This window comes from Nyctibius grandis, chromosome 8 (genome assembly GCF_013368605.1).
Source record: "Nyctibius grandis isolate bNycGra1 chromosome 8, bNycGra1.pri, whole genome shotgun sequence".
In the NCBI taxonomy this organism is placed as follows: Eukaryota; Metazoa; Chordata; class Aves; order Nyctibiiformes; family Nyctibiidae; genus Nyctibius; species Nyctibius grandis.
In genome coordinates, this window is record NC_090665.1 from 1,166,203 (window position 1) to 1,224,590 (window position 58,388).

The 58,388-nt window shown below is 42.0% G+C and overlaps 2 protein-coding genes and 1 long non-coding RNA gene across 3 annotated transcripts; 1 reads left to right on the top strand and 2 right to left on the bottom strand.

Moving 5' to 3' along the window:
- The first annotated feature begins 268 nt into the window (after positions 1-268).
- Positions 269-40,170, top strand: MME (membrane metalloendopeptidase). The gene is made up of 23 exons (XM_068405759.1): positions 269-350; positions 2,704-2,873; positions 3,978-4,013; positions 8,103-8,264; positions 9,871-9,951; positions 10,704-10,799; positions 10,905-11,023; positions 12,040-12,105; positions 15,131-15,265; positions 17,615-17,716; positions 20,364-20,500; positions 20,600-20,693; positions 22,824-22,952; positions 24,112-24,210; positions 25,326-25,406; positions 25,821-25,924; positions 26,728-26,786; positions 28,941-29,060; positions 29,742-29,875; positions 31,925-31,990; positions 35,133-35,228; positions 35,642-35,718; positions 38,785-40,170. The coding sequence occupies exons 2-23, from the start codon at positions 2,714-2,716 to the stop codon at positions 38,882-38,884; spliced, it is 2,253 nt and encodes a 750-aa protein (XP_068261860.1). The 5' UTR covers positions 269-350; positions 2,704-2,713; the 3' UTR covers positions 38,885-40,170.
- LOC137666117 (uncharacterized) lies at positions 7,862-13,770 on the bottom strand. Its single transcript, XR_011048597.1, has 3 exons — positions 13,686-13,770; positions 10,868-11,077; positions 7,862-9,451 (listed from the first exon to the last, which is right to left on the bottom strand). It is a non-coding gene; the product is annotated as an uncharacterized lncRNA (long non-coding RNA).
- A 13,547-nt stretch (positions 40,171-53,717) lies between the features above and the next one.
- STRIT1 (small transmembrane regulator of ion transport 1) lies at positions 53,718-56,108 on the bottom strand. Its single transcript, XM_068405656.1, has 2 exons — positions 56,096-56,108; positions 53,718-53,812 (listed from the first exon to the last, which is right to left on the bottom strand). The coding sequence occupies exons 1-2, from the start codon at positions 56,106-56,108 to the stop codon at positions 53,718-53,720; spliced, it is 108 nt and encodes a 35-aa protein (XP_068261757.1).
- Between the last annotated feature and the right edge of the window lie 2,280 nt (positions 56,109-58,388).

The following is a 58,388-nucleotide window of genomic DNA, read 5'->3' on the forward strand; positions in this document are numbered from 1 at the left end:
CAGGTCAGCCGGAGAACTGCTCGTCCGGCAGCCCGCAGACAAGGGCTCCTTTGACCGCCAGCAGCTTTGCTCTGCGGCGGCAGCGGCGAGCAGCCGGCGCGGCGAGCGGGGAGCGCCCCGGGCTTTGATGTCCCGGCGATGCCGGCGCCCCGCGCCCCTGCCGCTGCCCGCGGGCGCTGAGCCCCGCCGGCGGCCGCCCGGCGCCCCGCCAGCCTAGCCTGCGCGCCGCCTTCCCCCGGCACCCGCCGGCGCTGCCCCGCCGGCCCGGGGCGCCCCGCGCCGCCTCCGCCCGGCGCTGGTCGGGGATGTGTGTGGCGGCCCCGGGGCCGGACCGCTCCGAGCGCCAGCCGGTGAGTACGGGCACAGGGGCCGGCGGGGCGGGCACGGCAGCGGGACGGACGGACGGGGCTCCGTGCGGCTTCTCTGCCCCGGCCGGCCCGCGGGGCTTTCTGGCCGGCCCGAAGTGAGGAGCCTCCCCAGCGTGCGCGCTCCGGCCGCCGGGAAGTTGGGTCTGGGGGCGGCGTGCCGTCGGGGCGGGCTGCGGGTCGCGCCTCCTCGAGCAGCGCTCCGAGCCCGCGGGCCGGCACGGCGGGGCTGGACCGCCCGGCGCCCTCCCCGCGCGGCCCGGCCGGCGGCAGCCGCGGCGGCCCCGGCCCGGCGGCCCCTCCCCGCCCGGGGCGGCCCCGGCCCGCGCGGCCCGCAGCGCCACCCAGCGGCGGCAGGGCGTGCGCTCGGGTCGGGTAGCGGCGGCCGGTGCCTCCGAGCGCCGCCGGGCTCGCTGCGCGGTCGGTTTAGTGAACATAAATAACAGTGAGAAGGGTATAATGGTTAATTTGCTTTTCTATTATCTATGAATGTATAGCTCACAGTTAATGCAGGGCAAATTTCTCTACAGCTCACTCTTCTATGTGGTTCTGTGGAATTTCAGTCCTGTGTCTCAGAAACTATTTGCTTATTTGACCAAAAATCTACTCTACAGAGAAAAATAGCAGCTCATGAGGGAAATGAAAGCAGTTGTAATGGTCCCTATGGGTTTGGGAAGACAGAGGCTGGGCAGACCTTGCAGGATTCCAGCCTCCTGAGCCACAGAAGACCTGTGATTCTGGCACTGCCAGTCACTTCATGCATGTTGATGCCCAGGGAGTTGTGACAAAAGGGGAGACGAGGCACTGAAATAAAATGTTCTCTCATTCCTTTTGAGAAACAGTGTTAGTGGGATAGTGTCCAAGCATCCACAGAGACAGGTGGTGTGTAAACACGTAGAACACAAAATCTGTTTACATGAGTCCATAATACCGAGTTATTTGACATCTTTATATTACTAATAGCCATACACACCTTCGTGACACGTTCTTGCAGTGGAGGAGCTAGCATTCTAGGTGAGGTGGACATCAAAGAGAGGAAGACAATTATTGGAAACTAAGGAACACCAGTCAGGCGGAAGCAGGAGGTCCAGAGGAAGAGCAAAGACTGGATATCTGAAAGATTGCAGCAGCTTGAGGAGACAAAGATTAATACAAGCCAGCAATACAGTTAAACCAGTTAAAAATAATTATGCTCAAGTCTTAGACTCTCAGCAGAAACTGAGGAGGGTTCCCTTACTGCTGCTACACCGACTTACAGAGAGTGGGGAAAAAGGGTGTGATGAATCCAAGAGCTGAATGCCCTGACCTGCACCACTGTTGACCTTCTCGTGAGGGTCTGGTGAATGTCAGTGTTTCCATTATTTATCCCAGGGGAACTCTCATACTCTTCCCCACTGAATGGAAAGGGTGTGTGCTCTGTCTGGGGATTTAAAGGTCCCCTGGAAATGCTGTGACTAGAAACTGTTGAGTTTTCATTGTGACATGCTGAGAAATGCATTGCTGTATGTATAGGAATTTGAATCTGTCAGCAGAGGGAAGTCTGGCCCTGGGTAAATGGAAGCAGATGAAGAGAGAGCGAAGAAGTGTAGGACAGCAAAAGGTGGCCAGGTTATCCCCAAGGAGTGGCAGAAATAAAATCTTAAAATCTACTGTTACATACACATTTCATGAGTGAGCGTGAGTCCATTCACACTCCCACCAGTTTTGCATGTAGGTGGTGTAGTTACTTCTAATTTAGTGTTCTAACCTCAAAAGAGAGGACTTGGTCACACTTCTTTAAAAATTACTGGGAAGACTCACTGTCTTCAGTGTGAATTTGACAGGCTCCCAGCAGAGCCTGATTTTTCCTGTAAAGCTCTAGTCAAGAACTGCTTACATGACGTTTTAAGAAATGACAGCGAAGCACAATGGCATATTCTGACCTTTGGCATTAGATAAGTAATTGGCAGATCAAGTTAATTTTTATTCAAGCAGAGAGACTTGCTTTTTGCTTGCTTCTGAACTCCTGCACCATCACACAAGATTAAACCACACGGGTACGTTTTAAGAAAAGGTTTTGGTTTATTGGCCTCCCTTTTCTGTTTGGTGGCCTCTCCACGTGAGGGAAGACCACTCTTCTGTTCTCCATAAATGACAAGTAGTGCATGGTATGTATTGTGCGTGCATGTGTGCGTGCAAGAAGGAGAGAATTCTTAATTTCATGACTGACATTCTAGTAGTGTTACAAACAATATGAAAACCCACCCAGAAAACATCTTTGTGACTGCAGCTGAGGAGCCGGTTTCAAGACCTGTGGCTCAGTGAAGTCCTCCAGTGATTTTTCCCTTTTCCTTTTCAGACGCTGGGTTATGGGCAAGTCGGAAAGCCAGATGGATATAACTGAAATGAATGCTCCAAAACCAAAGAAAAAACCGCGGTGGAGTGGCCTGGAGATAGGGCTAGCTGTTGTAGTGATTCTGCTGGCTATTGTAGCGATCACAATGATAGCTCTGTACGCAACGTACGACGGTGAGTACACGTAAGCTGTCTTTGAATGTACAAATACATATGAATGTAAAAGTATTTTAAGAAATTAGGAAAAAATGCTTTAATAAAGAGAATCCAGTTGTTAGTATATAGTGAAAAAAAACCCTGAAGTTGCACTATATTGAAATGTTGTATTAGAAAATACTGTGTTGTGGTAAACACAAAACATCTGTTCCTTCTGACTTAGCAATGCTTCTGTTTGTAATTAATGCTTCAGTAAGCAAAAAAACTCTACAAAATACAACACTGGAAAATCCTATTTTTTCCTTTTACAGGCTGTCGCAGAAAGGACTCTTAGTGAGTGTAGTCATACTCAGAGGTTTTGTGATTCAGCAGCCGTGCCAAAATATTTGAGAATAATTCAGTTCAGGGGTAAATACCCTGATAATTTTTGGAAAAGATAATACGGAGAAGCTAAAATTTCCATTTGGGGTCAAATTAGAACGTTTCCTTACACTGGAAGTGAAATGCTTTGTTTCATTTTAAAGTACTTAATAATTTTGTTTAAACTTTTTATTATAGTCCAGTTCAATTATGGAATGGAAAAATGCCATTCTGAAACAAAAATAAAAAATGTTTTATTTCTAAAGTCTCCAAAGGAAACATTTTCACTTTCCTGAACCTTGTCTTTTGTTTAGGAGACTCCAGAGTGAATGACTCAGGATTTTCAATTAATTCCTCCAAAATCTTTTTGTCATTGAAGGGCATTGCTAAATTCAAACTGACTTTGCAACTCTCTTCAGTCCATGTGCTATTTTTCTCTAAATTTCTTCTTTGTAATAAAAATAATATTTTGCCCACCTCTAACTGATTGAAAGAACATTTTACTCTGATGAGTACAAAAATTCCACATGATGAGTGACTAGCACTGAATGACCCTAAAGGGATGAAGATGATGGTATTTTTAGAGCCTGATCCTATAAATATTCACTTACTGAGCGTAAGGTGTCCATTCATCTTTATCTTACTGTACACTGCAATTAAATGCAATTCTAAAGTGATTGTCAATGAAAATAATATTTACAGTAGGTTTTAGTATATTGACATTCATTAAAGAATTAAGAATATGATTGTATCCTCTTTTAGATGGGGTTTGCAAGACATCAGACTGTATAAAATCAGGTAAGAATGAAAATATTTACCTTCTAAATGCATTTATATATTTTTAAACACAATTACCACCATGTAATGTTCCCATGGGACTGCAGACAAGCATGGCACATTGAGGCATGGGATCTGCTAACCAAAATAACTTTCTTTGCATATTTCTTCTACAAATGTAAAATCTTGTGATGTGATATTGTCAGATCTTACAAAGTCATCAGGGTTACTTTAAGACTTAGAACCAGACTCTCCAAAGGATGCCTCCAGGCTCAGAAAATGCTTTAAGTCAGTCAGAAGATGGCTCTTCCCCCCTCCACCCACCTCCAGGTCAGAATTCAAGCACAGGCTGTCTCCAAAGGAAGTACATGAGCAGAAAGTCTTGATCATCGATAGCCATTAAAGATGCCATGCTACTAGTTGAGGAGATGCAATAGTAATCTTCCTGTCCAGAAAAAATTCCAAGTTTTACAGTCTGACAAGCTAGCTTCATCCTTCAGTAACAACAGCATAAAGAATTCTTAGTTTACATCCTGGTCTGAACTCTACTAGAATGTTACTGAAATGCAGCAGAGCAATGCTGAGTTCCATACCAGATATCCTCTTGCAGTAGTGGTAGTTAGCCACACTGTCCCTTTCCCCCTGTCCCTGTAGTGCTCTTATCCCTGCTGTTTTCTCCTCCAGATCAATTAATGCTGGTTTCCCTTTTTTTTGCCTAATCTAATTCTAAATGTCCCCATTCTCTTATTAGCACTTCCTCTACCTCATTAATACAGACCCACCCTAGGCTTGGAAGGTTGTTGTGGTCTTTCAAGAAATATAATTAGGACCAGACAATAAGTGGAACGGTCATGCCTTACACCAGAACTGACCAATACTGGGACAGTGTTTTGTAATGAATTTCAAAATTTTGCAATAGGTACAAGCCACTGAAAATGAATCAAGTGAAGATACTGTCATAATGTATAGTACACTTAATAGAGGAGCTTCAAATATATGACCAGGAGAAAAAATGTAATGAAAATTCAATTGGTTATACACAGGGTAAAATACCAGTAACTGCACAATAATGTTATCAAGGTTTGTGAAATCCATTGGAGTGCAGCACATGAAGAGACCATGTAATTTGTACATTTGAGCCTTTTTTGAATAATCTGACACACTCTCTGCTAACTTTCCTGAGCTCAGACAGCACAGACTGATGAGAATAGGGAATTTTGATCTCTCTCGTATCAATTTCACCTAGGTAAGCACGTTGTGTTTCTCCTATATCCTCCCCAGGTCACTGGTTGTTATGTTAGCTTATATTACTTTATTTGTAAGCTATTAAAGCAACAACTGGCAATCAGGAGTCCTACAATAAAATTAATCATTAAAAGTAATTGAGATAAGGCTCTACATTCTTCAGTGACAGGAAATCGAATAAACAAGTGAGAATAGGAACAAACCCAAACACTGGTTCATCAAAGCAGTACTGAGGACTAATGAAAATATACCATGTATTATCTGTATTTGTGCATGTATGAATTAACCTGTATTAGAATTAAAATAACAAAATATTAATCAGTCTCACACTTACTATTTCCAGAGTAAAAATGTCTCAGTGTGTACAGCCATGAACTTAGCATAAAGCTGCTTTGGGCACAAGTATCAGCTTATAAATAACTTAGAGCATGTTCAGGATTCTGTCCAGCCTAATTGGTCCCACTGACTTTGAACAGGCAATTCATGTGTCATTATGCTTCTGGGCCTGGTTGATAACAAAATCACATTTCATTGATTTTATTATATCCATGGTATCAGCCAAATAATGAATGGTTATCTTGGGGTTCAGATGTGCAAATTACACTCCTCAGGAGTGTTAAGTATTCTTGAGGCGAATACTTAATACATGTATTTTACATGAAGCCCTAAATGAAAGACTACAGTCCCCATGACTGAGCTCTTTCTGTTATGTTTGCAGTATTCAGTATTTAAACTTCAAGTTTTGATAGAAGTTGATTAGCTAATATTGGCTAGCCTGGACTTTACAGCAGAAACACTATGACAGATGATTATTTTTGTGTGACAGTAGTAGGCAAGGAAGATTAAACAGATGCTGACTACAAACAGAACAATCTGATTCCACAGTTAAAGCAAGGTTTGATATTACATAGACTGTTAATAATTTCTCAGGTTTATACAAGATGTAGGTTTCTCCTGGGTTTTGGTTTGTTTTTTTTTTTTTCCTGGCAAAAGTGACAAGACAGTGGATAAGATCCACCTTCTCTTGGTGTCAGAAGATTTCTCTGTCCTAACACTACTTTTTGTCGGGGCTGGCACACTGCTCTGGATGAGCCAGCTGTGATGTCTGGTCCTGGCTACTAAAGTCTTTGTTGCTGGACTAACACGTGCATGATAATCCAAGGGACAGCATTGCCCTTCAAATGCTGCTCCAGCACGTATCATAAGGATACCCTTAAAACAGGAGATGTTAGTAATAATTAGCAATCTTCCTCTTCTACAGCAAGTAGATGGAGCTAGGACAGGAATAAAGTGCACCATTCTAAACATTCCCCTGCCCCTAAATGGAAGTAGGACAAACTAGACAGAAACAAGTACCAGAGTTTACACAATCACAAAACAGTTGGGGTTGTAAGTGACCTCTGGAGATCATACAGTCCAGCGGCCCTGATTAAAGCAGGTTCAACTGGAAAAAGTTGCTTGGGATCTTGTCAAAGAGGAAATTCCTCGCTCAAGTAGACTGGACAGTAGGACTGGATGCTTGGCTTTCTCAAGAATAGGTAAAAAGCAAGGTCAAGCTTAGTAAAACATGACTGAATTTCAGAGTTTCTGGCTGTTGGCATGATCCTGTCCTTTCAAATAGAAGTCAGCCTGCCACTGACTTCAGAAGGAAAGGAATCAGGTGCTAGGCTTTGTCCCTATTTCCACACTGGGTTTTATGCTACTTGAGTCTAAAATTGAAAATGCCTGTGTTCATGGATTTTTCCATCCTCGAAGCACTGGAGCATTGTAAAACCATCAGATGTTAGCCTAAAATATAACACTCTTAAGCCAACTAAAGATCCCAAGAAAAACGAGGGCGGGGGGAGGCAAGCCATCATAAATACCATAGCCTGTCTATCCACCTCTCCTTTCCACCAGCAGAAGAGACATGGAAAATATGGAAAGTACTGGAGAAATAACTATAAATATTTGACTCACCCATGTGGGAGAAATGAACGCTTGAAATCACAAGCCTTACCGTTTACTAAAAATAATGTCTGAAAAATGGGAAGGATATTCAGCATCCTGGGAAATTCAGAGGTATCACTAGCTCTTGCTTGACTCCTAGCATCTCTCCTTTCTGTGAGAGACTGTGCTAGCATACTAGTGGTGCAAGCAGTCTAGGTGGAAGAAGAATAAAAAAGAAAAAGCACAGAAGGTTTATGAACAGCAGCTGGGAAACTCATCAAGGAATCAGATTTCACTAGAGAAGCCCATGTCACAGTCAGTCAGTGACCAGTTCGTCTTAGAGGAGCCACTTCAAGAGGGTCAATAGGAAGAGCATGAGGCAGTATCAGTTCTAGAATAAAATGTGAAATAGATCTAAAAAATCAGTGTAGATTCAGGAAAGTATTGATAGGAAAACTTTCTTGACAAGAACTTCAATGGTACAACAAAGTCATTATTGTATTGAAATAGATTGGATTCAGCTGAGCCTACATCCTGCTTAATTACTTCAATGACATTACAGTGGATACTTAACCTCTGATATGGCTTGTGCTTTTAATTTCTCTTTTCACCACATTTCAATACAAAGAAGCGACAGTCAGTAAATGAAACATCTTACATTTTATTGAAAACCAAGGAAGCACTCATAAGGAGCAGGAACATTAGTCAGTTTACCCATCAGCAAACACAGGCAACAGAAAAGTATATAAGTTATGGGTAGTAAAGGAATAGTAATTGGTTGTTTACTGACTAGTACTTTGTTTGGTTTAGAACATTCAAGTAGGCTTGAGCCTACTTGAATGAAGTAAATTTATTACTTCCCTCTTCAGAGCAAACAAATGTATTCATTTATTTTCTCTAAAGATTCTTTATGCCTTGATTTGCCTCCTATTACAGCAGCCCGAATTCTTGAGAACATGGACCCCACTGCGGAGCCTTGTAATGATTTTTACCAATACGCCTGTGGAGGATGGCTTAAGAGGAACGTCATTCCAGAAACCAGCTCCCGTTATAGTAACTTTGACATTTTAAGAGACGAACTAGAAGTTGTTTTAAAAGGTCAGTGGGGTTTATGTTTGTGGACTATATAAAGTTTCCTCTTTGGCTTACATGTTATGCTAATAAGATGTGGTTGTCTAGCAAAGCTTAAAATACTACTAAATATTTCAGTTTCTTTGTGTTCGGCTCAGGGCAAATCTACCACAAACTGTTTGCTTGGAGAACGCTGTGGAAGTTATGCTGTTGTGTCTGACACAGGAGCGGAGCTGACCACCCCTGACCTTTCTGGTGTCTGGACTCTGTGCTCATCTGCATATTATAACAACTGAAATCCATATCATTACCCTCATGCACTAACAGCAGCAGCCAAGCTAGATGAAGAAGAAAGAGGTCTGCCTGCGTCAAAGTCAGCTGAACTGCTGGAAGTTGCTCTCTGGCAGCCCCGTGTCCTGCATATCTATATTCCATCAGCTCAATCTCAAAGAGCAAGCCAGCAATTTTCTAACTAGTCAAATGATAAACTTATAAATATTCCTTTTTCCACAAAATGTAATAGTGTCAAATTGTCCATATTCCCCTTTTTCAGACAAAAATAACAAAGAAGTCAGTTTATACTCACGAAACATTCTCCAAACCAGTCTCTCCAGAATGAATAAGCCTTTTTTACTTTGCGTATCTTCTGGTTTTGCCAGGTTTGCAGTTTATGGATGCCACAGTGTTCCTTAGGCTTCAGTTCCTATGGAGCAAAGCAATTGTAAAGGAGCAATTGGAGTAAGTGTAAAGTAGTGGCACGAGTGGGCTGCCCCACAAGGGAAGGTGAGCTGGGAGCCAACTGTGACTCGAGGCAGACAGGGGTAGAGGCCTCACAGACAAGGGGCTCGGTCCCACAGGATCCAAACCAGCAGAGCAGAGCAGGTCCGGTGACAGTGACCAGTTTCAGCCAAGAGCCCCACGATCACCAGACAAGTCCATAGTCATGCAGCAGGTCTGCAGGCAAGTCCGCCAGGCGAGATCAGGCTCAGCAAGGTACAAGGCCAGGTCCAGCATACCTCCAGGACCATGGGCAAGGGGTTGACCTGAACTGCTGCTCCTGAGCCACCAGGCATAGGGTGCACAAGCAGAGGCACCAGATGAGGCTTCTTACGGCTCTTCCTTACACTTCAGCTGTTTTCACAGAAGTATGATCCATGGTCACGCAGGTGCACCATAGCAAAGCAGACCTTGAACATAAGCAGCTAAACTCCTGGCTGCAGTGAAGAGATGGGAGATTAGAATTGCAGGAAAGGATGGTTACAGGCTGGCCAGTGCAGTTAGAGCCTGCTGGTACTCTTAGGGCCCTGACAGCAATTCTCTCCACAAAATAGCTTGGTCACCTAAAAACCATCCCTGAAAAGTCAGAGCGTTTGTATTTCGCCAAGGATGATCCACAGAGTATCCACCTGACTCCTTTATGTTCAGCATATTAACACAGACTGAGGTAATTGCAAGCCATATAATCTCCAGAGCTTTTTTCCCCTCAGCTGTTGAAAGGCAAAGCTTCCCTGGAATTTGAGATGGACACAGGGTACTTATCGTCCACCCTCTCCCTCAGGATGGTATCCCTCTATGGTTTCTTCAGTATCTTTCCAATAAAGATATTAAGACATTTGCTGTCTGTGTGTTTCAGATGTCCTTGACACACCAAGCAGTAATGATATAACAGCAGTGCAGAAGGCAAAAACTCTGTACAGATCGTGCATAAATGAAAGTAAGTGTCCTGAATTTATTGCAGATAGGATAAATACCATCCAAAGAGTCCCATCTTCACAGGCAGCCCTACCTATATCCTCCTAGTTTCTGTGCATAATTTTTCAGAAATTCTTTGTGAAAACTAAAATGTATCTGTTCTATAGAGTCAAATAAGAATGTCAATAGTAAGATTAGTATTGTATCTCCTGTTTTACTAGCTTTGATATTTTAGGTGGGATTACATTACTCTTCAGTTCCTAGTTTGCTGCAGATATTTAAACTCAAATCCTTTCAGTTAAATAAGAGTTAACTGCTTTTGTAGGAATTATCAAGGATGAGGTGGAAAATAACTGGCCTACCAGGCTTCTAGAAAGACAGGGATGTCATTCATTTCAAGAATTTGAGACAGATGCTGCCACTAGAATGAGGAGCAGTAAAACAGTTAGCAGTGCTTCCTAAATCATGCGTTTTTATAGTTTCTATACTGTTATTAATACTTCTCAAAACTATTATTTCAAGCTTTCCACAGAGTGAAAACACAATAGTTCTTCAATGCCGTGGTCACAAGGATTTGCATGTGCTGTTTGCAGTCATGACTGAAACATGTTTTTAAAATTAAACGTTGAAGTACAGTCATACAACAGAGCATATCCCTATGGTGGTGATGGTGAAAACATATTTTTCAGCTTCATTATTCTGAACTCATTATAATATTATAACATTTTTGTGTTTTAAAATGTCATGGTAACTCATTTTATTTTTTTCCAAAAGCTACCATTGACAGCAGAGGTGGAAGGCCTTTAATCAGTTTATTGCCACAGGTATCTGACTGGCCTGTAGCAACAAATAACTGGGATTCTTCCTATGGTAAGATAATCTGTGTTTATTTCCTTTACAGTTAAAATTTCTAAATTATTGTATTTATCATTACTTACCAAAAATAGCGACTGAGTATACGTTTCATTTGCTTAGGTACTGCGTGGACAGCTGAGACAGCTATTGCACAGCTGAACTCCAGATACGGAAAGAAGGTCCTTATTAATTTTTTTGTTGGCACAGATGATAAAAATTCCACAGCACATATCATTCATGTAAGTCTCCCTGGGTGGCATTGTCTTGTTGATCATAAAAGTGCAGCAAAATAACTAGAAGCATAGACAAAAATGTTAACCAGGAGAAACAGCAGCGATTTGAATTTTATCAGAGTAAGTTGTAGATGAGTTTGTGAATCTGTGTAGTTTCTAAACTTGAATTATGAGTTTCACAGGGTCCATTCTCAAAGTTAACATCTTTATTCTGTGCACTCATACACTGTTACTCTCAGTGAGATGGGAATAACAGAGACATTTATAGACATACAGACACAATATCTGTGTACACTGGACAGAAGACAGATATGATCTACTTACATATGCATGCAAGCAAATAAGTAAACATGACTTCCTTACCATGCACTTCAGGCAGAAAGCTCTGTCACTGAAAACCTGGGCTACGGTGCCAATGGCAGAAAGCCCACAAAGGTTTTTACAAGGTATTCAGATGCCAAAGTACTGACAGGACTTGCAATCAGCTGGCACAGATATGAAAGCGGCTCAGGACATTTGCATAAGGCGTGTGTCGAGAGTGCCCTGCCTGTAGATGTAAGATGATCTCTGGAAATGGAAAATCCAGAGCAAGACAGTATTACGTATGGTGAATCTTCACCAGCTACTCCTGAGACGCAACAGTTACAAGGGCTAAGGTCTAATCTGTCTTGTCAATGGGTGGATAGATCTCGCCTACATTGCACGTGTGAGTTTCAAAGCTGCAGTAACTGCCTTGCTTGTCTGTGGACTGTTTGTCTTCTGTATGTCCACTGTGTTCACACTGGGTACGCGTAGCGTGCATTGTTCAGCAACAGACAAAAGAAGACTGAAAAGAAAGACAAAAAGTACAAAGAGAGTGAAAAGAATTAAAGGACGGCAACAGGATGAGAGAGAAACTCGCCTTTGGCCAGAAGATAATTTGGCAAGAGTGAAGCACCAGCAACCTCTAATTGACCAAAGAACAGCCCAATCCCATGCCATTTTGTCCTTAAGCACTTTTTCATTTTTATTTGAATTTACAGATTGATCAGCCTGGGCTTGGCCTGCCTTCTCGTGACTACTATGAATGCACTGGTGCGTACAAAGAGGTAAGATGAAGCTGACAGATCACTGACTATGTTTGAGAAGTTTTAGCCTCTATTTTCAAGGCAGACCTATCCTCAAGAGCGGGGATAGGCAAAGAGCAGGAACAGCCCTTCCCCAAAGAGATTCCAATACTGCCCCTGGGAAACATCACTGGGAGAACTGGCGAATAATGATGAGCACTTAAACAAGGTTGATCTGCAGGGGAGAATAGCATGTGTGACAGACTGGAGAAAGAAGTTCGAACATGGGTATGTGTGCAAGAAGGCAAGAGAGCCAAGAGGGGAATGAAGAGGATACAGAGAAATGAGATTAAGGGCAAGTAGAAATAAGTTAGCTAAGAATGGGAGGGAGTGTAGCAAGTGTCCTGAAGATGAGGTGTTTTAATATTACACCATAAGTGTTAGTGACCTAGTTTGATCTTCCTGGCTGCACTAGGAGCCAGGGGGGCTTTGTCTAGGCTCCAGTTGCCAGTGTGTACCAATTGTCTCTGCACTGGATGAGAAGACTGCACATGCCTCTGGCATCACTACCCTCCGCATGGCCCAACCTGTCTCCCTTCCTGTTTCCCCTTCCCTTCTCTTCCATTCCTTCTCTAATCACTGAACATATAAGTGGGAGAAAAGAAAAGCAGCAGCTTTTCCACACAATTCCTGTATGATTATGCAAGTCAGAGGAGGAACAGCTACTTGCCTCCTTAGGACCTCTTGGAAGGAAAGAAACATGAAGCAATTGTAGCTTTGTTACACAGCTTCTGCCAGGCTTCGCAGCTGAATCAAGAGGTACCTCACAACTGTCAAAGCTGTGTTAAGATAGAATATGAGTGCTTATGGATCACCCCTGTTCTGTCACTACAAAAAGGATGCCATTTCTGAACTATGATCAACTGGCATAGATCAGTAAGTGCTGCAGGTGTCAGTGGAGTCCGCGTGCACTAATCATATCACTAAAAGGCTTAGAAAGAAAAAAAGAACCATCCAGAACCAAAGACACACTTCTCTACATGAAAGAGCTGGAAAGATCAGAGTCCCCTAAGTCAACTGCTGAATGGAAATGCAGCAGCTAAAGTATGTGATATCATAGAAATTCCTTCAGATACCTAAAATTTCATACAGTCGTCTTTAACTCACATGTAGTTATTATTCATATGCATTTTCATTAACCTGTTAGCACTGACACCGTGTATCCCTCATGGCTAATCTGGGATGTGCTTTAAATCCTGGAGAGCTGAAGTGTATGTATTTGCTGAAGTCATGTGGCAGCTGAAACTGCGACCACAGTAACCTTTAATTAGCCAGTTTTCTTCTGTGTAATTAAATGCAGAAGCAATGAGAAAGCATGCTAAACATTTTGGGTTAGTAGGTATTTTGCTGACATGCTAACAGTTAATACTCTAATACTGATTACGATTAATTACAGATCGTATGCTAGTAAAGACAATCATTACCATATTAACTGTTCAGTTACATTATTACCACGAGTTACAGCCTCTAGGAGCTGGCTCATGTATCACAATTTGCTCCGTTCCTTGTATTACATCCACTGCAGCACTAAAAGACAATTCCCGTTCTCATCTCTGACCTACCTGAAAGTTTCCTACTACTTCCCACTGCTGGAAAGAAGAGGACGAAGTATTTTAAAAAAACCCAGATTTATCACTGAAAGGCAGATTCATCATATCCTTACAAGCATGAATACTTCAAGTGAGAGACGCTCCTCCTTTCAACCCCTGCACTCTGGCAGCAGCCTTTTCTTGGCTCTGTTTCCTGCTGTGTCATTCTACTCTCTGAGCCATACGTAGCAAACAAGATATTCCCCTCCTGCACTTCAGCCTCTGGCTTTGCAGGACTTCCCACCACCCAGCTACAAGGGGAATCTGTGAACAAGATATTTTTAAAATCTTTTTCTCTTGTAAGATATATGACTCCTCTGCTCATACAGGAGTTATTCTGATGTCTAAGTTCCCACTGAAATATCTGAGAGTATCTATACAGTCCCTCTGAAATTAGCTGACTTAGTTCTTTGCTACCTGATCACACAGTGATCTGTGCTTCAGGCCAAAAATGAAGTCCATTGATTGGTACCTGGAGATGTCTGTTGACTTACTGGTTTGGGGTAATGTCTGGGGTGTGCATCCTACTGCCTCAGGAGCTGAACATATCAAAATATTTCTATTAACAAAGTTGATGACGTGCACACCTTTTTAATCCTAGGTTTTATCACTGTTTTAGTTGATTACGCTATTTTGCATAAAATAGATTTATTTGATAGCTAATCTACTATTATGTATTTTTATTTGCATTTAAAAACATATTGAAAACAGCATTTCTATTGATAGAAAAATGAGTGTGGCTTATCAAAGAGGAATCAGAATAATATTAAGTTCCATAAAATACAATGAGATCTGTAGATATTTGACAGTAACATTTAAGAGAATATACTTCCATGTTTCCATTCTTATCCTTGGTGAATTCTGATATGTTAAATTTAATGTGTGCTATATTGTCTATAGTATATCTCGCTATTCTAAATTTAGATGCAGCAACATGATTTCCAAATGCTCCAAGAAGCAGCAGAGGAGGTGCACTGCTGCTGGGAGTGATTTTCCCACAACGCTCATTCAACACAGCCCAGCAGCATTTCCCTCGGTTTTACGTTTCTGGGAACACTGCTCTTTGGAAGGGGTATTTTTGGATGTTGTAATTAAAGTGAGCTAGAAAAAACATGGGTGATGGTTTAAATATGGACATACAAATGTCTCATTTTAACTAATGAAAACACAGTGCAGCAGTTGAGACTGTTTAGCTTTGAACAGTGCTGCAAATTATACAGCGATTTTCCATGAGGGAATTTTCAAAGTCAATTTCTATTTGTGATCTAACAGTATTTCAGAATAAATTACTATTAAACTGTTTAAGAAAGGGATGAAGAAGTGTAGTTCATAAAATGAAGACGAAATCTTAAAGATAATCAAGGTATGCTATACTTTGAAGAGTTTAGTCTTTAAAATGTTTGTATTTTTTCCTGCAGGCATGTTCTGCTTATGTTGATTTCATGATTTCTGTAGCTAAACTAATCCTACAAGAACGAAATATTTCTTTCAATGAGAATGAGATTTCCGAACAAATGACAAGAATTATGGACCTGGAGAAAGAGATTGCCAATGTAAGAAAAACATTTTTAAAGTATCCTTGAAATAACTGACTTTTTTCTTAACACCTAAGAAAGCTAACTGTTACTTTTAAATTGTTACTTGTTATTTTGTGGGACCAAAAGGTGACCAGAAAAGTATGGGGCCTGGAACACCTACGAGGAACCATAGTGAGAAAGACATGCCTTCTAATGAGTTAGCTGTTTGCCAAATAGCAAACTGTTTTATCCTAATCTTCTCACAGAAGCCCTTTAAGAGAAGGAAGAGGGAGCAAGGGAGAGAGAGACTTGGTTTCTGTTTAGGCTGGTTTAGAAAGTGAGTTTTGGGAGATGCTTTCGGGCCTCTTCTCCCTTTGTCCTTTTTTCCCCATGGGCTGTTGGGTTATCAGAGCAGTAGGTTCCCAACCCTTGGCCTGCCACGCAACACAAAGTAATGTTTGTCCTGCACGAGCTGCTCCACAATGCGGATTGTTCCAAGTGCCTTTTTAATCAAACGCTGTTCTCCATTAAAGTATGGCTTGGAGAAACAGCTAGAATTTGAACTTGCACAGAGAAAAACAAATGGAAAATCAAGAATTTGTGAGCAAAAACATGGCTTATGATATTAAACATTTCAGAAGGACCTGAAACAGAATGACTGTAGAACAAGCCAAATACAAATTTTGTATCTTCAGCTATTTTTTAAGTTACACTGATAGTAAGGGCACGTGTTTGGCAGAGGAAGACCTTCCCCTCCCATTTGTATAAACTAAACCCATCTGATTTTGATTTTCTTCACATTTTCCTGAGAAACACACCTCTGGGCTTAGACCAGAGATAGGAAATTATTACAAGAAAAGGAATTTATTGGATAAAGATTTGAAGGGGGGTTCAAAAGGAAACCACAACTGAAATGTCTCTACAGCAGTTGCTGCTGGTAGAGGGTACAGCTGGTGGTGGGTAAGCTGCTGTTGCCTCAGTTTTTAACCTCCTTCATCGAAAACTGAGCACCAGCCTGAATGTTACTGGAAGAGAGCTGGCATTGTGCTCTTGGGAATTTGTTAAAGAAAATACAGAAAAAAATACTGAATGCACAATAGATTAGGAAAGAGGAAGCGGAAGAGAAATCTTTTTTTTTAAAAGGATAGAGAGAGATAAAAATCAATCTTGGCAAGACTGATTTTTCAAAAGAGCTTCAATGGGTAAAATCTACTATTCTCGCTCCTGACCGAGTCAGTTCAGAGTTCTCCAGGCAGTAGTGATGTAGGTTCTCCCATTAATTACTCTCATGGATCACAAGATCACTCTTTTCCCGTAGTAGTTTGTGTACCTGCACTTTCTCTCTTTGCCATCAAAAAAAGTGGAAGTTAAAGGGGGGTGGAGTATGAGGGGAGCAAGTGCTGATGCTGTGACAAGGTACTTCTGCATGAGAGCAAAGGTATGAAAGAGGATACAAGAATGCACTTCAGAAACCTGCAGAAGGATCCTAGCAAGGATATTTGAGGAAAAGAACAGAAAGATATTGACAGAGTATTCAGAGACCAAGGGAGGAGTTACCATTAGGTGCTGGTGTTCTCTCCTCTCAGTCTACACTGTCCACACCCTAATTCCAGAGACCTCCCTGCTGATGTTTGCTGTCTAGAGACCCCAGTGGTTAACTTGCCTCATGAAGCACCACCACAGACCCAGTTCTCTGGCAGTCAGGCAGTTTTGTTGTCTGGAAGAAACGGCCCTAATACAGTCATGTCATTAAGGTGTTAATGTATGCACATGTTTAACACACTGGTGCAAAATCCCATTGCCTAGACTGACAGAAAGCTTATCTGAGTTAGGAGTTGACTCCATTTCTATACAGTGGTTCCAGAGAGAACGTATCAGACAGCCCGTGCATCCTGATCAGAGCGGTCATGCTGCATTCCTACCACAGCGCACTGCTCACCCCGTACTCCATAAATACACCTCCTTTATCCCCTTCTCCCAAGATTTTGCACCTTGCATCACCCTACGAATATCACGAGCACATTCTTATGATGAGTGATTGCATCTATTGATAAGTGTCTACTCAGTGCTGAGTGGTATGGGTCTATGCTCCAACCAGTGCTCCTGCACAGCCCGAGCTGTTGATGCTCTAACACAAAACAAATCCAAAAAGTAAAGCTCCGTTTTACTGTCAGAAATTCAGTTCATTTAATCTATCCTTTTATATATTTTTTATCTATAAAATGCTGCCCATATTTACATGTAAGGTACTTTATGGTTAATGCAAACTTATAGTAACGTATTAAGCCAGAAATACTCATTTTCTTTCTTTTTACTTCCACTCACAAAAATTCCTGTGAACTGACTCACCATACCTAGTAATCTTCTCATTGTTAACTTTGATAGGCAACAACAAAATCTGAAGACAGAAATGATCCACTTTCGCTGTACAATAAAATGACCTTGGCCCAACTCCAAAACAACTTCTCATTGGAAATCGATCATAAGGTGAGTGATCAATAATCTCATATTTTAACCTCTAATTTGTGATTGATGAGATTAAACAGTGACGCCTGGCATTTTTTTCTTTTAAAGACATTTCTTTCTTGAGCTTAGACATATCTGAAATTGAACAGGATACCTGACGTGCACACTCTATTACCTAAACATCTGATGACGTTAAACTATATGTAAAAGACTCTGCTTTTGTACCCACTGTTTCTCCTAACTTGAAGGCAGGTCTTGCCCCTCTGCTTCAACATAAAGAGATGGAAAAGGACAAAAGGAAAAAAAAAATACCATGAGCTTGACTTACCCTCCTGGATTCAGGATGGTAAACCTTGCAAAACTTGCACATACATAACCCTTGCTGGAAATCAGCAGAGTATCCTTTGCAGAGTACAAATAAATTCCCTTCCTATAATTACCACCGCAGCTCCAGAGGACCCAGGACAAACGTTAACACTGCGGCCACCAACTGATTCAAATGTGTTGTAGTGTGACTGTTCAGGCCCTCTCTGTTTATCCACAGCTGCAGGTTCAGAACCAGAAGTCCTGTTTTTCCCACATTCCCTCTGTCAGATGGGCTCCCAAAGCAAGCAGAAAGGAGCCCAGCAAGTCAGGACTGTGAATGAGGAGAATTCTCCCTCTTGCTCCCGCTGTAGCTCCCCCAGGATACTTCAGCTCTGCCTTTTCCCTCACCCTGAGCCACGTGCCGTTTGTGCCGTACAACCTTTAATTCATGGCACCACAAAGTCCAGCTGAAGAACAGCGAAACATTTGATAACATAGGTGTGCCTCCTCAGTACCACCATGTCTTACGAGACATGGATATTTTTATCATAAATGACTTCTACTTTAGTACCTTGCACAACAGGCAAGCGGGTTAACTGATGTGTCCCATGGAAGGCGCTGTGCTCTGACTGGCAGGACTGCATTATTGAGTCTTTTGAGGCCAGTAACATACTACGAAATACTATTATTCCTACCACTGTTTCATAATCACGGCTATTTTTATTGACTTTAAATTCTTCAACTTTAAATTACATGACAGCTCACTTCTGCCTAGCTTAATTTGTTTCATAATTTACCTTCTCCCACAGGTCTTAGTTGAACAGTTACTATTACAGTCATAATGTCAGAAACTAACTTCTTTTGTCACAGAACGGCATTGCCCTGGTTATTTTTAGTTCCTGGAGAGTGCTGCAGATCAGCAATAATCATCTGCTCTATACTTATCCAGAAATGCTCAAAAGACACATGATGGGAGTTGGTAGCGTCGTAATGGTCTAAGGATAGAACAGCAATTATTCCTAAGATTAGCTTGAAGTTTGCTGCTTCTCTTTCAAACCTGAAGCCATTCTGTTCATGAAAGCTCAGCTGCTTTCCTCAGCTACATCAGTTTGATGAAAGATGTTACCTCTTCCAATAAAACTTTCCTCTCAAAAGACACAGACTGGGAAAAATCACCAACACTTTTCAAAGTAATAGGCATAACAACAATTTTAAAAATTAACAAAAAAAAATGTGAAAACCCACCCATTAATACCACTCTGTTGCTTTGGGTTGTGTGCTGGAGGAACAGCGCCGTGGCTGCCCGCAGCCTGGCTGCTTTGCCCACTTACAGCAACGGGCCAGGCCCCAGGGCTGCGCAGCCCAGCAGTGACCACAGTCTACGTTCTCTTGGTAGGCAAGAGCATGACTCTGTGTTTTCCAGTCAGTCCTTTGACCAATCTACTGTCTGAAGCACACAATATTGCTCAATATATATATACTTATCAAAGGGAAATTATTTTTCTTATCAGCAAACTAGTAAGAGTTTCCAGTAGAGAGTGCCCACACACTAGAATAATGCTCTGTTCAGACTAGATGGACACTACAGAATGAAAACTTAACAGAAAATAATTTTCATAGGTACTGGCTCAGGAAAGGTATGTGGGCCTCTGACAAAGGTGAATCCAGCATAAAGAAAATGGGGGTTTAGGACTAGGGGCAGCAAACAAACAAGAACTCCAGCCTTTGTCTGAGAGGGGTCTGTCCCAGCACGCTGCACACTGACCTGCTATCAAATCAGTCGCTTCTCCGGTATCTAGTACTGTGGCACGCACAGGAAAATTCATTTTAGATAGTGGATGTAGTGTGTCTGTTTTAAAGCTTATCAAAATAAATCCTTTTATGGACTTCAGTGTACTTCCGAACAAGTCCTTACCATATGCTTCAGAATGGATTGTCAAGTATTCCACGAATCTTGACATACTGTACTGAAAATGGGGCTTCGAGTCATGCTTTGATTTAAAAGTTCTTAGACAAATACAGCAAAAAGGCAACTGAAAATTTTACTTAAAATACCATTTCTGCTTTTCCAGACTAAAAGGAAAGGGTCTTAACATTTTAAATTGTGTTAGTCTGAAATCAAAACGACGTCTTGACCCTTTCTGCTAAATATCACCCTATTTTAATAGGATTTTAGAGCACAGAGGACATAAACTATCTCAGAGCAGTTATTATTATGATGACTTCATTTACAAGTAGTGCAGCTATTAGAAAAACTAAAGGCAGAGCATTTGTGTTATGCAAACACATTTAAACTGGAAAAAACAGTTAAATACTGTTTCTTTATGATTTAACCATACAATAATGCATATTGATTTTCCAGGTATTCAACTGGTCAAAATTCATAAATGATATAATGTCAACTGTACAAATTAATGTTGAGAACACCGAACACGTCGTTGTTTATGATCCAGACTACCTTATCAGGCTGAAGTCTGTTCTTAATAAATACACTCCCAGGTAGGTATGTTAGATATTTTTGTAATTTGTATTTTATTTCCAGTAAATTTAAAAAGCCTAAAAAGGCTACCAGCTTATTCTTGTTGTTTTGTTAAACAGAGACCTTCAAAATTACATGGTCTGGCGATTCGTAATGGATCTTGTCAACAGCCTAAGCCGTACCTACAAGGACACAAGGAATGCTTTTCGTAAGGTGCAGAAATTAATTTCTTTTTAAGTTGTAAAGATGACTTTTGTGAACCACAAAAGATAATTTTTTTACATATTTGTAGTATATAGCTATGAAGTGTTTGCTGAAGCTTCTGCTGGAGTGTCCACATAATTTATATGATATATGCTTGATAGCTGGAGTGGATTTGAAAAGCACTGTTCTGGCACTTGGTCTCCATGTTTTTCTGAATCTAAATTAATCCCGATTTTGATAACAGAACAGTCCCATTTATTTGGAAATTATTACTCTAAAGTTCTGATTGACTTGTTACAAACTCTTCAGCATCCAAAGTAACACATGCAAAGTCAAACATTATGTGCCCAACCTTGCTTTTCAATCATTTGATCCTGCAGATATTTTAGTGCTTTTAAGGAAATGCTGAGCAATTTCACAAACGGATTGGAGATGGCAGTCCTTTCTGTTTCCACAGTGGAACTTTCTGATTTGTAAGTTTGCTAAGCTCCATTAAAAAAGGTTAAGGCCATTTTTGTTACATCTGTTGGTGACATAAGAAATGCTTTAACATGGAAGTCAACAAACATTCAGTTCAGTCAGTTTTATATATCTAACAGGGCAGCCATATTAATGGATTATTTGGCTTTTTCCTCTAATTTAAAGTATGAAACTACTTTAATATAAAGTTTCATATTTGCTTAGTAATATTTCATATTTGCATCATCAGGGGATACTACGTTTTGCACTTATAAACTGAAGTCAGCCCCCACTACATCTTAGTACTTTGCTGCGGAAGTTTCATGTAGAAAAATGTCAGTTTGAGAGAACAACAGAAAAAGATTTTACAACATACAATTGCCTACTAATTAATTAATAATATATGATATAGTATAGCTGGAGCTTCTCACACTAAATGCAGTGGAAATAAACTAGCATTTGCCTTGTTAAGTTTGCTTTCAAATATAAATGCTAGGACAGCTACAGCATTCCATGAATCTCCCATGCCTTTTTTTTTTCTGGGTTGTGTGGCTAATTGGTCACTTACTCATTCAAAACTCCATTTGTTTTAAATACAGAGTTCTTAAAATGTGCTACAGAAGGTGCCAGAGGTCTGGGGGAGAGGGGTTGGAGTTACTTTTGCTACATAAGCTTTTGCTATATAAGCAAATGGCTCCTGGTGCAGCCTGTGTGTGTGCAGGGAGTATCTAAGAAAGAAAGAGATGAAGGCCTGACAGATTTTCTGATCTATTCAGCTATTTATCAGTAATGAGTAACAAAAAGCTCCAACATCCCAGGCTCTTCAGTAGACATCTCTGTGCTCTGTTGTACTGGTAACATTTTCAAAAGACCACTCCTGTGTCCCTAACGCTTTAGGGTGAAAAGAAACGTTAGTGATTTTCCTAGTATTCAGTTCCTAGAATTCAGTTCAAGGTATAGCAGTTACAGAGCTTTTAACACCAAAAATCCTTGATCTGTACCTCTGCAGAGATGGGTAGCTGCTTCATTATGGAATATAAACTTCATTATAGAATGTGGTTTCAGAGAGTTGCCCTGTAATGACACTGTCTGTAATAGTCCTTGCATTCAGGTGTCATACCATTATATTATCCACTCAGCTTTATCACATATTTATCCATTATCATGCCAAAATCCTTGCATACCTTGTGGCAATGTCACATAGAGTAAATGAGCTTCTACTTTGCACCTCCCACAAGTGGGAGGCTCTGACAGAAGAAGCTGCTGGTTGGGTGAAAAACACAATCTTACCACTGCAGAAATTAATTTGCTGCATAATCACAATGGCCCTGTCAGAGCTGGAACTGCAATACACATCCCTCTAACAGTGAAAGCTTTATGCCAGGGTATTCCTCTTTAACCTCTCCCATTCTTAGCTTTTAGAGTAGTTTTCTTCTCTCTACCTTTCACATTTTGAAAGGATAAAGAATATTGCTAACGATTCTCGTATTTCCTCAGCCTGTGACAGATGTTCCCACTACAGAGACCACCTAACTGTCATAAACACAAACATGGATTAAATCCGTGTGTTTAAGGTCAACTAGGCTCCTCTGAAACACACGTCTGCCAGTCAGTCACCATTCTCCTTCCCCTTGTGTGGGCCCAGATGTCACTGTTTCACCTAATGTTTCTGTTTCACAGGCACTTTATGGCACAACGTCAGAAACGGCTGTTTGGCGTCGTTGCGCAAACTACGTCAACGGCAACATGGAGAACGCGGTGGGACGATTATATGTAGAGGAAGCATTTGCTGGAGACAGTAAACATGTGGTAAGCATGTAAAACATCTAAGCACCACTTCATTGTCACCACGCAGTTCTTTACAGAGCTTTGATTACACCTTTTATTAACCTTTTCTATATCGCAGGTTCACTTTCTAAACAACCTAACCTTCCGATTTCCTTCTCCATCAGTGTACCACTGAGGAGTAACAAGAGCGTATGTGCTAGGAGAGTCACAGAATCACAGAATCACACAGAATCAATGAGGTTGGAAGAGACCATTGGGATCATTGAGTCCAACCATTGCCCTGACACCACCATGGCAACTAGACCAGGGCACTAAGTGCCATGTCCAGTCTTGTCTTAAACCCCTCCAGAGATGGTGACTCCACCACCTCCCTGGGCAGCCCCTTCCAATGGCTAATGACCCTTGCTGAGAAGAAATGCTTCCTAATGTCCAACCTGAACCTCCCCTGGCACAGCTTGAGGCTGTGTCCCCTTGTCCTATCGCTAGTTGCCTGGGAGAAGAGGCTGATTCCCACCCCTCTACAACCTCCCTTCAGGTAGTTGTAGACTGCACTAAGGTCACCTCTGAGCCTCCTCTTCTCCAGGCTGAACACCCCCAGCTCCCTCAGCTGTTCCTCATAGGTCAGTCATTCCTTTGCGCCTAAGTACTCCTGCACTACTTGTCCTGAGCAAGCAAATGAAGTAATGTGTGAAATATGAAGATTACGTGTGCACACGTGGAGGGAGTGAGGGACCTGCCTGCTCCACTTGTCCTATGAGCCAGCCTTGAGCCTAAAGCACCACTGACACGTTAGCGATGGACCTGGAGTTAAACCTTCGTTTCCTCCTATCACTCCTACTGTAATCCAGGCTTAAGATACACCATTTTTTGTGGTTGACACATATGCAATAATCTGATCAGATGCACAACATCCAGTGCATGGATATCTGACAGATTTTTTGTAACCTGAATAACTCTAAATTGCATTGCCTTGTGAGCTCACGTCTATTCCCCTTCCTCCCGCAGGACAGGCTAACAGTACTACTTAACTAGAGCTCCAGGTTGTGAGTGTGGCCCATACACAGCATACACTCAAGCAACTAGGGCAGGAAAAACAAGTCTGTAGTAAACAAACTATGACTGTGGAAAAATAACTGGACCATTTGATATGGATTTGTAACGTACTGATGTTTTTCCCAAGGTTGAGGCAATGATTGCAGATATACGTGATGTTTTTATAAAAACCTTAGATGAACTTACCTGGATGGATGCAGAAACCAAAAAGAAAGCAGAAGAAAAAGTAAGTTAAGTCTTAAATATTGGTAATGTTGTGTATTTCTATAAAAATCAGTATTTCAGTTGTTTTTTCCTGAAAAAAATAAGCAGTAACATTATCACTATTTCATATATACAAACCCACAGATATTTGTGTTTATATAGGCACGGCAGCTCACAGGCTTCCTATGTCAGATCTAAATTACATGGGGAGGGGCCTCTGTGGAGATAAACACACAAAGTAGGAGGAATCTATACACAAGATTAAGACCTTCCAGGAAAATCGGTGATTAAGGGGCTAGATAATGAGTATCTAAAGAAAGGAATACTGAAAATGAGAAGGAATGATCTACAGTGATTCGACCAGCTACTAGGAGCAATAGGACAAAACCAAAAAGTCGAACCACGGGCTGGACATCATCAGTGAGTCCTCCTTTAAGGGAAGACCTAGCTTCAGACAGTTCGTGTAAGTGTGGAGTAGGTAACAGAAATCAATTGTAGAGAGCCCCGAGCTGGGAGTGAAGCAATTGAAAGAGCTATTTATGACATCTCTGTTTTGTTATACTGCAGAGACAAAAAATCTTTAATTTTGCATTTTTGATGATACTTTATTATTAAAATTTAATTTTAAAAAAATCTTGGAATATACCATGGTTTTATTAATTATAGAGCGGGATCTGGCATTTTCCTCCAGAATTTTGTGTTAGAAAATCTTAGAAAACAATTTTTCTGGAAATTTGTAAGTCTGTTTTCCTATAACATACTGAAGTTAAAAAAAAGTCCAGTTATTATTTTCATTTTAGATGCTGTAAAATATGTCAGATATTTCAGGATTTCTACTATTTGTTTAAACCAGCCTTTCAACACAAAAGCATAGCTGAAGTATGTTTCACTGTCGTGCACATTTCTGTAAGTTTACTTACAAAGGAAGTAACAGAACTTTCTAGATTTTTCCATTGTTATAATTAACCAAAACTTTACAGTGCTTTCAATGAATAAAAAAATGTAAACAAAAACTATATATAATTAACATCCTGGGTTTTCTGCAGTTGCTTCCATATTGCATTTACTATGCAATTTATGATTGATTTAAAAAATATGGCTGGAATTACTATGGATATCAAATTGCCTTGTCCCTAGGCAACAGCAATCAGAGAGAGGATTGGTTATCCAGACGAGATCGTGACTGACGACAGTAAGCTGAACAGCGAGTACCAGGAGGTAAGTACCCACAACAGACAGCATGCTTTTAAAACACCATTTGAACCTTGTTCATCTGTTCTTTCTAAAGTGGAATTGCCGCTTACCAGGCTGGTAGCTACTAGTTTCAAGTGGGTAGCTCCTAGAGGTTAGGATCAAAACCAACAAATGCTGAACTCCACTCAAGATGTATATCTAAAGAGGGAATAAAGATCTCTAGAAAAAATTATATAGCTGCTAGCATAGGTCCAGCGACAATATCAACTCTGTGATGGAGCAGAGCACTGCAAACCAAGTTCTAATAGTAGATCAAAAAATACTCTTAGAAATGTGTTGCTTAGCTCATCATGCTTGAGACTCGATTTTCCAGATCCATATGTCTTCTATTGCAAATCAGTAACACCACCACTAAGCATTTTTCCCCTTTCTTTTTAGCTGAACTACAAAGAAGAAGAATACTTTGAAAACATTATTCAAAATTTAGTATTTACACAGAAGAAAAGGTTAAAAAAGCTTAGAGAAAAGGTGGACAAAGAGGAGTAAGTATTTAAAAATACTGCGTATAGTGGGGTCTTTCATCCAGTTTCCACAGGAGGAGGTACTCGGAGGGTAATCAGTGATGATTTAATGACCTTCCTTCTGCACTTTTTCCTCGTGAAGAGGGAGGGTAAGAGGGCATTGCTTGTTTCTCAAAGGCTGGACCCACATTAGCAAGTAGGGCAAAGAAATTGGGCGATGCTGAGAGCCTTCATCAAGGAAAGTAGGTATTATTTTAATTAAACCGTGGGACTGTGAATCAAGCCGTGCCCCTGCCACAAGAGCTCATGATGATCTTTGCACGTACCTTCATTCCTCAAGAAATTGTATTAAGGAAAAAATTATAATAGTCTCAGTCTGATACTCATAATGCAGTGGTGTTTGAGATAGCTGGATGTCTGACAATGACAGGTGACAGGTGACACAGAAATCCTTTTAAGTCTTTAAAAAAGCTCCATTATCCCCAAATGTTAGATACCATTATAACCACAGGTTCTGTGTTTCAGTTTCTTTATATGGGAAATTTTGCCTGTAGAATGCTGCAGTACGAGCGGAAATAGAAACAAAAACTAAGTATTGTTGTTAATCAGTTTGGATAACGAAGGGAAAGGGCTACTAAAGTGATTGAGGGATTGGAGTGTCTGACACGCAATGAGAGGCTGAGCGCGCTGGGGCGTTGGACTTGACAATCTCCAACTTCAATTATTCTGTGATTCTGTTATTCAGTTTCTAGCTTTGTTCCAGTAATCTTTAATTCTGCCATTAAGAACTGAAATTCTAACGTTCATTCTTCTGTTGTTACTAGGTGGATAAGTGGAGCTGCTGTTGTCAATGCTTTTTATTCAGCAAGTAGAAACCAGATAGGTAAGGTTTACCAACTTATTAACTGGATAGATTTAATGGCCAAATTATTTTTATATATATAGTATGTATTTTTAAAATCAAGAAGTGAAACAATGTTACGGGGGCTGCAGAACAGCCTCAGTGCAGCAAAATCAGAGGTTTCATTCAGTGTTTTTATCTCATTGTGTTTTGAATTGCCTTTGTGCAGAACAAAGACACAAGCTTGGGATTCAGCCATGAAAACAATAGCAGTGTGGAGTGGCTAGAAGTTTAATGACCAAGTAAATTTGGTGGCCCCAGCCTTTTTTTTTTTAAGGGCTGACCAGGGAGTATGGTACCACTTTTACCTGAAGGAAACACTGACAAAAAGAAAGTCGCAGAGCTTCCTGCCATGGAGTACCTGTGGCTTCCATTCCTCATAGCCCTTCACAATCCCTTCGTACAAGCTTATTAGCGTGGCTTTGGCAAGGATGATGAATTTCAGCCTGCTGGTTAATGAACACACCAGTTCATTGACTGAACTGCTCACAATCCCCTCACATTTCACACGACAGGCCAGAACCACAGAGCCCCACACTTGTTCTCATGAAGCCATACACTTTGCTTTCCATAAGGGAGTGAGACCAGTCTAAAGCAAATGTCATATTACCAAGGCAACAAATGTTCTGTATTTGATGATGAAATAATGCTGAAATATTAGTGCAAAAACCTGTCTTATTCTCAGTTTCATCTCCTCATTTCCAGCACTTTCCCATACACAGGTGTAAGATCTAGTGCTCAGAAGACAGACTCCAGCCATCAGCTTCACATAAGCTGTGCTAAGCAAACTCGTCCCACGCTGCCTGGGACCAGGAGCTCACGGGGTCACTGCTTCTGGAGCGTACGTTCACTGTTCCAGAGCTGCTTCAAGTCCCAAGCAGACAGAAATCCTACATGGCTCTGTCACCACCTTCTTTATGTAAAAATAATCACAACAATTGGAACAAAATATTTGGGGCTCAATGAAACTAGCATTTCCCAGAAGACAAAGTTTACTCAGAAAATCTCTCACCAGCTCTCTTATCTATAGCACTTCAGGATCTAATTATGAACCACAGCACACTACCATATGAACATACCATACTACTATTACTTTAAGTAGTCCCATTTAAATTGCAAATCTTAACTTTTAGCTATTGTAAATGCAAAGTCCTAACATACATTCTTTTATATATGGTTTAAGAAAAGCTTAAGGAATTTTGAGGCATCCTTAATTGCTGTTTTTAAGATTTAAAGTCTGCCAGATGACTTCAAGTTCACAGTCTGATATGTCATTTAATTCTGTTTCTTTTGTGTTGGAAAAATTAAAATGGAAACCTGGTAGACTAAACCAAAGAAAAAATCAAATTTAAAAAGTAAGAGAAAAGTTAAGACAATGAAAGAGTTTTCATAATGCTTTTGAGTATAAATATTTCTAATATCAGCCTACCCCAAAACCATCCATGGTTAAAAATAACTTAAAATAGACAAGAAAGCATTAAAATGCTTTTAAAGAAATTAAAAAAAAAATCCATTATAGCTAAAGATTAGAACCACACGGAAGCACTGAGGTTTCTCATCTTGTGAGCCGTCACAGTGGTGCAGTCTTTCAAGAGTCACAAACCATTTTACAACATTAATTATGCCTCACAATATTTCTGTCATACCTGTTCTGCAAATATTGTTATTGTCCACATTTCATAAATTGCAGTGTCCTTTCTAAGCCATTAATGAGGTGCTATAATCCACATATAACTCCTGAAAACAAGTCTCTCAAAAAAGAGATGATGTTGTGAGGTTTATTTAATAATGATACAGGAGTCGGAGAATGCTAAGTGCTGTAAATTGGGAAAGTAAAATGCTTTTTGGGAAAACAGAATAGTAACAAAGACAAAGTAAAAGCTGGTTGTGATTTTGCAAGTGTCTGAGGAGCTATTTCCCTTTACCCCAGGTTGAGTGGGTCCTGCTGATCTGTTCCTACTATCCTACAGCCATCACCATGTGTCAATTCACTTATTGTTGCTGGTAAATCTGAGGGAACAGCATGACTTTGGTTGAAGCCCATCAAAATGGTCTGTTCATGCTGCACACATAGGATAATGAGGCAATGCCTTAATTGTGTTGTGGGGTTTTTTTGTTTTTGTTTTTTTTGTGCAGTCTTCCCTGCTGGCATTTTGCAGCCCCCTTTCTTCAGTGCATCTCAGCCCAAATCTCTAAATTATGGTGGCATAGGCATGGTCATCGGTCATGAAATCACACACGGTTTTGATGACAATGGTAAGGCACTGAATTTCTACTTACAAAACTTACAATGCACAGGATGTTTTACATGCTTTAGTGCTTAATCATTCCAGGGGCAGATAAAACGAAGATGCAGTTTCCATATATAACACAAATCTGATTTCTGAGGCTCTACAGTATTGTTCCCCATGATGATTCCCAAAAGCGCAATCAAAGAATCCCACACGCTCCTGTAGCTGTGAGGCTGCAGCCCCAGCCCAGGATGAGGGCCTGCAGCACCCTCAGCTGCTGGTCACTCACTGTTCCCAAAGGCTACATCAAAACCCATCACAGACTACACATAATTGTGAGCAGGGTGTGTCACTAGGCTGGCATAGGTGTGAACCCCAGGGTCTAGCTATCAGACCTGCTGCCCGGCCACATCGTTCATTTCTAGACCTGCACTGTGATCAATCCAGCATTGAGTCATGGGTCAGAACCATACCAGGCTTCCCAAAAGAGCCTTAATCCCATCTTCTGATTCAGTCTGAATTAGTTTTTCTTGTCTGCTGAAATATAGCCCTCTTAGAAAAAAAAAAAGAATAAAAAGAGCATCATCTGTATGACCGCCTCATTACAGAGATATTTTTGCATGAGTGACTACACTTACTTGCTACCCTTCTTACTGCATCAAAAACCTCTTCCTGTATACATAATTCTGTTAACATATTATTACAGGCAGAAATTTTAATGAGAACGGAGACCTCGTAGACTGGTGGACTGAAGAATCAGCACGCAATTTTAAGGAGCTATCCCAGTGCATAGTGTACCAGTATGGAAACTTCTCCTGGGACCTAGCAGGTGGACAGCACGTATGTCATATTTATTTGTTACTGCCAATGTTTTTTTTAATGAGGAAGCACAAAATCTGATGTCCTAAACATGCAAACCATTATTCACATGTTGGCTTACGGCCAACACTGTCACCCCTACACCAAAAAAAAAAAAAGTAAGAGAGATTCTTAAAATTAAAGGTAGCAGTAAAAACTCTCCACATACACTGACAGTTTGGAAAGAGGCAGGATTTATGTTCCGAATGAGTGGCAGTCCTAGAAGCCTTTTTGGGCCCTCAAAGGCTCGTTTTTAATTCCATGAAGGAACAGAAAAAAAAATGTGGAAGTTTGAACCTCATTTCTCCAAAGCTTTATGCACAAATAATATATATCCCCAATCAAAACAAACCCTGCCTGCTGCTTTCCTTCACTCGAAAGTTAAAATTCTTAGGCCTTCAGTGCAGTGTCTGTGCCTGGAAGCCCTAACTTCACGAGAACAGTTAGCAGGATCAGCTCTGTTCTGTGTCCCGACAAGATCAATATTCTATTAACTCACCACAAGTCGATAATGATATTGTAATCCCTCATACTGAACAGGAGAGCAGTCCTGTTCCTGTTACATGCAAGCTGCAAAACTGCCCCTGGAAGGAGCCAGCCCTGTGTAGGTAACACAGCACTTCACAGCGTGTCATTTCAGGGGTGACCCAATGCTCTGCTAATGCACCTGCATTGTCTCTAGCACACAGCCCAGCTTTAATCATCTCCAGACAGTTTAACCATCTTCACAGTGCTCCCCCCTGCTGCCGCAGGGATTTTACTGTCCAGGCTGGCAATGCCTGTACTGCAAAGCTACAGATAGCAAATTCCAACCCCAGTTACTAGCTGAGCTGTCGTTGTGCTCTCAGCCAAGGTACACACGGCACTGATGCAGTTTTTAGTTCAGTCCTGCATCTTCCACACGGCAAGTGACACGGCGAGTGTCAGCCCCTGGATCACTGCTGCCCAGGAGAGAGAGGAAAGCAGTTTACTACAGGAGCACTCCATTGCATTGTGGAAGACCACTTACTTTCAGCATTCACCTTGTTTATTTTGGACTTCACTGCATAACCACATGCAGCATTAAGCTGTGCCACCATCTGTTTTTCTGTAAAGAACCAAATTTCTCTTGGGTGGGACCTCCTCCAGTTCAGTGATGAATGAGAAGACACAAGAAGCTATTTCTCTGACTACTGCTGTCTCATTTTTTAGAGGCTGACAATATATTCCATCACACAGAACAGGGAAAAGATAAAACTTCCAGCCCTGAGGTTTTCCTAATCTGTATGTTAAACTGTTGGGCCTCACAGAGAGGCCAGTAAAACTAGAGAATAATTCAACATTTTTTTTTCTGCCATTTTTTCATACATTAAATTCAATCTAATGATGATTCTAGGTTTTGTAGCTTTGAATATCATAGCTCAATATCTTGAGCTAAAAGTTGAAAATATCATTTTTTTAACATAAAATTACAGATTCTGCATTACCAAAGCTTCATCATCTTTAGCAATACTTCACTGACTTAGGAATGCTGTACCAGCTGAATAGCTATCTTGCTACCAAAGAGCTACCCGACCTGCCTAATATACAGGAAAATACCTCCTTTCTGGCAGATTTGATGTCTGTTAACTGATAATTTCAGCTATTTGGAGTTTGGATTTTAACTGGTTTTATAGACTTGGTGGACAGGTTCTGCCCACTTCCTCTAATTAGCACTGTAGCAAGAAGCTGAGGGTTGGAGACATGGAGAAAATACAAAGAATAAACGAACAATGACTGAGCATCAGAAAATCTGGGTAAAAGATCTCTGAGAGCCTAGAAAGTTGCCTGTAGGGGAGGGAAGAGGATGAGAGAAAACAACAGTATCCACATGGATTTTGAGACAAGGGAGGCAAAGACTTCTCAGAGATGGTAACATAATCTTCTGCTAAAACTTCAGATTTTAAGGGAATTCTCGCATTTAAAAAGTGAAAAGTGCACAAAGTTTGGCATTACAGGTCCTGGATAAGCTCTTCTTTTCCAAAAACGATACTTTTCCTTCCTATTTTACAGCTGAGTGGAATCAACACACTAGGAGAAAACATTGCTGATAATGGGGGTGTTAGACAAGCATATAAGGTAAGACGTGTCCATTTTTCTATTAGCTGAAACCAGCATAGATTAAGAAAATTAATTTCAGAGCCTTTGAAGAAGAAACATCATTTCTGTGTTAGGGACAGGACCATACCTACTGCGTCACCGAGGCATGGTTTAAAACCATTGACCAGCTGTTGTATTTCTTTCATCCTGTTGATTATTTCAGGATACACATTATCTGTTCCTAGTGCACTCTTTTTCAGCTGACTTCTTTCTCTCTATTGTTTTTTTATTTTTTTCCTTTTGTGAATAGGGAATTTGTAGAATGAAAACATTTAATGAATCACACTTGGACCATCACCTAACTAAACTGATAACACTGAGCAGCTGTCTGCCTCTGGCTATCCGTCTTCACCAGCTTTTTTATGCCAGGAAGGCCCTCCTGGCCCACCAGAATTCCTTTCTTCTAAGCTCTACCCATAAACAGTCTCTGCTTACATGAACACTAGGCACTGTTCAAAAAATCATCTTGTACAAGTGACTTGTGTCCCCTGTGCAGGTATCCAAGGATGTCAGTGACATCTGGGCTCCTTGTGCTAAGCCTTCTATGGGAGCTTGTGTGCTTTTTGGCTCTCCTTTCATTCACCTCCTGAAATACCTAACTCCTTAGATCACCCAGCTGTAGGACAAAGGAAAAGAAGCAGAGGTCTTCTCTTTGTGAATTCAGGTTGAGGTGAGAAGCAAGTCAGCTTCTCTGTGACCTTTTGTTACTTGCAAATCAGACAGTTGCCAGCCTTAATAACATGATCCTCCCTCTCCTTCCCTCCACACCTTGTTCCACGGCAAAATACTCAACACTTGACAACTGGAGTGCTGGCATTCCTCAATAAAGTGCCTGCTGGGGTGCACGGGCCAGCTCACACCTCTCAAAGTTACCACCACAGCTTCTGCAAACAAAGCCATCACCAACACTTACTGCACTAGAAATACCCGTTTGAGGGCAAATACAATTATTGGTGAGAGTTTAAAGAATGATTTGGAAGCCTAAAAGAGGCATCAGTATGGCAAATTAGATTAGTCTGATCTTCAATTACTGCAACATTTGTGCATTTAAAAAAAAAAATAAAACCAAACAGTACAAACCCACAAAAGGGGATACTCTTTCTGAAAGGAAAGGGAGTAGCCAGAGAAAAATTAGACAGTTGAAGAATTACCAAAAAACCATTAGATATTCATAATTATTATGACATCATATAAATAGTAGAAAAAGGTCCAAAAGGGATCTTGAGAGGTCACCTAGTCCACCCCCCTCCCAGCAGGTAGAATCAACCATTTCTGTACCATTCCAACGTACCGTAAGAGAAGTTCCACGACCTCCTTGCTGCAGTTTGAGTGCCATCATGTCTCTGCTTTCAACAGTGGAAACAGAGCAATCTGTTCCTTTCTTTTCTGTGACCTTTTACGTGTTTGAAGACTGTTACATACTTGAAGGCCCAGACTTCTCTTCCTTAGACTAAACAAACCCAATTCTTTCAATCTTTCCTCATAGGTCATGTTTGCTAGACCTCTGCTCATTCTTGCTGCTTTCTTCTGGACTCTCTCCAGTTAGTCTACATCTTTCTTGAAGTTCAGCGCCCAAAACTGGACAGCGTGCTCCAGCTGAGACCTGGCCAGTGCCAAGCAGAGTAGAAGGGTTACCTCACGTATCTATACAGGACACTCCTGTTTATACATCCCAGTACGACACTTGCCTTTTTTGCAATCCTGTGGCACTGTTGGCTCTTGTTCCCCTTGTTACCCACTAAAAATCCCAGAGCCTGCTCAGCAGGCCTGTTAACCACTCACTCCTCAACTTGCACTTGTGCAGTTGATTGGCTTTACTCGTGTGGTAGCTTGGCACTGAGTTCAGTCAGGGCATTTCTCCAATTTGCCAGCATCTTTCTAGCAGTAGTGATACACTAACAACACATTGTTTGACATACAGTCTTCATAAGAAACATGAGAGCAGCTGTTCTTACTATGGAACTGTTTTAAAGTCTGCAATTCATTTAAAAAAATAAAAAAAGAACAAAACCACAATGAAAAAAAAATCTACTTTTCATAATGCAACATTAGATAATGGATAAAATTCATTTCTTCTCCCTGCAGAATCAGTTTGTGCTGGTAAAACTGGAACTCTGCACTGTATAAAGTAAAAGCATATCTTACCATAAGTGTGTTATTTTAGACTCTAACCCAAGAGCTGGCAAAAAAGGATGAAACACGTTTATGTGATAAACATTGGAGAGAAAAACAAACTGTAAACAGGACAGCAAATACATGTGTTCTGTAGAATCAGAGAGAAGAGAGATTTTTTTTGCCACAGCTGAAGCTTTTTACCCCACATCTCTCAAGTCTAATGGAAAGAGGAAGAAAAGGGAAAAACGAATAAATGGGGGAGGAATGAATCCTCTGATCACATCTCGATTGTCTTGGCAATCGTTTGTGCCTCCGTGAGCGGAGGCAGGCTGGGTGCCCAGCCCAGTGCCTTGACCAGGGATCCACACCCAGGGAATCCCAGATCACATGAGACACCTCAGGTGTGCTTGGCTGGGGACCGGGCCTTAGAAAGCACCACAGCAGCACGCTTTTCCAGGTGGGTCCTTCCCAAGCAAGGGACACACTGAGGGTAACTGACATGTCATTTCCATTACAGAACATATTCTATTTTTTAACACAGAACCACCTTGTTTTATGCAGTCATTAATGAACCCTGTGAAAGGATTTGCTAGGTAAATATCTAACAGTCCAATGGAATTTAACGCATTAATTATTAAAAAGCTTGCTGAAGAATAGTACTAACTCTCTGTAGCTACTGTATTTCAGAATACAACTATCCTCCTTTGCATTCTTAATTTCTTCCCCTGTAAAAAGATGCCTAGTTATGCAAAGATTTCGTTATCTGGATATACCCATCTCACTGAAATTATTCCATTAGCCTTGACTTCTTTTTGCTACAATAAAGCGCCTTCTTTAAGCCTGTTTCTCTTACCATTTATTCCAATATAATTCGGGCAGCTCCAAGGTAGTGGCCAAGGTCGTCCTTGATTAACTGTGTCAAAGAATCCATGTTCCTCCTCGGCACCATTTCATTTTGACTGTCTGGGCTGGAAGTTGTAACATTTCTGCTCTATTCATTCTACAGGCCTATGAAAACTTTGTGAAAAAGCACGGAAAAGAAAAACTTCTTCCTGGTCTCGAAATGAACCACAAACAGCTGTTTTTTCTGAACTTCGCCCAGGTATTCTACACTTCTTGACTGAAGGCTTTAAAAATCATTTGAAGTTACACTTTAACAGTAAGGCAGAAGGAGTAGGCTGACTTTCACAGTCTCACTGAGAGCTGGCAGAGTTGCTAAGCCAAGCAGTGTTCTCTATGAAGTAGTGAAAATAAAGTCTTGTTTGGCAACTTTTATCTTCCCTAAGTAAATTAATTCATCCACGAGGGAGTCTGGTAGACAGTTTCTTGTGCCCAAGTGCCCTTGTCTGAGGACAACAGTATTCTTTTTTTTTTAAACAAAATACACATTTTTTTCTCTGTGTTCTAATGTGAAATTTATTCTCATGACATTAAGTATTTCATAGTGAAATGACAGCAGGTCTCTTCCTGGATAATCTTATTGCTAACAAATGCTTTTCTTTGTTACACGTGTAGGTGTGGTGTGGAACATACAGACCAGAATATGCTGTGAACTCCATCAAAACTGACGTGCACAGCCCAGGCAAATTCAGGTCAGCGTGTGTGATAATCCTCAGTGCAGTTCCTAGGTGTTACACAGCTTTTAGCTACAGAATTTAAAGAACTCCACACAAAAGGTCAGGCTGCACTTACCCCTGGGGATTTAGGCGTGTGCACATACACAGGCACAGCACACTGCACATGGTTAAGAGAGAGACAGACCATCCCTCAAACCTCCCAGCCCTAGCACAGCTCTGTGCTGACAGAACCAGGCAGAGTCCTTCCCAGGAAGCTCCGTGGGCAGAATAAGGCTGTGGGCAGTTGTCCTCACCCTTGAGACAATACAGCTTCATTCTGTCCACACTATTGAGAAGCTCTGAACAGTCGTCATCACAGGACACAAACACCATCACCTGGCTGTTGCCAAACACACACGACTTACAGCAGAGTCCCAGTGACTGTGTCTGGAATCCAGTGCTCTTCCAGAAGTCCCCTGGCTCCCGCAATAGCTCTTGATAGGGTTCATGAAGACCAAAGGCTATAGATGGACTTCCATCCTCCACTAAAGTCACCGGTAAAATCTCCAGTTAAGCTGTGGAGTACAAGCATTTTACTCTTCCAAGGATGGAGAAGAATTCATCTCCTTTTAACCAGTGACATACTGACATGAGAGAGAAGTTACCTTCTATCAATAGCCTTTGCTATCATTAGAATGAGGAACTCCTTTGCCATCTAGAGCTAGAAAGACGTTCTAGCTGTTAAGCAAATTTGTGTTTTCTGCCTTGTGCACTTGGTCAGCCTTCACAAGAAGAGGTGGGCTTGGATTCAGTAAAGTCATGCAGGAAACCTGGATGTTCAGGGTGCAAGTCTTTGGGCCACACTAGGATCTTTTCTTAAGTCAGAGCAACATATTCATCAGCAGTGTAACAATGTTTTTGCTCTAATAAGTCTGTTTGGTCAAATGCCATGAGATCAAGTAGTCATGTAGACATCACATCATCTCTGTTAGCTTTGAAAGGCTGTGTCATCTCCAGGACTCACATACACAATAGCTGATTTCTCTCCCGATACAATTCAGTACATTAATCCCAGTATCTTTCTCTCAACGGCTTTTCACCACAGAATTATTTTGTTTATCCCACATACTCAAATATTTAGTGAAAGCTGTGACTGTTCCTTCAATTGCCACTTGACTGGCATTTCACTGTGGGTGGTTTTTGTACTATCTGCAGACCTCTCTGGAGGCAGTTTATGCATCAAGCCCTACAATCAGCCCAATTTTGTCACAATGCTAATGAGGCTCTGGAGCAGTTCTTCAGAACTGCGCCTCCTCTTTGCATATCTAATTTGTATGAGTCACGAGCCCTTTGGAGTTCACTAGTTCAGCATCTTTGTGTAATTGTTTTGTTTGTATCCGGGATATATTACATCATGTATTGTGCTGGTTCTACATCAGTATGAAAGGCTATAAACTTTATATGGAATTACACAAGTATTAATGAGAAACCAGACTAACATTTTTAGAAGGTGCAGTAATTTTCAGGATGAGGCCCCCCCAGAGCTCTAAAATAGAAAGCATTTCAGTACATGAGACACAGCCACAAAATTACTGCCTAATGACATCCTGTTACAATGTCACAATGGCTCCCAATGTGCCTTTTTTTTATTTAGGGGGTGGGTTTTTTTGTCGTTTGTTTGGTCTAACACCTGCTACCCTGACTGCAGGCTGTTTCTCCTTACAGGTAGAACAGGCAGCTCTTCATAAAAATTGTTAATTGCATAGTACAATTTTCATTTATGGGTTAACAACTCTGAGTACTGGACAGGTAGAATCTTTTGTCCACTAGAAAAATAATAAGTTAACAGAAAGATGCCTTAGAACATGTAATCATCAAAGGCATGTGAAAGAGAATCTGCATCTGAGTGTTAACATGCAAAATTAAACCATATCAAGTACAATAACAGCTACAGGTCAAGTCCTGCTTATGTACCCAGTGCCTGTAGCTCTGGGGATATTAGTAAATGAAGCAGGATTCTTATCCCACTGCTGGTTTGCCTGTTTGTTAATAACAAATGTAAGTAGAGTTTTATTGCACATGAAATACTTTTTGCTGTTTCTGGCCAAATCCCATTTTAGCAGTTCTAACCCTCAAGAGCAGTGAAGCACTGCTCGGTCACTAAAATGCATGACAGTTCTGTAATCTTTTTTTCCTGTGCTATCTCCTGTGCTGCTGCTGGCTCCTGAGACCAGTTAGCAAATAGTCTCACTTTGATCTTGCGGAGACAGTCAAATTGCTGCAGATGTCAGTGGCTGAACTTCACCTCAACTTGTGTGGACGCTTCCTGGTTCTGTTGAATCTAATGATTAAGATTATTCACAGAATAATCAGGAATTACTCAAAAAACCAGTTCTTCAGATAATTCCTGGTCCACAATCCATGTGCAGCAGTATCTATAGCTGACATTTGAAGCAGAAGTTTTCCTGCATAGGTGTGGGCATGCTGTATTCCCGTTCCTGAAGGAGCAACTCCAAGCAGATCCATTCACATATGGTCACAATTACACGTATAAAAGCTGCCTTAGCTGGAATGTCCTCACAGTCACTTGAGAGCTGCTCTTTGTAGGAGTATTTTTTTTCCAGGAAACTCATTCACTGGAACATTTGTGGCAAATGCCCAGAGAAACAGCGTGATCTCAGTTAAAACTTGATTGGTGTAAAAATGTAAATGAACGTTCACTGAAAAGTTACACCGCAGTCCTCTCCCTCGGGGTCTTGTTTGCCCTTTACCGAGAAACTTGTTAGCAAAACATTCTCAGTGAAAACTAACGACAGCAATAAACCTCTTCCTAGTGAAATAAAGGGGAGTTTCGTGAGAGGCAGTAAGGAGGAAGGGTCAGGTCCTCTATTTCGGGGGGCTGCAATAGGGACCACACAAACTGAAAAGAGAAAACGCTGCCCCTGCTTGAGGTGAAATGGAAGCGACAGAGTGCAGAAACACGGGCGTTTCCCACAGCATTTTGAGGTGACGCAAAAAGAGAAGTTACAAAACGTGGGTCATCTTGTTTGTTTTAAACAAAGGCCAGCACCAATGGCAAGACGTTGTCGGTTTGTTTTACAGGGTCATAGGATCACTGCAAAACTCTCCAGAGTTTTCTGAAGCCTTTTCATGCACCAAGACAAACTACATGGATCCTGCTAAGAAGTGCCGAGTTTGGTGACGGAACTGTAAACCTTGCATCTCGAGAAGCTTTCCAGAGAAGGAGGAATTTGGAACTAATGTTGAGAAGGGAAGGAGGGAAGAAAACTGAGGGGGATATGCTAGAGTAGTCACTGTAATTCTTCGTAAACAGGCAAAAACAAACAACAAAAAAACCCACACACCAAAACATCAAATGAAGGACTAACGCCGATGCAGTAATTAGCTGCTCCAGCTGATGAGCTGCTTTTCCCATCACCGAACCCTGCAGAATCTAAGTCGCTTGACACCGTGCAGTAACACTTCACTCACAGTTAACCCTGTTCCCCACTGGCCAGTGGCTTTTGGGATTTTTTTTAAAATGTAACACCTTATGTCCCACTGGTTGGTGAGTGCGTATTTCTGATCAGTGGAAGGAACTGCTAACACACAGTTTAGACATCATAACACGATAACGAGACAACAGTTTATACCCTCAGCGTCAGACTGTACCCTCTGCTGTTATGATAAATCTGTTCTACCAAATGTTTCATTTTTACTTGAAACCGTTTATACAAGAGGAGTCCAAAGACCTGCTGTAATTAAGTTAAGTAACTTCTCACTAATTATTCCAGTGTGTATTACTGAAGTCACTATTTACAACAATTTATTTACTGCTTTCCAGCCAAACTGAAATTGTAGGTAATTTATTAATTTTTGGACATATAATCTGTAAGATTGTGATCAAAGACCCTTTCACAGTTTTCTAAGCTTTTTCTTGCTTTCTCTAAGGTTGGTCTTTTTTAAAGTTTCTAGTAATGTATAAGTCATAGTTTTTATATTTAAATCTGAGCTACACTTTTGACTTGAAGTATTGTAATATATTTTATCAGTAGCTGCGTAGAACTGGGAAATTTGAGTAAAGCATGGTATCAGGCAATAAGACAAGTCTATAAAGCTGAGCTCTCCGATGGAGTGTGCCAATATTCACATTTTCAGCATGACTTTCTCAGTGTTTAGGGTCTGATCCTGCACATAATTTGTACACGTTCTGATCGATGCCAGTCCTCACATCAGTAAAGCTGCACAGCTGACTGCAAGAATGGAGCTGTAAGAAGGTAAAAGGCTTTAAATCTGCAATGATATGTATTAAACATCCTCATGCAGATTGCAAAGGAACTTACTGCTTTGTATATCAAAGCAAACACATTTCCAAAAATAAGTACCAGATACCTCAGATGACTGCTACAATAGGTATATTTACAAACCTATGTTCCTTTTAGCTTTCTGAGTTTGTCATCTGATAAAACCATTTTGATAATAAACTGAAATTATGAGCCAAATGCAACGTGTGTCCTTTATAGGAAATATAAAAGTGAAAAAAAAAAAATACTCTCTGCAAATACATTTCTGTCCTCGCCCCTGAGCACCACACCTCAACATCGTAACAACTGACAAAAGGAGAATTCAGATCATTTTGTTCTAGTCTACAAGCAGATGTCAGCAGGTTATTTAGTATCTGAGGTAATCACACCAAAACTGCCTGCAGAAAACTTCCTCTTCCAAGACTTCCCCCCAACAGTACGATGAAGAGAGCAGAAAATAGACTCCTTTTCATGAATCCCCAGCTGGGGGAGTCACCCTTACTGCAAGAGCAATAGTGAAGGTGTCCCGTAGCAGCCAGCACAGCCCCGTTGCTGCTGGAGGGGTGGAGGCTGGACCCGCGGTTTCTAATCTGTGCTCGTGGTGCACCCGACAGATCGAGGGGCCAAAGGCAGCCACAAAGCAAGTTCCTGCAGACCCTTCGGAGGGCACAGGGTGTCCAGGGCACAGTGAGGAGCTGCAGGGGCCTCGCACCCCCACCGTTCTGTGTCTAGTTGCTACTGCCTGTAAGTCACGCCTGGCCACGAAAGGGAAGCAAAGAGAGAAAACCAGCAGAAGTTAGAGAAGAGCAGTAGACAAAACCAGAGTTGTGTTAACAGGGTTTGTACCTCTCTGCTGGGCCCCTTTCCTCACTCTTCTCCATGGATTTGTCATAGAACTTTCTATACTCCTCATCATTAACCTGATGCATCCAAATGAAACTCAACCCTTTACACATTCAGGCCCCTGAAGCTATGAAACGGGAAGTACCATTATCCCCATTTTACAGCTACACATGGTAACACTCATCAAGAATGGAAAAGAAATTCAGAAAGTAACTAAATAAACCAGTGGGTCGCTAAATAGAGAATAAATAATATTAAATGTAATAATAAATACAGAATCGCTAATAATTAGTGACTGGAACAGCAAAACATCCCATGAGTAAGTCAATACAGGTAGAGCAGCTGTAATGGCTGTTCAATAGCATATCAGCAGGCTTTGCTGATACACCTCATGTTTCATTTGCCTGCTAGACAGACAAAATCCAGAAGAGCATATTTGTTGTTGGAGATACAGGTTCCTCTCTGTGATCTTCAACAGCAGGATTTTTCACTTCTGAGTGACCTATACACACACAAAAATAGTTGCATCTTGATTGACGCTAGCTCTTGATGGAGCAGGAAAGGTGAATTCATAAATACTACCAAGGATACGGTCATTTCTTCCACCATCACAGTAAGAAATAGAGCTACCCTTGTGGAAAGTATCCAGCAATGCTGTGGCCAGAGCGGTAACAGATACTCTTTAAGGAAACAAAACATAGACACACTTGACAGCTGGCTTTAGACGTCGTCGAACCCAGCTTTTACATTCATGAATTATAAGCCTCTCTTCCCAAAACCCCTGTTTCAGCACTGCTTCCCCCTCCCATCTGTTTTATTTCAGACAATCCAGCTGTAACAACGAGCTAGGAGTTTGGAAGGAACTGCATGAAGTATAAACCAAACACGATGCATATGACCAGAAGGAAGGCAAAGTTTCTCTAGTCATTGCTGACTGCACAAAGGGCCAGAAACATCCTCCTTTCGTGACATGAAATCAAGTGAATGGACATCTAGAAAACAACCTACAAACACTCCATGATTTGATACGAGCAAGCGAGAAAGGTTTTAAGAAAAAGGACTGTCAATGCAGGAACCTGAATAGCCAAACTGTTTGTAAAAGTCATGTTTACATACGCCCATGCGTCTATATCTCTCCTAAAAACATCGCCCTGAGAGACCCCCTCCTTCCTTCCTTCCTTCCCACAACTATACAGGCTACACTAACCACAGGCTTGAGCCTGGAGGTGTAAGTGAGGCTGCTCATTTCCTTATTCCCCCTTTGGAGTAGCTGGGAAAATAAATGCAGGGTTGGCTCTACTCCCGGCTAAAGCAGCTGAATCACAACCGTGTGGGTAGCTGTGCTACTGAAACAAGCCCTAGTAGGAAATGGCTACACGCCAGAACCGAGAGATAACAAAGAAATATCTGCAGCACGGATCCGAATCTCAGTGTCTCCTGATACCAGTCCTGGGGCTAGGCACATCATACACCACCTCTCCTCAGCTTAGTGTTCCCCAAACGTCACTTGGCACATCAGCTCAGTGCAGGGAAGCCTTGTATTAGCATTTAACAGAAAACTAAGATGTAAAATACACGTCTTAGACACCAAACTTTAACCAGTGGCAATTACGATTTCCTCGCTCATGCAAAAGTGAAGTTCAGGTCTTCAGAAAAGAAACCCAGCACTAATCATTCAGATGTGAGAAATCTGACATTAAACAAGCAGTGACAATCAGAATATACCTGTCATCACAGCTTGCCAGCTAATTAGTGCCAGCGAGGCTTTTCCTTCTCAGTGTTAATAAGTCAGGGAAGTATTTATAGACACACCATGGAAAGCATTTACCAAAGGCCTCAAAAGCAACAAACAAGACTGCAGGACATGTCACTCAGTGCAGCATTCGTATTTTATTCCTTCTTCAGTTCCCCATTTAGACACTCCAAGATCTCACAGTAGGAGTTCAAGTTGTGTGCAATGCAGTGGTCCTTTCTAGCACTCCCACGAGCTTGGCACAAGGCACTTGTCAATTCAGTAAATTGCCAGATTTACTGCCAAAAGTTATAAAACCAGTAAACACAGTATCACTAACACAAACACTGTGTTGCTGAAGTGTTTCCATTTTCTGTAAGTGTTACCTGCCTTGGCTACATTACCTAAGAAACTGTGTTTCTGTTTTATTGAAAAGATGCTTAGAATCAAGTTGGCACCAACACCAGAGAGATGAAGAATTTGTGACAACATGTAGAAAAAAATTAACTAGTGCCCTACAAAGTGTGCATCAGTGCGTGTCAATGTTCAAAACCAGAAAGAGTCAAATAAAACAAAAAAGAGCAAAAAACCATCAGTATTACCTCAAAGGAAGGCAAGGAATTTCTGACGAGGAGAGTATTCCATACCTAAAAGAAAGAAGAAATGGGTTAATACCTGATGAGAATTTAAATTGATGTTGATTTGTGGATGAATATGGGTTATCTCCTCCTCGTTAGAGTCCTCTAATTCCCTCGCCCTTGATAGTTTTATTCTCATTTTCGTTTTCCAGCTACTTAAGTCACCTTCCTTCTGTATTCTCTTAGAGAAACCAATTCCTTGCAAATAACCACACAAACACACAGTCCATCTGCAGTGGTTTTCCTCATTTCATAGAATCATAGAATGGTTTGGGTTGGAGGGGACCTTAAAGATCATCTAGTTCCAACCCCCCTGCAATGTCAGTTCAGCTTTTTGCTTTACCATAGTATCCTTGTTAGCACCAACGACATGTACAGAAAAAAACAAAAATGTGTACAGGTATGAAAAAATACTATTTAATAACTTTCTCAGATCTACTTCAGTGCAACAGAAGACAGAGTTAAACTCAAAAATAAGTTTAATAAACAGTGAGGCTGAGATACAGCAGGACTCAAGATGCTGCTGATAACAACCCTCAGGGGCTTTTTCTTCCAGACAAGTGACCCCTTAACCACTACTAATTCTTCAGCAGGTGTTACTTATTTTTCTACATTTACTTTTTTTTCCTTTTTGAACCCCTCAAGTTTAGGTATTGAATCATGAGCCTTTAAATTAACTCCAAAATACAGAAGAGCTGAGTTTTCTCCATCTTTTGTAACGCCCAGTGGAAAATCCCAACACAGCAAGAAATCCATAAGATATGGCACACCCTGTGTCCAGAGGAGCCACAATGGATTCACACATCTTCTGTAACATTGCTGGGAGAGCTTTTTACCCAACTAGCTAATGAGTAGTAATTGCCCAACAAAGGATTTTCCCCAACATTGCACTTAATCACAAAGAAAAATGTCAGCAGGCTTATGAGGAACACTGAAGGGATTGAACCCCACATCCTACAGGCTGTGTTGGAACTGAGGTCAGAGATACTCGGGCCCTCAGTCCTGTCCCTTGGCCACTCAGAGCAGGCTGTGCTGCGCCCCAAGGGCTTTTTCCACTGCAAAACAAGGCACGGAGGCAGCAACACGCAGTGCGAGCCCACCCCTGGCACCTTAGTGCCTTTCCTCACAGAGCATTGCTGGTGAACTGTGGGCAGTAAAGCATTTTGTTCCTCCAGCACCCCCACATCCAAAACTAGTTCACAGTTTAAATGAGGACACGTTCTGCTTCAAAGCCTATCGTACCCTCATTTCAGTTCTCACAGGGATGGAGTACCTTGATGTTAGTCCTTTACCTTAAAAACCACCCTTCACTCATGGAAAACTGAGAGGAAAGCGAGAAGATAACCAAAGAACCCCCAGGGCACAGGATGCAAGGGCTATCAGACACAGATGTCCAGAAATGACACTAACTCAGGCTGTGCTGTCACAGAACTGAGATTAACTTTTTCTCCTGCTGCACAGTTCAGCTAAAGACCCCGAAGGTGCTTCAGCCTTCCCAGCACGGCAGTAACCCTTGCACTGCCGGACAAGCCTACCACTGGGCAGCTCTTCCTCTAGGATTCAGTCCAAATTCCTCATTCTTCTTTCCCCCTTCTCCGGGACTACTTATTTTTGAACTCAACACGGGGAAAGTTTTGATGTCACCGTCACGTATCACGGTGTTTATTAATGTCCCTTTGGATGTGCCCCAGTGCTCTCTCACTTGACCAGCTGCTGACAGGCTGCTCAGCACAGCATTCATTTTCTTAGCTGAACCATCAAGGAATTCTTACTCCACAACAAGGCAAAAACCTTCCCAGCTGCTTTGGGATGTGCCCTCTCCAAGTGAAGCCCCTCTGTACGCCCATCGTTAATGCTTTGCATCCACACACAAGCTGACAAGGGTGTTTCACACAGACACGCACGTGAGCTGAGTGCTCGTGGCTATTCCTGGGGTTTCACTAAAATCAATGGGTCGTTTTATTACTCTGTCACACTAACTTTGTAAGAAAGGCAATGAAGACAACTGCTACAGGAGCACAGCCCACTTACAGCACCTACAGTACTAAAGAAATACAGAAAATAATTAAAAAAAAATTTAAAATAAATTCTGAAGCTGTAATATTCATAGAAAGAGATTAAGTATCTCAAAAGTTATCTGAGAATTAAGTCCTCCCACTAACCAAAAAAAAGTCCAAAAATTATTTCATCAGGAGGCACTGGAATAAATTCTCCTCCAGAGGAATTAAAGATGCACATATTGAGTCAGACTCACTGTGAGTGAGCATAGAAGAATTTGGAATTACTTTATGTAATACAACCAACTTCACGCTACTGGAGCAGTGTTCCACAGAACAGAAAGCAGTCAGTTCAGAAAATAAATGAAAGTGGCAACAATTATCATTAAAACCAAAAAATCTACTGAGTTCTGACAGCAGGCAGATTTTTCCCAAATCATTCAGATTCCACACATCTCGATGTCTCCTTTGGTCTGCATTAACTCAAGCTGTTCTCGTCACATCACACATCGAGATACCGGAACGAAATATGGGAGGAAGTGATGGTGGCTCAAGACAGAAAAACCCACTTTCCTCATAAAACCAGTGTTAAATAGAGGTGAGTCCTAATGAGCTCAGACCAACCTCTCCGACTCAGCAAGGGGCAGAAGTCTGGCTCTGTGCCCTTGGAGTCCTGCTCACCTCCTCTTTTATGAGATTACACTCGTTCCCTCACGCAGGCTCAGCCGGCTGTGGGGCTGCCTGGGACGCTGCGGTGTAATGACAAATGCTCAGGGCACTTCACACCAAGCACGACCACCTCCAGGAAGGGAACTGCTCCCTGTATCCAGGAAAGGAATATGTGCACTGACTTCCAAACAATGCAACCCCTTAGAAGCTTTGCAGGTACCATCCAAAATCTGACAAACGTAGCAGAACCTCTCAATCATACATTGGGACAAGATTGCTCATGCTGACACTATTCAGCCTTCCCATCCACAGCTGCTGTTTTACACTCCTCTCCTGGAGACAACAGCACCATTCAGCATGCTCTCCTCTGTCCGTGCAGACCCTCACGTAGCAACTAGATATTACACTAATGGGAACAACAGAAAACAAGAAAATAGTGTGGAATAATCCTTTGTGAGATTACATATTTAAGGCTACGAGGTAGACCTTTTTATTGTTTTAAGGCTTCCTTCCTTACATAGGGATTTTATTGATGAAGTTTTAAAATTATCTGAGAAGACTCTGCTCTATTTCCACTTGATTGCTACGAAACGTCCCATTATCCATTCCAAGTCTTGTACCTCAACCATCACACACCAGCAGAATACTAAATGAGAATAAGCTTGCTGTTGTTCTCACTACAATAGTGGACATGCAATACCACATCCACTTTCATTTAGTTACATAGAAGCATTGCTCTATATATTCATGCTGGAGAAGACATGGTAAGAGGTGCAAGTATGGCGTGCACAGAAAATTGTATGACGTGGTTTCTGTTGGACCTCAGAGGTCAGAATTCAATCCAGAGTTGAACCAGGTCCTGAGAAAGATCCTCCTCCTGCACAGGTCACCTTCTGTCAGTTACACAGTGCTTCACAAATACATTTGTCAATTATATTCTTCATCCAGAATTGTTTAGATATTCTGCTACTGTTTCAGTTAGAGCCTTGAACATAAGGACTGACACCAGCAACTTGATTTAGTATTTTATGAGAAGCTAATGTAGGAGCAGAAGACAGTTGTCCTGCCAGTGTTGAGACCTCCTGACCTAGGCTGGACTTTCTTACGGACTGGGCTTCATGCCCGCATGAATTATGTGCCTGTAGTCCAGCTAGAGGTGATGAAGTGAGGGAAAGTCATTAATCACCACGATGAGGTATGGTAACCTAGGCCAAAGGGATGGCAGAAAGCATAACTCACAACCGCTGTTATGGAACAGCCTGCGTCAGTGAGGACGCCAGCAGCGACTCCCAGGCTCTGCCCTAAATAAACCAGTTATCCGGCGCATCCTCAACCAGATGCAACTACAGAACGCTACAGACTCATCAAAAATGTTGTCACCTGTTTACAAGAAACACTTCCTGCGCTTGTTGAGGACAACTGTCAGGACAGGACTCAGTAAACCCAGCTGCCTTCACCAGCCCTACATTCCTAACGCTAGTTAATGGTCGTTACCCAGGAGGGGATCTCATCCAAGTGCTGAGCTTCTCTGGTGACCTTCTCCCTTCATTACCACCCAGAATAAGATACTTATACAGAGCACTAGTAGCCACCATTCGATTATTAAATAATAAGGCATTAAATCAGTTTTAAATAGTTCAGCTTGATGCACACAATATTGCCGGAGTGACTCTTCATCCTGTTAAGAACATCTCCCATGACCACAGCTACCTTGATATACAAGGGGTTACAATCATTAATTAAATCATACAACTTCACAAGTAGCAACAGAAAAGGCTATCATTGGTGCGAACCCCATTTGCCCTCTAGCCTGTCGTTACACCTCAACTCACAAACCACGGGCACCGAAACAGTCGCTGACTACACTTCCTCACACAGCACCAGGCCCAAGAGGCTGTGACCTGAGGGGCCTTGTACTGCTGCTGTAAAAACGTTAAATACTGAGGTATTTTAATCAACACGCCATGACTGCAAACAAGTACAAGCTGACCTCTCTGCAAACGGCTGAGGAGCCACAACCCTCCTTCTAGGCCGAGGGAGCAGAGTAAGCACTGTGCAGAGATGGCTGGAGGTGACGGGGTCCCTCGTCCTGCTCGCCACCGCACCCAGCTCCCACGTGAACATCAGGAGCGAGACCGTGGTTAAGTCTGGCCCGCTGACCTGGATCAGCGGGAGAATGGATTCACCTCCAGCTCCCACAGCTGGTGAAGCACAATAGCATCCTGCAAATCAATTGACCTAAACAGGCCACCAATTCCCCAGGGTCAGTTTCTTACATGCCAGTAAAAAAAAACTGCCACAAACAAAACCTAATCCTGCTACACACCTTGGAGTGTTGGCTTTGAACAGAAACAAGCCTCCCACACAAAGGGAAAAACTCAGAAACCCTCTATTTTCACACAGGAACCAACGTGCTCTGCAGCTTTGTACAAGAAGAGTATTTTTAAAAGCAAATACAATTAATTATGTGCTACTAACCCTAGTAAAGAGCACAGCTGCAAAGCCTCTGCTGCACGCCCTGATAGGAGCCAGGAACAGGTCTGCAAGCTCAGGTAGGGTCTGAGTTAGGCCTGGATCTCCACACACACGAGGAAACACCAGTGCAGTTGTACTTGGAAGCATTTCAGTTCCGCGCCCCCTGGGTCTGACACGCTCATGTTACACGACAGGGTTAAGGAATCAGCCAGCTACGCTCAGCATTAACACGACCCCAGTGTTGCTCCTACCTGTGGTGGCCCCATCTCTGCTGCACGTTAAAGGTAACACAAGGCTTCGGGTGGCCCAAGCCAGCACTCCACAGCCATGGGCTGGGGTCAGGCCTGACGCCTGGGCCAGCCCTTGCTAAAACACATCCCAGGGGTGGCTTTAAGGCAGGCCTGGGTGGGCTCCTGCCCCGGGGTGAGGGGCTGCGGCCGCATCCTGGGCTGCTCCTGCAATGCCTGATGGAGCGGGAGGGAGAGGGAGCAGGAGGGAGAGAGGGCAGGGGGATGCCGATCCCCACCTCAGCCCCGCCATGGAGCCTTCCCCAGCCAGCCCTGCTCGCACCTGGGGCCACAGGCCTGCCCCGCCCCTCAGAGCCCCCCTCAGCTCCACCCCTTCCAGAAGGCTCCCCAGGCCCCACCCCTCAGTGCCCCCCCTCAGCTCCACCCCTTCCAGAAGGCTCCCCAGGCCCCACCCCTCAGTAGCTCCACCCCTTCCAGAAGGTTCCCCAGGCCTCGCCCCTCAGTAACTCCACCCCTTCCAGAAGGTTCCCCAGGCCTTGCCCCTCAGTAACTCCACCCCTTCCAGAAGGTTCCCCAGGCCTCGCCCCTCAGTAACTCCACCCCTTCCAGAAGCTTCCCCAGGCCTCGCCCCTCAGCAGCTCCACCCCTTCCAGAAGGTTCCCCAGGCCCCACCCCTCAGTGTCCCCCCTCAGCTCACCCCTTCCAGAAGGTTCCCGGTGCCACAGCCCGCCGGGTCCCTGGGAGAGGGTCCCCTCCTGGCTCTCTCCCCTCCCGCCATGTCAGAGAGGAGCGGGCAGGGCTGACTGCGTGTCCTTCACTTCCCGCTTCAACCACGAGAAGGTGAAGAGGCCGGAAGCGTCCCCCTTCCCTCCTGGGGTTCGGCCAGGGCCCACCGTTACTGATCCCGTACAGGCACAGCTGTTCTGTGCGTAACAGGGAAAGCCGAGCAGAGGCCATGGTGCAAACTTGGCAACCGTTCTCCAGAGCAATAAGAACCCAAATGTTCCCACTTAGCTTTGTAAATAAAAAAATGAATAATAAATTAATCAGTAAAAATCCTCTTAGATCACAGAAAACCTCATCCTATCTGGAAGGAAACAACAGAAATGAAAAGGGTGCCCACCCTGAATGTGTGCAGGCCACCTCTGCTCATGGAGGGCTGATCTTGGGCGATGGGATACAGCCCTTTAGACCCCAACGGCACTACACTGCGGCGAGGCCAGAGTCCTCTCCAGCGTCACAACAACGCTAATGTTCTACGTTCTGGCACGGTGACAGAAAAACTGAAGCCACTGCCACACTTTAATAGCAACACACCTGAATTTTGGAAGAAATCTGAATGTGTATGGTTTTTTTTTCTTCTCCTAAATCACCAGCATCTCTCCATTTGAGAGAAAAAACTTAGCACCCAAACACTCGTTTTATTTTTCAAGAAGAAACAAACCCCAAACCTTTTGTTACCCAGTCCATCCCTGCAAGTGTGGGACGCTTCAGCAGTGCATTGTATAGTTCCATTACGAAAAGACACCCGAGTGGGTGTCTTTGCAGAGTGGTCAGTGGACTTTAAACAGCGTGTGGAATGCGTATTTTCTTGGAACAATCCTCTATTACTCTACAAAACTGGCAGGAACTTTTCCTTTGTATATAGCAAGTCAGCTTGACAATGTTGAAGCCAACCTAGAAAGTTAGTTTTGCTCTGCCAAATCAGATCTTTCTGCTCTCAATAATCAGGTAAAGCTAAACCATATTGTAATGTTTATATTTTAGCTCTGTAACACTTCAATTTGAAACATCTGGTTTCAAATGTTGTTAAGACACCTGACAAAGCCGCTCGGGTCAAGCGGATCTTTCAGAACTATTTTCTGAAACTCATACAATGGCAATCACTTTCTCAGCACAGAGTTTTCTGGGAGATTTTAAAAAACACCAGAGAATTGAACTACCTGTGCACCTACCTCTGTCTTCAAGGAGCCTCCCTGTTGTCTAGAGTTCGGACAGTCAGAGCTAGTACCAGTCTGGATGGTCCCAGTGTTAGAAAACGAGGCATTGGTCCTTAAAATGAGATAACAAGGTGTCTGCTTGAACCAGCCTCTTAGCTTACATGGTCTATGTGTACGCGTGAGAATGGATGTTCTCATCTGGAAGTGACTAGAAGACAGCTGGTGATGCTGGAGGTCCTCCCATGGAAGCAGCAGCTGCTGCAGAGATTGGGAATCTCCAGCTCTCCAAGAGGCTGCAGGGTTTATCCCCTCTCAGGACAGGATTGCCCCTTGCCCTCAGGCCATTCACAGGCGAAGTACCTCGGTGTTAAGAAATCCAAAACTGAATGTCATGCTTCAGTGTTTCTGCCAATGGCTGCTGGAGTTGCAAAGGAATTTTCATGATTGCTCTACAGTGAAATATATTTCTTTTCTGTTTCCGTTCCTAAAGGATAACAGGCATCGACCACAGATGGAGACAGGATGTCTCATGGTGAGCAGGAGGCAAAAAAATAGCTTCTTTCTCTATCTAACCCCATCAAGGGTCATCAAGATTTTTTTTATATTCCCTTAAACATTCATCTTGATAGAATGTTAAAGACATGCCTCCCACAATCAGTTCTCCACTTTAACTGGGGATTGAATTATTAATGATTTAGTCTTCTGAGAACTGAAACTTTTTAGTATAAAAATCTTCGAGCTCAAAAGCTCAAAGCTGTCTGTGAAAATGCAGTGGCTCAAATTAGCTGGTGATAATTTCTGATTTAAATTGACCAGGTCACTGGAAGGTCTCAAGGCACATTATCTAGCAGTTGAATAGAATTATCTCCAATTATAATTAAAAAAGGCAAAACCCCTAGTACAAGATAATCAGGAGGCCACAGCGAGTCTGAGCCACAATTCTAGACACACTATGCTGCACAACAGACCTCCCAACCTTATATAAGTCTGATGTTTTCTTTTTGAAGGACATACATGTTTCATAACAATTGATTCCAAGAAATTTTCCCCATAATAAGGCTAAAAATACTTCCCCAGGCCTCATGAGAAATTAACTCTTCCCTGTTTCTGAAAAGTTTGACATTCCTTAGCTGGTAGCAGCTATTTAAAAAGTGGGATATTCAGGGCTTTACCTACACACCGCAAGCACCATCTACAGCTCACCTCCCACTCTATGTTATACAGACTTTTCCTAACACTGCAACCAGTATTAAAATGCTTTACTTGGATGCCAAAAAGCCTAGTGTAAGAAGTAGTACTTGCCTGTGGTTACCATCAGTCGGTTCTGCCTCTTCTCTGCAAACAGACCCGCTGAATTTCGTGGGAGTACTTACAGTCACGGAGAGTTGTGCATGAGGAGATGTCAAATATTTGTCCTCAGGCACCAAGGCAGGCTCACCTGTGCTCATGCTGCATGCTCAAGGGATGTTCATCCATCTGTTCTTAAAGGCCTCCAGTAATCAACGACAATATTGATTATTACACCTAAAAATGTCTTCCAGTACTTCTGTGCCTCTACCATAAGGACAGCCTGAATCTCACTTGCTAGTTCTTCATTCCTTCCTGCCCTGTGTATCACCAAGAAGAGATTATTCCCATCCTCTTTCAAAAAGTCTGATAGATTTAAGACTTACATTTTCTTCAGCCTGCTCTTTTCTAGGCCGAACCACTCCAGTGTGCTCATGTTCTCACCATTGAACATCACAAACCTCAGTTCTCTCTTGCTGCTCTCCCCTGAATTCCTCCCCATCGGCCCACAGCTGGTTCCTGTGGCGCCCAAGCCAGCTGCAGTGGGCTGGGGAGGCCTTCCCGTTGCTGGGAGAGCAGGGGGTGACCTCATGCACCTCCCAGGCCATTTTTCTGGTATTCATCCCAGGACAATATTTCCCTTTTCCCACCAACGTTATGACATTGCTGACCTGAATTCAGGTTGTGATACATGGCAATTCCCAGGCTCTTTCCTGACAATTTCTATCCAGCCAGCAGTTCCCCGTCCTCTATTTGTGCTTTTTAACAGTTCCTGCGAGGTACAGAAATGGAATTTTCACCTATTGCATTGCATTTTTTCCAGACTACTTATTTAGTTTCATTTTGAATTCTACCTTAGTTCTCCAGTCTCCCTGGGTTGCACTCTGGCTGGTGCCAGCAGAGGGGGGCTGCCGGCATGCCAGAAAACAGGGCTGGAGTTCCACATGGTCTCGATCCAGTTCGGTGCCCACCGAGTCCAGCAGCATTTAATTTGACAAGAACTGGATTGGTTGCCAATGGAAAAATACAAAACTGGGCCCTGAACATCACGTAAACAGAAGAGACGAGCAGTTAATTTGGTATTTATCTACATACTATTAAATAAAACCCAAATGTTTTCGGATTTAGAAAGTCCAAGTCATACATTTTAGGATGCATGGCTTCCAGGTAACTTTCCCTGATGCTTTTAATTTTCTAAAGGACTTTTTTGATTTATGTATTGGTATGCTTGTATGACTGCTTGCTTTTTTAAAAAAGGAAGTTAATGTAGTTAATGTACTTAGACACTAACACTTCAGATCTAGGGACTGGGAGAGTGTACTACCACAATATTTTAAATTTAATAATTTATTTTTTACTACAAAACTTAAAAATCATCTTAAACTCACTTAAAACTTTACCAAATACATTGAGATACTTCTTCCCCAGCCCAGCACATCTCACAAATGAGCCTAACTCACTTTTTTGTCCACCACTGCATCATTAACACTGGGAATACTGTTCCCAAAAATGCTTAAATTCAAGGTGGCAACAACAAAGTCAGCTGCAGAACAAGCAGCTATCTGGCCTACCACTGGACTCCAAAAACTACCTGCTCAATTACAAATCATTTGAAAACTGGGAAATCAGTTTGATGATTCTTCCTAATGCTCTAGTTAGCATTTCAAACCTTTGTTGTAGAAAAAACATGTACACCATGTTTACAGTGTTGACATTAAAAATAACTCATTTTATACATATTGGAGTGATTAGAAATTTCAATTTAGCTTCCAGTTCTTCTGATCAACATAAGTGTCAATTCTTCTGTCCTGTAAAACAAAGAAAATTGCATTTTAAAAGGTGGCAGTGCAAACCAAAGCAAGCATGGATGGTACACGATACTGTACAAGCCACTTACCTCCATCAAGAGAAGACAATGTAAACCAGTAGTGCACAGCCCACTATCCAGCCAACTGCAAGGAGTATGGGTACAACGAGACATGAAAGTGGGACTTGGGCTGGAAGAGAGAAGATGATCTTTTTCAGAAAGGCCACAATACATTGACGCTGAATTCACTGAATTAAACACATCAAACCCACGATTACCACAGAGCAAAACGACACCTGTGAGCTTGGGCCACGTTATCTATGATTGCTATTTTTAGCATGGAGTCACATTGTCTTGGCAGACCTTCTAATGAGAATACACAGTAAAAGCCCAAAGAGATTTCCATGCTATGGCCTCTGCAATCAGATAGGTACAAGGCTTAGCACTTCCAAAAGCAGCAGGGTACAGGGAGGAGACACGCACATGTCCTTGGTCTCCACAGGTCACCAGGAGAACATCTGTAATGGACTTTATTGATAGCAGCTGTCCCAGCAGATTCAGGATTCAATCCCTGACACGCACAGCACCTCCTAGAAGTCTCATTAGGTCAGCAACAGTAAATCAAAAATACAGTGATTATTTAACGTTGCACCCATTTAAGATCAATGTGCTGGGGATCAATGTGAGGATGCTGTGTGAGATCCCACGCCCCAAAGGGACATTGGGGCTTCATAGCTCATCTCTGTGCCTTCTGTGCACTGTGCCTGACCTAGCCCTCTCCTATCCCGTCACTACAGCGGTACGGGGTAGTTAAGGTTGATGTAATTATCCACTGCAAGGGTGTTCCCTGCTTTCAAGTAAGAAAATAACATAAGCTTTTCCAATGGGAACGTACCACCTGCCTGGCTGAGCTGGGCCAGGCACAACAATGGGACATCTTGCCTGCCTTGCCCACTGGTACTAGAACAAGCTAAAAAATTACATGGAGATGTGTAGTCCAGTGCAGGCAATGGTCTACAAGGAGCATGCAGAAAGCAGGACTAGCACTTTATATAAATATATTTCTGTACAGCATCAGAATTTCAAAGACCCTTCTAATCAGTTCCCTGCAAATAGCAGAAGCTTGCCAGAAAGCAGCCTTTGAGATTGTATGACTTACCAATATATTACATTTTAAACCACATCTTTCTGCAGTTAAAAGATTTTCAGGTTTTTGAAGGGATTACTAAATAATGCAGAACTATTCACAACACCTTGCAGAGTTTAGATCAAGCAGACAGGCTTTGGAGGGATGCTCAATAATTTAAGGTTTCCCACACTGCTCTTTTAGAGCTGTGCACAACACAAACATGTCTCACCGTGATACTGCATGTGTATCTACCAAGAGGGAGAGAATATATAGATAGAAAACCTTCTGTCTAACCTTCTAGAAAACCTTCAGTGAGGTTGTCCAACCATTTCTAATCTGGGGTTGGGCTGGAGGCAGTCAAGGCCAGCTGCCCGGGCGTTGCAACCCCCGCTGCTGCCCCAGGGCTGGTGCTGGTACCAGCCTGGTCTGAGTGATTATGGCCACACTGCTTGTTTATTAAAAAAAACCCCAAAACACTAAACACAAATAACAATACACATCCTACCAATACAAAATATGGTTAAATGCTAATTCCTAGTGGACTTCCTACCAGTATCAGTATAATTTCTGTGGACATCAATAAAAACGAGAACTAAGAAACAGCATTCAGCATCCTGTTGTAGCTGAGTTTAGTAGAATTCCACTATCATTAGATATCAGTGGTAATGGTGTAAAAAAGGGGAGATAAAAGTCTTTAAAAACTTTTAATATAGCTATGAAGATGCATTAAAAAGTTTACTACCAGAATAACTGTACAGAACTAACACCATATTTAAACTTGTAGTCATTTCACCATCCAAACCTCTTACAGTGAAGTAAGTAGAAAACAACAATGAATATAAAATGAATTTTTATAAAATGAATTTTTATAAAATGCCTTTTCTCTTTGGAGAAAGTGGAAATGTGCTTATAATGAAAAGGTCATTACTAAAATTTCGTTTTGCTCTGCCACTTGGGCTTTGTGGGGTTAAAATCTAAATTACTATAAGTTCACCAAGCATTACAGTCGGATTTCAGCTACACAGTATATATAAAACACTGTCAAACATAACTCATTTTACACGCTTCCTTTTAATTATGTTAATCAACTTGAAGTCACAACTACAAAAAAGTAAAGAAAACAAAACTGGCAGGATTCACAAATATGGGAGGAACCCAAGCTACTTCACACTCATTGCTGTTAATAGAATCAGCTTTTAAACTGAGTACACTTTCTTACTGAAAAGTAAAATATACAGTGTATCCTACAAGAATACAAATAGCTGAGTATTTTCAGGTTACATTGCTCAGATTTATGAATTCTAAGAATACATTGTTACATTCACATTTAACTGTGCATCTTACCTGGTTCTGCCATCCCTCCTCTGCGGGTTTTATTGGCAAGTTTCAAGGTTTGCCTCTGCAGTTGTTCTGGTGAGCCTTGGGATGCTTTAAATAGAGCAATATTTGGAACGTGCTGCAGCTGCCCTGCTCCCTGATGCCAGGTTTCGGCTACATGCATTCAATTGTCTAAAAAGGCAGGAGTTCAAGGGGTTCAAGGTTACCTCGACCTATTCCTGCAACTGCACATCTGTTTCAAAGGAAGGTGAATAAAGAGGGGTCATTTTTTGAAGAGGGAGAGAAACAAGGGTGAAAATAGCTTATGGGTTCTTTACAGCCATGAATCACCACGTGATAAGTGCACATAATATTTATGTGCATCCATATATTTAGAGCATGACAGGGATCCTGTTTGCTCTTAGTCCCCCATGTCTTCTCTCATCTCTCCCCTATTAAAAACCAAGCCAAGTCCTATTTGATAATACTCGTATATGTATTTCTATAGCTACTAGTTACTTGCTAAGCATCACCAGGTATCTTGTACTTCACAAAGCACAGGAGTACGTTTAGCATCTTCCCCCAAAAGATTACAGTGTAGAGTCACAGGTTTTTATTACTCCTATGGATAGTGGGTAACAAAATTCAAGGGACAAACATTCCTAAAATAATCTGACAATTATTTTGTCCTAAACAGGATAAATCGTTGCAAACTGCAGTCTCTGCCTCAGAGGAGAAAGAACATGGAGACAAGTGCCAGATCTGAGCCAAAAGGGCAAACTGCACGTTAGCTTCTATCACATAAAAGGAGAGCTCCATATAAATATCCCTTGGAGTGATCGTGGCCACAGTTTTTGACCAATAAGCATAAGGAACCCGCTCAAAGTTTATTAGGGAAATCAAATCCTATACAGAACATTCAGGGGAACACATAGGTGCATCCCGTGTTAGCAAAAAGCCCCTAGCCAAAGGCTTTTTTTTTCAGGGATGGGAGGACATTTTATCTAACTTTCAGCAAGCTTGTACATAGTTCTGTTCCAGAGCTGTGCCCAGATACTAAATGAAACGGGGATTCTTGCTGTGTGTTTCTGAAACGGAGAAGGACACAAATGGCTGTTCAAAAGCCATTCCATATAGCAGGTGCACAGGATGTTTTGAAGAGATCTAATCTGGCAACTTGTGTAGTTCAGAGGAATTGGTTGTGGTCTCCCAGGTGAGACAGTGCTCAGAAACACGTTATGCAGATCTTCTAAAAGAGATTATCCCTTTCTTATGTGGTTGTTGATTAAAGATTAAATACTTTACAGAAAAAAAATAAATTTCAATTATCACCGTGCTTCAGAATTGCTTCCTCTCTTACAGTGGCTGTGGAGATCACAACTTCCTTGGAGCTATTGTATCAGCCTGAAGAAAAGGAATTAAGCCAAAGATTCTAGAGCATCAGGTGGAAAAAATACTGGCTCTTCATACCAACATAATCTAACATGTTCTAAAGCAGGTTCATAGCTCAGGTACTTGATTTTGAAAGGACTAGAACTGGTTATAAGGAATGCAGTCCCTACCGAGGAAGGGTCTGTTCCTGACCACAGGAGCTGCTTTCCAGGGACCCCTTCTCAGTTCCCTGCCCGCTCTGTGCCTGCAGAGGCAGTCAGAAGGGTGCAGAAACATGTCCAATGCTACACCTACAGAACAGCTGGGAGAAACAGCCTTCAAAACACCCCTAGGAAATGCAATTAAATGTCTGGTTATTTGTACAGGAATAATATTTTTTGTCCTAGATGCAAGAAGGAAAGCTGTTGGCCCTAGGCTACACGACTTGCATCCATCTGCAGAGCACTTTAATCTGGAATGAACAAAAAAAAATGACTGGCAGTGGAATATTTGAAACGCAATTATTTGTATTGCTGTGATCAGTATCTTAGAAACCGTGTTAACATACACGAGGTGATTGAGCAGCACTCAACTCTGGCAAAACTTTTCTGAAGACAGTTGTTTTACATCAGTGATGAATTTAGCTTTGTATAGATTGGTTTCATTGCATACTATAAACAAACAGTCCCCATTTTTTGGTCTTTTGAGTTTGGCGTGAATTCTGTGACAATTACAGAAAAATAGCTGAAGCCAAGTCATGTCACCTGCAGAAGTGTCCATCAATTTCTGCAATCAATATCTTGACCAACCTGTTCCTCAGTTTGTGCTTGCTGTCTCTTGGGTTCTTGTGTTTCTGTTTGTATGATGAGATATTTCAAAGCAGGTACTTTGAGGCATCATTTCCAGTTCTGTAGATGCAACAGAAACATCGAGCTTTATTGTCTGCCCA

Coding starts and splice junctions, on each gene's coding strand:
- MME (XM_068405759.1), top strand. CDS start 2,714: ATGGGCAAGTCGGAAAGCCAGATGGATATAACTGAAATGAATGCTCCA. Junction 17,717..20,363: donor CATTGGAAATCGATCATAAG/GTGAGTGATCAA, acceptor TTGATTTTCCAG/GTATTCAACTGGTCAAAATT. Junction 35,229..35,641: donor TTTTTCTGAACTTCGCCCAG/GTATTCTACACT, acceptor TTACACGTGTAG/GTGTGGTGTGGAACATACAG.